At 51.6% G+C, this 59629-nt stretch overlaps 5 protein-coding genes across 9 annotated transcripts; 3 read left to right on the top strand and 2 right to left on the bottom strand.

Annotated features, from left to right (window-relative positions):
- Positions 1–6417: 6417 nt before the first annotated feature.
- fstl3 (follistatin-like 3 (secreted glycoprotein)) lies at positions 6418–13744 on the bottom strand. Of its 2 annotated transcripts, none has more exons than XM_084692617.1 (5): positions 13623–13744; positions 9137–9322; positions 7752–7970; positions 7212–7439; positions 6418–6993 (listed from the first exon to the last, which is right to left on the bottom strand). In XM_084692617.1, exons 2-5 carry the CDS (start codon positions 9315–9317, stop codon positions 6941–6943), a joined length of 681 nt encoding a protein of 226 aa, XP_084548743.1. In that variant the 5' UTR covers positions 9318–9322; positions 13623–13744; the 3' UTR covers positions 6418–6940. The 2 variants fall into 2 exon arrangements, with proteins under 2 accessions (XP_084548743.1, XP_084548742.1); XM_084692616.1 differs by lacking the exon at positions 13623–13744 and adding an exon at positions 9909–10818.
- LOC146221482 (serine/threonine-protein kinase STK11-like) lies at positions 11260–18116 on the top strand. Of its 4 annotated transcripts, XM_084692611.1 has the most exons (12): positions 11264–11414; positions 11494–11666; positions 12109–12286; positions 12869–13431; positions 13693–13776; positions 14136–14225; positions 14345–14614; positions 14720–14847; positions 15060–15117; positions 16226–16461; positions 16931–17151; positions 17707–18116. In XM_084692611.1, exons 4-11 carry the CDS (start codon positions 12908–12910, stop codon positions 17137–17139), a joined length of 1599 nt encoding a protein of 532 aa, XP_084548737.1. In that variant the 5' UTR covers positions 11264–11414; positions 11494–11666; positions 12109–12286; positions 12869–12907; the 3' UTR covers positions 17140–17151; positions 17707–18116. The 4 variants fall into 4 exon arrangements, with proteins under 4 accessions (XP_084548738.1, XP_084548737.1, XP_084548735.1 ...); XM_084692609.1 differs by having other exon boundaries at positions 12109–13431; XM_084692612.1 differs by lacking the exon at positions 16931–17151 and having other exon boundaries at positions 11260–11414; positions 12109–13431.
- A 1748-nt stretch (positions 18117–19864) lies between these two features.
- On the bottom strand, positions 19865–30215 carry cbarpb (CACN subunit beta associated regulatory protein b). The gene is made up of 10 exons (XM_084692608.1): positions 30081–30215; positions 29025–29167; positions 28726–28781; positions 28354–28543; positions 26647–26860; positions 26274–26441; positions 25801–26026; positions 23321–23507; positions 21507–22662; positions 19865–21470 (listed from the first exon to the last, which is right to left on the bottom strand). The coding sequence occupies exons 1-10, from the start codon at positions 30174–30176 to the stop codon at positions 21282–21284; spliced, it is 2625 nt and encodes an 874-aa protein (XP_084548734.1). The 5' UTR covers positions 30177–30215; the 3' UTR covers positions 19865–21281.
- A 4885-nt stretch (positions 30216–35100) lies between these two features.
- Positions 35101–37431, top strand: atp5f1d (ATP synthase F1 subunit delta). The gene is made up of 5 exons (XM_084693182.1): positions 35101–35322; positions 36217–36370; positions 36759–36847; positions 36969–37098; positions 37300–37431. Exons 1-4 carry the CDS (start codon positions 35206–35208, stop codon positions 37089–37091), a joined length of 483 nt encoding a protein of 160 aa, XP_084549308.1. The 5' UTR covers positions 35101–35205; the 3' UTR covers positions 37092–37098; positions 37300–37431.
- A 5664-nt stretch (positions 37432–43095) lies between these two features.
- Positions 43096–56792, top strand: midn (midnolin). The gene is given in 11 exon segments (XM_084692727.1): positions 43096–43552; positions 45655–45883; positions 47989–48076; positions 48255–48317; positions 51476–51728; positions 51731–51831; positions 51834–51899; positions 52645–52762; positions 52901–53089; positions 53092–53160; positions 54706–56792. Coding segments are annotated over 11 exon segments (1512 nt in total). The 5' UTR covers positions 43096–43479; the 3' UTR covers positions 54969–56792.
- The last annotated feature ends 2837 nt before the right edge of the window (positions 56793–59629 follow it).

The raw sequence follows: 59629 nt of genomic DNA, 5'->3' as shown, positions 1-59629 counted from the left end.
TCTGGCTGGCTGGCTGGCTGGGCCTCCTCTGACTATGCCTCCTCTGGCTGGCTGGCTGGGCCTCCTCTGGCTGGCTGGCTGGGCCTCTTCTGGTTGGGCCTCCTCTGGCCAGCTCGCTGGGCCTCCTCTGGCTGGGCCTCCTCTGGCTGGGCCTCCTCTGGCTGGCTGGGCCTCCTCTGGCTGGGCCTCCTCTGGCTGGGCGTCCTCTGGCTGGCTGGCTGGACCTCCTCTGGCTGGGCCTCCTCTGGCTGGCTGGCTGGACCTCCTCTGGCTGGGCGTCCTCTGGCTGGGCCTCCTCTGGCTGGCTGGCTGGGCCTCCTCTGGCTGGCTGGCTGGGCCTCCTCTGGCTGGGCCTCCTCTGGCTGGGCCTCCTCTGGCTGGCTGGCTGGGCCTCCTCTGGCTGGGCCTCCTCTGGCTGGCTGGCTGGGCCTCCTCTGGCTGGGCGTCCTCTGGCTGGGCCTCCTCTGGCTGGCTGGCTGGGCCTCCTTTGGCTGGGCCTCCTCTGGCTGGCTGGCTGGGCCTCCTCTGGCTGGGCCTCCTCTGGCTGGCTGGTGTTCAGGTAGCATTGCTCCCCAGAGGGCCATAACTGGATGATTTACGTGAGGGACAGACAGCCCCATCAGAAGAGCCTCCAGAGATCTGCTGGCTTCACCTTGCATCCCTCTGAAGAGAGAAGGAGGAGTTTCCTCCTGATTGAGCAACAGCCAATCAATGCCCTCCAGCCTGCTGGTCCGATGCAATGTGTTGTTTGGTACCAGGAGTGTGTATGTGTGTGTGTGGTAGGTGTGTCTATATGTGTGTGTGTGTGTGAGTGTGTGAGAGAGACAGCTATGTCTGGGGGCGGAAGTGAGGCATTCTCTGCCTCCAGTGTATCACTGAGCTTCTGCAGGGTTCATTGTTGCAGGGAGATGTGGGAGGGGGGGCTGGGGGGCTGGGGGGCCTGGGGGGGTCTGGGGGGGGGGTTCACAGACAGGTCATGTGAGCTGCTACAATGAATTAGTTCTTCTGATTTCTGGCCCAGGAAGCTAGTCTGGGTCTGGGTCTGGGTCTGGGTCTGGGTCTGGGTCTGGGTCTGGGTCTGGGTCTGGGTCTGGGTCTGGGTCTGGTCCTGGGTCTGGGTCTGGGTCTGGGTCTGGGTCTGGGTCTGGGTCTGGTCCTGGTCCTGGTCCTGGTCCTGGTCCTGGTCCTGGGTCTGGTCCTGGGTCTGGGTCTGGGTCTGGGTCTGGGTCTGGGTCTGGGTCTGGTCCTGGTCCTGGGTCTGGTCCTGGGTCTGGGTCTGGGTCTGGTCCTGGTCCTGGGTCTGGGTCTGGTCCTGGGTCTGGTCCTGGGTCTGGGTCTGGGTCTGGTCCTGGTCCTGGGTCTGGGTCTGGGTCTGGGTCTGGGTCTGGGTCTGGGTCTGGTCCTGGGTCTGGTCCTGGGTCTGGGTCTGGGTCACATCAGATCAAATGCTTCTCTCTCATGTCACAAGTTCCCAAGGAAACACAGCCTCACTCAGACTCACACAGGCTCACTCAGCCTCACACAGACTCACACAGACTCACTCAGCCTCACTCAGATAAACACAGCCTCACTCAGTCTCACACAGCCTCACTCAGCCTCACTCAGATAAACACAGCCTCACTCAGCCTCACTCAGACTCACACAGCCTCACTCAGCCTCACTCAGACTCACACAGCCTCACTCAGCCTCACTCAGTCTCACACAGCCTCACTCAGCCTCACTCAGCCTCACACAGCCTCACACAGCCTCACTCAGTCTCACACAGCCTCACTCAGTCTCACACAGCCTCACACAGCCTCACTCAGTCTCACACAGCCTCACTCAGTCTCACACAGCCTCACTCAGCCTCACTCAGCCTCACTCAGCCTCACTCAGCCTCACACAGCCTCACTCAGCCTCACTCAGCCTCACTCAGCCTCACACAGCCTCACTCAGTCTCACACAGCCTCACTCAGCCTCACTCAGCCTCACTCAGCCTCACTCAGCCTCACACAGCCTCACTCAGATAAACACAGCCTCACTCAGCCTCACTCAGTCTCACTCAGCCTCACTCAGCCTCACTCAGCCTCACTCAGTCTCACTCAGCCTCACTCAGCCTCACTCAGCCTCACACAGCCTCACTCAGCCTCACACAGCCGTCCTATGCCACATGGAGGTAGTTGGGGGAACATGTGCTCTCAATTATCCACCCGAGTCCAAGCCTCTTAGTCACTGTATACCCCAGAGGATCTCCTCATAATCACGTCAAGAAGATCCACACCTACTGAACTGTAATCCTAACCACACCTACTATACTTCTGTACTTAGCGTAGATCCCAACACCTTCTGTTCTATAGTCTAAAACCCAACACAAGTCTGCTTCCAAAAGGTGTATGGTTCTGCAGTGTGGGGAACATGTTCTGTAAGGTAAAGCGTGGGGAGAAGGTGGCCAACTGGGTCAGGGAACAAGCAGAGAGACACCACAGAGCCACAGCTCTCTCCAGCTCACAAACAGTAAGTACTTCTGACTCGGTCAGGCCATCCGAAAGTAGGGCAGTGTGTGTGTGTGTGTGGGGGGGGGGGGGTATGGCATATCAGGGTATGTGGCAATTTAAGTTGACTTAAATAACTAGAAATTCGGGGGGGGGGGGGGGCGTGGCTGTCAGAGCGGAGCTCGGGGGGCGGGCGGCTTGGGGGGCCCGGGGACTCAGGGGGCCAGGGGGCTCAGGGGGCCAGGGGGCTCAGGGGGCTCAGGGGGCTCAGGGGGCCAGGGGACTCAGGGGGCCAGGGGACTCAGGGGGCCAGGGGACTCAGGGGGCTCAGGGGGCCAGGGGGCCAGGGGACTCAGGGGGCCAGGGGGCTCAGGGGGCTCAGGGGGCCAGGGGGCTCAGGGGGCCAGGGGACTCAGGGGGCCAGGGGACTCAGGGGGCCAGGGGACTCAGGGGGCCAGGGGGCTCAGGGGGCTCAGGGGGCCAGGGGACTCAGGGGGCCAGGGGGCTCAGGGGGCCAGGGGACTCAGGGGGCCAGGGGGCTCAGGGGGCTCAGGGGGCCAGGGGACTCAGGGGGCCAGGGGGCTCAGGGGGCCAGGGGACTCAGGGGGCTCAGGGGGCTCAGGGGGCCAGGGGACTCAGGGGGCCAGGGGGCTCAGGGGGCCAGGGGACTCAGGGGGCCAGGGGGCTCAGGGGGCCAGGGGGCTCAGGGGGCTCAGGGGGCTCAGGGGGCCAGGGGACTCAGGGGGCCAGGGGGCTCAGGGGGCCAGGGGGCTCAGGGGGCCAGGGGGCTCAGGGGGCTCAGGGGGCTCAGGGGGCTCAGGGGGCTCAGGGGGCCAGGGGGCTCAGGGGGCCAGGGGGCTCAGGGGGCTCAGGGGGCCAGGGGGCCAGGGGACTCAGGGGGCTCAGGGGGCCAGGGGGCTCAGGGGGCTCAGGGGGCCAGGGGGCTCAGGGGGCTCAGGGGGCTCAGGGGGCCAGGGGGCCAGGGGACTCAGGGGGCTCAGGGGGCCAGGGGGCTCAGGGGGCTCAGGGGGCTCAGGGGGCCAGGGGGCTCAGGGGGCTCAGGGGGCTCAGGGGGCTCAGGGGGCTCAGGGGGCCAGGGGGCTCAGGGGGCCAGGGGGCTCAGGGGGCTCAGGGGGCCAGGGGGCTCGGGGGCGCGGGGGGGTGGGGGGCTCGGCCCTGTGATAGTGTGTGTGATAGTGGGGTGGTGTGTGTGTGTGTGTGATAGTGGGGTGGTGTGTGTGTGTGATAGTGGGGTGGTGTGTGTGTTTGATAGTGGGGTGGTGTGTGTGTGTGTGTGATAGTGGGGTGGTGTGTGTGTGTGTGTGATAGTGGGGTGGTGTGTGTGTGTGTGTGTGACAGTGGGGTGGTGTGTGTGTGTGTGTGTGTGTGTGTGACAGTGGGGTGGTGTGTGTGTGTGTGATAGTGGGGTGGTGTATGTGTGTGTGTGTGTGTGATGGTGGGGGGTGATGTGTTCAGAACCGTGGGTGGTCTCAAACCCCATCTCTCCATCTCTCTCTTATTCTCTCTCCATAAATCTCTCCATCTCTCTCTTTATTTCTGTCTGCTTTCTAGTTTCTGGAAGCTATCAGACAACTAGCAACAGGAAGTGATGCTGTACAGAGTTGTTATACACAGGAAGTGATGCAATGCAGAGACATTATACACAGGAAGTGATGCAGGAGAGGATCATCACACACAGTGATGATCTGTAGTGTGCTTGGATAGGACAGTTGTGTAATGTGTGTGTGTATGAGTGTGTGTGTGTGAGTGTGTGTGTGTGTGTGTGTGTTTGTGTGTGTGTGGGCTAAGTTTGTGTTAGTGTAATCTCTCCTTGGGTGATTTAATGGCAGAGTGTTCTGGGAACTCCTTGATGGAGGAACGCAATTTCCGTTGTGAGTAAGAGGGCCGAGAATTAAAAAACTGGAACGAGACCGAGTGTGTGTGTGTGTGTGTGTGGGGGGGGGGCAAATTATACAAAATACACAGACTGGATACAGACCACATTCAAACTGGATACAGACCACATTCAAACTGGATACAGACCACATACAGACTCGATACAGACCACATTCAGACTGGATTCAGACCACATTCAGACTGGATTCAGACCACATTCAGACTGGATTCAGACCACATTCAGACTGGATTCAGACCACATACAAACCAGGAAGAGACTCCACAAGTTGTCAATGCCACCACCAGAAGAACTGTGAGGAGGGCAGCTAGATGTGGGAGAAAAACAACAGTTTCAAATGGCATTGTTATTCCCCTGTTTGAACAGCCGTATACCTCCACCCCCGATGTACCAGCGTGACTGGAACACAGGATAAACATCAGTAAAGTCAAAACAGATGGTAGCACTGGGCATGAGACACACCGAGAGAAGGAAGGAGGGGAAAGGGAGGAGGGCTTGAATAGGAGAGGGAGAAGTTGATAATGGGAGCTATGTTGTTGTTGTTATCAGTGACCTATGCACTTTGTAAAGCTCTCTCTTGGAAGTCGCTTTGGATAAAAGCGTCTGCTATATGAATAAATGTAAATGTAAAGGGAGGGAGAGTGTGAGAGAGAAGGAGATACCAAGACTGTGGATAGACGAGACTGAAGTGACCTCCTTCCACCTTCCACACACACACACATTCTGCACACACACACATACATACAGTACACACACACTGGACTAGGCAGGAAAGAGACATAATGACAAATATCATTGTTTATTTAGAGATTAAATGACAGTACAAAAATAAGTAAATACATGTATCATTAATATTTCACAGTAGGCACACAGGTACACAAGAGTTATTTACATCAATAACTGTTCTTACTCTGTATGTTCAGTAAAATGAAAACAATTAACAAAAATTGAAATAAAAAGTAATTCTCAGTCATTTGGATTGCTGGATTTACATGATTGTTGTCTATATGTCCATGATTGCATCTGTTTCTATCTTGTTTGCTTCTGATCTGCTTATGGTCTGTACATGGTCTTCATTAACTGTTTACGGTCTGTTATATGGTGTCTTTTTTGTTTAAACTGTGTTCAGGGTTGTGTAACTGGTATGTGTTAAGGTGTGTGTGTTTGCCCTGTGTCCAGGTGTGTGTATCCTAGCCTAGAGGTTTGGTGAGTTCACACTAAGTCCAGCTCCAGATTCCCAGACAGATTAGATTCAACGGTCCAATCAGATAAGGCTGCCCATGTGTCTATCCAATCAGATAAGGCTGCCCACGTGTCTGTCCAATCAGATAAGGCTGCTCATGTGACTCTATTACTCCCGAGACTGGGAGCGTGTCAAGTCAGATGAGACTGTGTGAGCGCCCCAACACTGGGCTCCCTCACTGGCAGGAGGTAAACAGGTCTGTGCTGGAACACAGGACATGTTGTTGAGGGCTGAACTCTTCCAGAAGCAGAACTGAACTGGTAATGTCAGTTATCAGGGGGTGCCTCGCAGCCCTGACAAAGATCCAGCCTAAACATGCTGTGTGTGAGTAGGAGAGGGGTGTGTGTGTAGAAGAAGAGATGTGTGTGTGTGTGTGCGTGTGTGTAGGAGTTTGCTGGCATTAGATGGTGCTGGGTGTCTATATGTGTGTAGGAGGGGTGTGTGTGTGTGTAGGAGGGGTGTGTGTGTGTGTGCAGGAGGGGTGTGTATGTGAGATGCAGCAGGGTGTGTGTATTTTGGCTGGCGGCGAAAGATGCAGTAGAGTGGTCTGACTCTAATGAAACCACACTACACTAACTCCACTTCACTGTTTGCATCAGGGAGGAAAATAAATCCATTTGGGGGGAATAAAAACCCAAATTCCTCTTAACAAAGCCAGCCAGTGACTGTAATTAAAGTTATTTATAAACAAACAGTAGACAGTGAAACAGTACAGCGCTGTGGGTTAACAGGTAATTATGGATATGTAGGTCTGTATTCAGGAAAACATAAGTACAAACCCGCTCCAATAAATAGTAGTGGTAATTTATTTACAATATACACAGATGTGCCCCCCCCACCCCCACACCAATACTCCATCAAGGAGGGGGGGGTGAAGGAGGGGAGGGGAGTTTCCTCCAGGATCACAATGACTCTTGCTTAAAGACTTGTTGCTCTTGCTTGTTAGTGGTAACTGATTCAAATTGTTGTACTCGCTCTGAAATATTTTATTTTACTGTTACTTGCTTTTCCACAGGTACACTTGCACTTATAGCGATTCATGTTGTTTAATTGTAACTTGTTTAACTACATGCTCTTATGGTTCTTCCCTTTGGCACTTATTTTGGTTGTTCACAATGTGTGCTTCATGTTTTGGCTACCCGCAATGTTTTGGGGCTTTGTTGTTGTTGTTATTATCAGTGATCTATGCACTTTGTAAATCTCTCTCTTGGAAGTCACTTTGGATAAAAGCATCTGCTAAATGAATACATGTAGATGAGGGGAGGGGACAGGAGGGGAGAGGGGGTGGCCTGCTCTGGACACAGCTGGTCTTTAGAGGGCGTTCTCTTCACTGCCCTCCAGGCCCTGAGTCTTCTTAGGAGGGTCTGAAGAGAGAGGGAGGGGGGAGGGAGGGAGGTATCATGACAAATGGTTAGTTTAAGAGACAGAAAGACAGGCAGACAGGCAGACAGACAGACAGACAGACAGACAGACAGACAGACAGACAGGCAGACAGACAGGCAGGCAGGCAGGCAGGCAGGCAGGCAGGCAGGCAGGCAGGCAGGCAGGCAGGCAGGCAGGCAGGCAGGCAGGCAGGTCTTACAGCTGCAGTGTCCGAGGTGTCTGGCTCCTATGGAATGCCCCAGGAAGCAGGTGGCCCTCCGCAGGTGACAGGCGCTGGGGTAGGTCACGTTGTCGTTGCCACATATTGGCTGCTCTGTCGTCATGGGGATAGGGCAGGGCGCAGTGCGACACATGACGCAGTGAGCACTGTTGGTCTGGTCAGTTACACAGCTGTGTGTTCCTGGACACACCACGTTGGAGCACGACTCTGCACACACACACACATCCGGGACATTAATGGTACGTGTGTGAGAGTGTGTGAGAGTGTGTGAGAGTGTGTGAGAGTGTGTGAGAGTGTGAGAGTGTGTGAGAGTGTGTGAGAGTGTGTGAGAGTGTGTGAGAGCGTGTGAGAGTGTGTGAGAGTGTGTGAGAGTGTGTGAGAGTGTGTGAGAGTGTGAGAGTGTGTGAGAGTGTGTGAGAGTGTGTGTGAGTGTGTGAGCGCGTGTGAGAGTGTGTGAGAGTGTGTGAGAGTGTGTGTGAGTGTGTGAGCGTGTGTGAGAATGTGTGAGAGTGTACTCACTCTTGCACCCCCCCTGGTACATGACTTCCAGGTCCGGCTGCCCCTGGCAGCGAGCCAGCAGCAGGCCACACTCGTCTGGGTAAGTGTTCCCGTCGCTGCCACACACCGGGCGGCCCCGCCTCCCCAGCACGGAGCAGTCAGGGGAACACACACACTGGGGCCGGCCTGCCTTCAGCCTACACACCTTCCCCGGGCCGCAGGTCACACCCTCACACGTCTCTGCACACACACAGTGTGAGTATTACTTTGTACTGCCTCTCTCTGCCCTGATAGTGATCAGGTATGTACCTGCTCTCATGTACCTGGTCTGATAGTGATGCATTTATGTACCTGGTCTCTTGTATAATGGGAGAGAGAGAGGGAGAGAGAGAGAGAGAGAGAGAGAGAGAGAGAGAGAGAGAGAGAGAGAGAGAGAGAGAGAGAGAGACAGAGAGAGAGAGAGAGAGAGAGAGAGAGAGAGAGAGAGACAGAGAGAGAGAGAGAGAGAGAGAGACAGAGAGAGAGAGAGAGACAGAGACAGAGAGAGAGACAGAGAGAGAGAGAGAGACAGAGAGAGAGAGATAGAGAGAGAGAGGGAGAGAGAGAGAGGGAGAGAGAGAGGAGAGAAAGGAGAGGACTACCATTAAAGTACTTGTAATCTTAGCATGGCCATTCTTTGTGTGTAACTGTGTGTGACACAAATGCACTAACACACACAATGCACTGTCACACACACAGTTACACACAGTTTCACACCCACACACCGTCTCACACATAGAGTAAGACACACATACTTACACACACAGTCTCACACGCACACACACTCAGTAGATGCCAGCAGTGGAAGGAAGCCGGGAAGATGATCTGGCTCAGCTCCCAGGCAGCTCAGAGGAGAGAGAGGAGACAAGAGAGAGGAGAGAGGAGAGAGGAGAGAGGAGAGAGGAGAGAGGAGAGAGGAGAGAGGAGAGAGGAGAGAGGAGAGAGGAGAGAAGAGAGAAGAGAGAGGAGAGAGGAGAGAGGGGAGGAGAGAGGAGAGAGGTGATAGGAGAGAGGAGAGAGGAGAGAGAGGAGAGAGGGAGGAGAGAGGAAAGAGAGGAGAGAGGAGAGAGAAAGGAGAGAGGAGAGAGGAGAGAAGGGAGGAGAGAGGTGGGAGGAGAGAGGGGAGAGGAGAGAGGAGAGAGGAGAGAGGAGAGAGGAGAGAGGAGAGAGGAGAAAGAGGTGAGAGGTGAGAGGAGAAAGAGGTGAGAGGAGAGAGGACAGAGGAGAGAGAAGAGAGAGGAAAGAGGAGAGAGGAGAAAGAGGTGAGAGGTGAGAGGACAGAGGAGAGAGAAGAGAGAGGAAAGAGGAGAGAGGAGAAAAGAGAGAAGAGAGATGTAGGGAGCTGTAGGGAGGTGCAGTCTGCTTACCTCTGCAGGGCTTGCAGGACACAATCCCCAGGATACCCAGCAGGCTGACCTCGTTCATGGGCAGGCTGGTGTTGGACCAGGCGGTGTCCAGACGTCCCGGGGAGCAGCACTCCTCCCGGCTCACACCACGCATCAACACCATGTCACAGCGCTGCTCTGGGCTCTGCTGCAACCAGCACATCCCAGCTGCCCACACACACAAAACAAAGCAGTCTGATGTAGACTGATGCATGAAGGCAAAATACACACACTTATGCCACAAGGAAACACGCACACACACATGGACGCACACATACGTACACACACACATGAACACATGTACTCATACACACACACGCATGCACGCACACATTCGTATACACACACACTTACACACACACACTTCTGTAGAACCTGCACATATCAGCAAATTGCTGAAGGGATAACTGTTTGCTTGATTTGGTTGAAGTCTAGACATGCTACCATCCACCCACCCCTGTTCAACTACACACCTATACTCTCATGCCCTCTAACGCACACACATCCTAAAATACCTTATATACACCTTAACACTCACAGATGTATTACAGGACAGTGACGGTACTGTTATCTTAGTCAGTGAGGTCACGTGCACCTGCACTAAAGATCTTTCTAAACATCAACTCCAGTGTTTCCGTCATACAATTAATACTACGTCCTCGTGTTAAGTTGACATCAATAGCAAATAAGGAAGGCTTATCTGATCATTATGGCACAGAAATGCAACATTGCCCAATGGTATTTTTTTACTCACCCTTTGCAGGATTTCTTTCTAAAAGTTGACACAGAGTTACAAGTAGAACACTGTAGAACGCGACCAGAAAGCCCATTGTGATTCGTCAAAAATAGGTTGTTCGCTAACTCAAAACTCAACTTGTCTTTTATCAAATGAACGCAAATCAAAAGCTGGTAAAGTTGTCTGAGTTCTCTGCTCTCGTAGCTGTCTGGGGTAACGCATGTGCTGTACTCAGGGTGATGTGGTTCAGTCTGGATAAATATTTAGCCCAAAGTTATTATACTTCTGGGATGGGCGAATGAGTCCAGCCAGTTAGATCGCAGCACGGAACGCGTATTGCGTCTGACTCACTTTCCATAGACGGGAGGCTTGTCTGCCCACACTGAATATCAGAGCGCGCAACAGTCTTCCACACGCGCTGCGCCGCGCTCTCTAAACAAATTCAGATACTGTAGTAAACTGTGCCAACATTCTGAGTCGGAGGGAGGTAACTTGAGTGGCCTGGGTTTATGCTGTCAATATCTAAGGAACGTTTTCTGCTGGCGGAGACTTAACTGACCCTATTCCTTTTTTCATTCCTGCGTATTGCTTTTGAACGTTGAAGGCTGTTTCAGGTTATCATACTGGCACAGCCGTTTCAATAACGTTCCCTCTCCTCCCTCTTCCTCAGTGTTTGGCTGCGGTGGGCCTCCCGGCCAGCCACATGTATGAAGTTCATCTCACATCTGTCTCGTCTCATCTCCCTTTGATCGCGGGAAATGGAGGTAGCATGTGTATCGCGGAGCCTGTGTGAATGATGTTGCCTGCTGGATAGAGGGCTCCCGAGGGCTCGGAGGAATGTCTGGCCCCGGAGAGCGCTGAGAAGACTGGGTGGGCCTGGCCGGTCTCCCCCCCTCCCCCGGGCGCCCCCCGGGCCCGGGTCACCGAGTCTGCTGCGGCTACAGCAGCTTCACTCTGGGCCATTGGGCCGTGACTGACCCCTCCCTCCCCCGCCCCCCTCATACACACATACACCCCCCCCCCCCCCCCCCCCCGCACACACATACTGATTGACTAACATTGCGTTTTTCTAAAGGCCCCCATTCAGCAGCTGAACACTTTGTACGGTAAAAACAATGTTTATAAACGTGCCACCCAATAATAGCTACTGGACACATCTAACTACCCCATGACAGCTCTTCGAGCTGGGCCACTGATAACAGTTAGGCTATAATTCTAGTAGTACTACAGCATTTACAAATGGTATATTTCAGATGCACTTCTTTCTTGTTTAGTGATATTGTTCCTGTGTTCGCCTTAACGTTTAATACATAAATTAGACCTGCTCTAGTCCATGCACTGCTGCCTAGTGGCCTTCCAGTGCTACCCCCTACTGGTTGAGAGTTAACTAACACCATGAATGTAAGCGTAGTAAGTGAGATATTCTGTCCGACCGTTCACTAATCACGAGACACACTAACACAGGTTAAACACGAGAAGGAAGGTGGAGTGTCGTTGGCAGGACAACGGACCTTCAACTGCACGGTGAGTTTTTGTTTCTAAATTACAGTTTTAGACTAGTTCTGATGAGATTCAAACAACCTCGAATTTCACATTCGTACAGAACCCCGGATAAAACTCCACCCACTCGGCTTGTCCAGCATTTCAAAACTGCGGTCTCCTAGCGGTCAAATCACATTTCCACGTGGTCGTGAGCATATGTAAACAAAATGGAGGTGGTCTTCTTGACAGCCCGTTGCACTGGCAGTAACAATCACGAATCACCATGTAGCTGAGGTAACGTATAGTTATCTAGATAAACAAATACTTACACAAACAAACATTTAATATGCCTAATACTAAAAGATTGTGCCAAAAATGCTTTAAATATAAGGTGTTGGGAATACAGTAGTACCTATACTAGGAGCTAATTTACCGGTACTTATGGCTAGCAAGGTAGCTAGACAAGACAAATGTAAATGAGGATTTTTCAGCAAACTGCTAGACTCAGTAGCAAACAACATAAAAATAGCAAATTGTTGTCGTAGATATGATTAGCATTAGTTCATATAACCGGCAAAAACACAAGCTGTCTAGCGCCTCATATAATTTAGCGTCTGCTAGCTAGCCCATAGTGAGTGTCAGACTCTTAAAATATAATTGCTGGATTAGATGGGTGCCTTGTCACAGTTGAAACATGTCCTAACAAGAACTATCCGCATGTTTTCACCCCTCCCAGCCGGTCTTCACTGCGGCTGACCGGCAGCCTGATAGACCTCCATGCTGTCCGCATCATTCTGGCTCAGCACCTACCAAGCAGACCGGGAACCGGGAAAAGAACCACCGACAGACCCCAACCTCTGGAACAAGCACTTTAGATTAACACCTATGCAAACCTATTCTACTTGTATACAAAGGTGCTACGACTACTGAGTGTTTTACAGGGTTGTATTGTAGCTGAAGAACTTCCTTTTACAAGCTCGAATATCCACAAGCTGTTATGTTTTCGTAACGGATTTATCGCAAATATATTTGATTGCGAGACAGAGATGTGTGAGTGCCAGCCGCTGGCGTTTGGGTCACGGTGAAGCAGGATGGCCGGGTTAGGTTAGGGTTAGCTTCCCTGCTGCCCAAGGTGGTGCTACAGCAGACGGCCAGAGATCACCCACTGAGTCCGTAGATGCTATAAAACATAATTCAAGATCATCTGAGAGGATCTGACATCACCCAGATTACCTGATGGAACAGAGATCATTTTAGATGACCTGAGATCACATTATAGTACCTCAGACCAACCAGAAATCCTTCACCCTAATCACCTTAGACACCTGGGAGGTCCTTCAAGATCACCTGAGATCCCTTGGGATTACCTGCTGATCACTGCTATCTGAGCCATCACCCACGGCAACCTCACGGGTTGCTGCCATAGTGCTTAGCGACGTGACATCATCCTTACCTCATCCCTGTGACATCATTCTTACCTCGTCCCTGTGTTCCAGGCTATCCCAGCAGGAGGTCTGAGGAGGGTGGGGGGTAAGATGAGTGAGGAGGAGAGACAGGGCCCCGGGACCCCCCAGGAACCCCCCCATGGAGACATAGACTACCAGGATCAGGATGATTCATGGGGCCCCCACTTCCAAGGTTTGGAAGATGGCTGCAGTCCCTGTTACCAAGGGGATTCCCCCCATAACGGGGGTCGACGTACAGAGTCCGGGGATCTCCAGGGTCAGGATGATGGGGATGGTTGGGGCCCCCAGTATCAGGGCCAGGAGGACTCGTTGGGGCCCCAGCCTGGGCCGGATGCTTGGCATAGCTCCAAGGGCCACCTGGTGGGTCTGGAGACCTTCATCCACCGCCTTGACTCCAGCGAGGTCCTGTACGCACCCCGGCCTGTCCGTGCTAAGCTGCTGGGTCGCTACTTGCTGGGGGAGCTGCTGGGGGAGGGGTCCTACGGCAAGGTGAAGGAGATGCTGGACTCAGAGACACTCTGCCGACGAGCTGTCAAGATCCTGAAGAAGAAGAAGTTGAGGAGGATCCCCAACGGAGAGGCCAACGTCCAGAGGTAGGCCTCATTCTCACTGCACAGGTAGGCCTCATTCTCACCTGCACAGGTAGGCTTCATTCTCACCTGCTCAGGTAGGCCTCATTCTCACCTGCTCAGGTAGGCCTCATTCTCACCTGCACAGGTAGGCCTCATTCTCACCTGCACAGGTAGGCCTCATTCTCACCTGCACAGGTAGGCCTCATTCTCACCTGCACAGGTAGGCCTCAGTCTTCAGTCTTCATTCAGTCCTCACGTTACAGTTGTTGTCCTCGTCTGCAGGGAGATCCAATTGCTGAGGAGACTGCGGCACAAGAACGTCATCCAGCTTGTGGACGTTCTGTACAACGAGGAGAAGCAGAAGATATATCCTTTAGACGGCTCCCTGGTGGAGGAACAACATCGTAGCCTGGTGAAGGGAGAGTTGAAGTGAGGTGTGGTGGTGAGGGTGAAGGTGAGGTATGGTTAGGGTTAAGTTGATGTAGTGAGAGGGGGGGAGGGAGATGTTTGTATCATTGGCTGATCATGTTCTCCAAATATTGTTGTTGTAATGTTCTGGTCTGGCCACACAGGGGCACTCTTGGGCTGCTGAGAGAGAGACGTTCCTCTCCTTGGACTTGTGTGCGTGTGATGGGTCATAAATAGTCCCCCCAGTAGGTAACTAATGGGTAGTGTTGATGCTGTGCCTCCCCAGGTGTGTCTGTTTGTTTCCTTGACTGTGCTACGTATATGGTGATGGAGTACTGTGTGTGTGGGCTGCAGGAGGTGCTGGACTGCGCTCCGGGGAAGAAGCTTCCGGCGTTCCAGGCTCATGGGTACAACTGAGTATCGTAATGAAAACTAGCATGATACACACCCTAGTAGCTCAGTAGTATTGAATATTAGCATGATACTGTGCTACTGTCACACTGTACCTAACCCAACCCTTTACAAGCTACTTCGTGCAACTGTTGGACGGCCTGGAGTATCTGCACGGACAGGGGGTTGTCCACAAGGACATCAAACCTGGCAACCTGCTGCTGACCACCAGCGGAGAGCTGAAGATCTCAGACCTGGGTGTGGCCGAGGCCCTAGCACCGTTCTCCCTCCAGGATGAGTGTCGCTGCTCCCAGGGCTCTCCTGCCTTCCAGCCCCCTGAGATCGCCAGCGGCTGTGACGCCTTCTCCGGATTCAAGGTGGATGTCTGGTCTGCTGGCGTCACACTGTGAGTATACTGTTATTGTACTGTTACTGTACTCATACTACTGACACTGTACTAATCCTACTCTTTCTCCCATTGTCCCTCCCCCTCTCTCTCCCCTCCCTGCAGGTATAACATCACCAGCAGTCTGTACCCCTTCGAGGGGGACAACATCTACCAGCTGTATGAGAACATCTGTCGAGGCTCATACAGCCTCCCAGAGCCCTGTGACCCCCTGCTGGCTGAACTGCTCACAGGTACCCTGCCCCTCCTCCTCCCTCCATGGACACTCCTCCTCCTCCCTCTCTGCTCCCTCCTTCTGTTTCTGCTAGTGAGTGAGTGAGTGAGTGAGTGAGTGAGTGAGTGAGTGAGTGAGTGTGTGTGTGTGTGTGTGTGTGTGTGTGTGCGGAGGCATTCTGGAGTGTTAATGCTGGTGTGTGTGTGTGTGTGTGTGTGTGTGGGCGTGCAGGCATGCTGGAGTGTGATCCTGTAAAGAGGTTTTCCATACAACACATCAGACAACACAGGTGAGTGTCTCTCTCTCTCCATCTCCCTCTCGCTCTCTCTCTCTCCCTCTCTGTCTGTCTCTGTCTCTCCCTCTCCCCCTGTCTGTCTCTCTCCCTCTCTGTCTCCTTCTCTCTCTATGTCTCTCCCTCTCCCTCTCTCTCCCTCTCTGTCTCTCTCTCCCCCTCTCTGTCTCTCTCTCTCGCTCTCTCTCTCCCTCTCTGTCTCCCTCTCTCTCTCCCTCTGTCTGTCTCCCTCTCTCTCTCTTTTTGTCTTGATAAAAAAGGTTTGGTGTAGTGAAAGCTTGGTTGGCTGGCAGTTCTAACTGCCCAATAAAGGTATCTTTAAAAGTCAAAGTCTCTCCCTCTCTCCCTCTCTCTCTCTCTCTCCCTCTCTGTCTCCCTCTCTGTCTCTCTCCCTCCCTCTCTCCCTTCCTCTCTCCCTTCTCCATTCTCTCCCTCTCATCTTCTCTTGACTACACTAGAGCTAATGCGCCAACAAATGCTGGCAGCAGTTACTATGGCAACAAATGACTGAAGCATTTGTGTGCTATGAGGAGCTCCCAGAGAGGGAGGGGTGGTAAAGAGAGAGAGACCATAAAGGAGAGAGAGGGAAGGAGACAGAAAGAGAGAGTGTAACAAACCGTGATCTGGTCTCTGTGGGTGGAACTGCTTTCAAATGAGACTGACGGGGCTCTCTGCACACAGGAGGAGAGCAGAGTGAGATGGAATATGACCACACACAGACCCACACACAGACACTCGCACAGACACACAGACACAGACACACAGACACACTCACACACAGACACACTCACACACAGACACACAGATAAGTGGCCAGACAGACAGACAGACAGACGTAAAGAGATACAGTATAAATATTTTAGCAGGTAAAAGGGCAGATTGGCCTTTACAATTAATTACCTGAACATCCGAATCACCATGAAGAGTTACCATGGATACACCCAGAGAGAGAGAGAACCCTCTGTGTCTCCCTCCCTCACCCGCCTGGGAGGCCTGGAGAAACCTCCCTGCCTGGCCTGGATGAGGATGATGGGTGTGTTGTGTGGTGTTCAGTGTAGTCTGACCCCGTCTTCCTCCCCTCTCTCCCCCTCCCCCCGCCCCACAGCTGGGTTAGGCAGAGCCATCCTGCTAGCACCCCCCCGGTGCCTCTTCCCCCCGGCGCCGAGCGCAGCGACCCCTGGAGGAGCATGACGGTAATGCCATACCTGGAGCAGCTGCACGCCTGCCAAGAGGAGGAGGAGGAGCAGGAGGAAGAGGAGCAGGAGGAGCAGCAGGAGGAGGAGGAGCAGGAGGAAGAGGAGGAGTTATTCTACACTGAGGACCTTGTCTCTGCACACCCAGGTAGAGAATCAAGGATAATATAACATTTTCATACTACATGCTTGTGGAATAGCGTGTTCTAGAGGAGAAAGATTTGAAGAAAGATTTGTGAAGCAGTAGGGTCGCACACACACACACACACACACACATGCAGACAGCTAAATGACTGGTCTGGTGTGTGTGTGAAAGTGTGTGTCTTCTCTAGCCTTCACTCTGAACCATTAGAGAGTAGATGGGGTTTAGGTTACCATGGCAACTGCATGAGTCATCCTACTGCAGTCAGTTTAGTCACTCTACCACAGTATCTCTGCCTCTCCCCGTCTCTCTCCCTCCCTCCTCCTCAGTATTGTAGTGGGGTGTTTTTAGTGCTGGCTGTCGTCACCAGGAGAGATTGTTATGGGGGGTGGGGGGGGGCTTTCTCTATTAAGTGGAGAAATCAACACCACCACCTATAGGTCATGCTCCTGACCCTTGACCTCTGTCTCCCCAGGACCGGGGTCAGGTCTGGGGCATGTGTGTGTGAAGGGGTTGGGGCCAGAGTTGAAAGTGGTGAAGCCAGAGCTGAAAGGGGCAGAGCCAGCGTTACAGCAGCCAACCAGGTTGCGTTCTGAGCGTCTATCTAGCTCCTCCTCCAGCCACTCCCTCCTCGGAGGCTCCGCCTACTGCCGTCTGCGCAGACTGTCCTGCAAGCAGCAGTGAACACGCACACTGGTGAGTGGCACACACTCACACACACGCACACACACACACACTGGTGAGTGGCACACACTCACACACGCACACACACACACTGGTGAGTGGCACACGCACACACACACACACACACACACTGGTGAGTGGCACACACACACACTGGTGATGTGGGGGAGGGGGGATTCCCCCTTTTTAAGACCTTGATTCCAGCCTGCGGAGTTTCCCTCGCTGCCTAGCAACCAGCCCGTGTCACGAGCAAATTGTGTCATTTTCATCTGATTGGTTGTTGTCATTGCAGATGATGACGAAGAAAGCAAGGAGGGGGGGGGGGGGGGGGGAGGCGGTGGAGGGGGGGGGGGGGGCTTACATATTTCAGAAATTCAGGAGAAGCAAAAGGGAAGATGTTGGGTATGATTCTCAAGGTATTTTGTCTCTATCTCTGTTTGTTTCTCTCTGTCTCTGTCTCTCTCTGTGTTTGTCTCTCTCTCTCTGTGTCTCTCTCTCTGTCTGTCTGTCTCTGTGTCTCTCTCTGTATCTCTTTCTCTGTGTCTATCTCTCTCTCTTGTCACACAGCTGTGCATGAATCATCAGGACCTGGTTCTCCTCCAGCTCTTCACTGAGGAATATGATGAGGATGCTACCATGAAGAAGACACCTCCTCCTGAAAGACTAGCTTCATGTAGACTACGACACTGTTTATCCCTCTGTTTGAAATACACTGTGAAGTGAATGGAACTAAATGATACTATCTCAGTAACTACAGTATGAAACATAGTTGCAGTATTATATAGATGTATTAATATATACATATCTATTTTAGGATAACAGCATGATTAAGAGAGGGGTTCATGTGTGTCCGGCTCTTGGCTGGGGTGAGGGTTGGGGCATACACACACCAAACACACACAATCACTCCCTAACACACACACACCACACACGCACACAATATCACCTTATGTGAATAAAGGCCTCTCTCTCCTGCATGTTCCTGTCAGTTGGGTCCTTGAGAACCTTGCAGCTGCAGCCAGCTTTGGACAGAACAAAGTTTCCCTTCCAGCGAAAACGACTTCCTTCGGGTCTGAACAGGAAGGAAGTAGGAAAGTTCTAGAGTATTAAAAACGGATTAAGTTTGAAATGAGACGCTCCGCAAGACAGGCAACGATTCTTTCATTTATTCACAGATCAGGACACAGGCTAAAAAATAACATGTACATCTGATTGGTCCTGTAGCCATAGACACAGCCTGTTCAGAAACATCCGCATACTTGAGATAGGCAGACGTTAGCATAATAACTAGCAAGGAATAGTGAAATATACTATATTTTATTCATGGAAATAAATCTAATAAAATATCAGATATCATCGTAGCATCACGACTTCTAAACAAAGATCGCATAAAATACAAAACCGCTAGTATCTCCCACGCTCTACTGGTTATGTTCGTCTGACACGATGGTTTATTCATTTGGTTTCGTTACCCTTGAGAAAACATGAATATATCTCCTAGAACGGGTAATGTCATGCAAATCTAGATGCACAGCAAATCTATTAGTGCATACAAGCCAACGCTCTAGACTACTAGACGCGCAAGTGAAGTCGTCGGCGTTGTGCTTGTTACACCACTAAGAACATCTCTGTACAAAGTACCGCAACGTTTCCATCTCTATAACTTCCTATTACTACTAGAGTTGGCTTATTCTCTCATGTACAGCTGGCCTCCTATTCAGCTAGCCTACTGTTCAGCTAGGCTAACTATTCAGGTACGGGAGCCTACTCCTGCTTGCATTCACGCCTACTTTCCAGGTAGCCTACTCTTACTTTTCCAGCTGGCTTAGCTGGAGAGAATAGCCTTATCTCTAGCTAGCCTCCTACAGTTAGCCTTCTACACAGTTAGCCTCCTATGCAGCTAGCCTCCTACGTAGCTAGCCTCCTACGGGGTTAGCCTCCTACACGGTTAGCCTCTTCAGCTAACCTCCTACACAGATAACTTCCTACACAGTTAGCCTCCTACAGAGTTAGCCTTCTCTCCAGCTAGCTTCCTATGCGGTTAGCCTTCTCTCCAGCTAGCCTCCTACGGGGTAAACTCCTACGGGGCTAGCCTCCTACGCGGTTAGCCTCTTCAGCTAACCTCCTACACAGATAACCTCCTACGCAGTTAGCCTCCTACGCAGTTAGTCTCCTACATGGTTAGCCTCCTACGGGGTAGCCTCCTACACAGATAACCTCTTACAGGGCTAGCCTCCTATGGGGTAGCCTCCTATGTGGTAGCCTCCTACAGTTACCCTCCTATGGGGTAGCCTCCTACACAGCTAGCCTCCTACACGGTTAGCCTCCTATGGGGTAGCCTCCTACACAGCTAGCCTCCTACACAGCTAGCCTCGTACACTTTTAGCCTCCTACGCGGTTAGCCTCCTACACAGCTAGCCTCGTACACAGTTAGCCTCCTACGCGGTTAGCCTCCTACGCGGTTAGCCTCCTACACGGTTAGCCTCCTACACGGTTAGCCTCCTACGCGGTTAGCCTCCTACGCGGTTAGCCTCCTATGGGGTAGCCTCCTACACAGCTAGCCTCCTACGTGGCTAGCCTCCTATGGGGTTAGCCTCCTACACGGTTGTCTTCCTGTATATGCAGCTAGCATGGTATTGGGTGGTCAGGCACCACCCACCCTCCCCCGTATGGCGGTGACGGCTCCCGCCTTCATACGTTCTTGGCCATCGCCATGGTTACCTCGCGTGGCGCTAAGACAGGCAGTCCAAGGGAGCCGCTCTTAACAGCCCTTAACCCTAGCCCTAACCCTCCTGATCTCTGTTCTCATCATGAGAAGCCCTCAGTCTGTCTACTACAACAGTCTTTCCACTGCCAGTCTACCCAGTACCCTGGTGATCTGCTCAGGAATCACCCCCTTTCTCTCTTCTTTCTGTCTCTTTGCTTTTCTCGCTTTCCCTCTGGCCCCCTTTCTATTTCTCTTTCCACCTCTGTCATTTTCCATCTTCATGGCTGCAGCCAGAAGTGGGGGAGCTGGGAGGATGAAAGAGAGAGAGGGCTACCCTCTTACTGGAGGATGAATATTCATCAGAGTTTCTGCAGTGGCTCCTCTCTGCCTAGGGCCATGGACAAGCCCCTCTAAGGAGACAGTTCACTGCAGAACAGGGTCATTGAGAGCCTGTCTGCCTGCCTGCCTGCTTGTCTGCCTGTCTATCTGCAAGGCTACCTGACCTACCAATCTACCTGTTAGGTGATGTACATTTTTTTAGTCATCTGGCAGACGCTCTTATCCAGAGCGACTTACAGTAAGTACAGGGACAGGCCACGCCCCCCGAGGCAAGTAGGGGTGAAGTGCTTTGCCCAAGGACACAACGTTGTAACTGCTGTTCCCTCTGCTGTTCCCTATGTCCCACACCAGAGGGAGAGAGAGGGGAGGGGGAGCACGCTTTTACTGTTAGGTTAGACTTTGGGCAAGGCTAGCACCAGGCTTGCAGGCTAGCCTCAGTCTTAACCCAGGCTAGAATAAGACCAGTCAGACTGACACTGTGACAGGCTCACTACCCCCAGAACCTGTTACTCTGCCCTCCTGACTGGACCAGTCACATGTCTGAAGCATTAAATAATACAACACAAGACATTACAATGAACCAACAATCACTAAATAATCCCTCCAGCATGTCCTAGCAGCCGACACCTTCCCCTTCAGCTAGCTCGGCTACCAGGATACTTTTAACGAGACAGCATATGCTCTGATTGTGTGTGTGTGTGTGTGTACTCTGTAAGTTTGTGTATGTATAGGTGTGTGTATGTATATTTGTGTGTGTGTATCTCACAAGCAAGGTGGCATGTATCGTTGCAGGAAGTGATTTGTGTCCACTGACTAACTGTTTCCTGTTTACTGAGGATTCCAATGGCTGGAGTGTGTTCTTGACATCACATTCCAGAATCTGGAAAAAGATTTCTTAACTGAATACTGAAGTCACTCACAGTACAATTTAAGAAACCAGGAATAACTGATAGACAGAAATCAGTTACCCAGGTAAGGTAATGTGAATTTTGATACATAATTTCCTTAATACAGTCAGATGAAATCATGAACATAGAGACTGGTCAGAGGGGGGGGGGGAGTGATGAAGAAGAGTGCAGGTGAGTGAGGAAGAGGGCTATACCGGGCTGTGGTCGGGGGAAGAGTGTGTGTTCGTATGTGTGACCGCCATGCCCTCGGCCATGACCCTGGTCCTCCGGAGGTCGGAGTACAGACGCTCCTCCAGCCTCGACGCCAGCTTGTCACTGAGCTGTACCGGCAGGGTCTGGGGGATGCGGTCCTGGGGGGTCTGCTCTGAGGGCGGGGCCTGCTCTGAGGGCGGGGCCTGCTCTGAGGGCAGAGCCTGCTCTGAGGGTGGGGTGGTCGGCTGGATGTCCTGGGGAGAGGAGCAGGACACGCACTCCTCTTGGTCTCTGGGACTGTCCCTGTTCCCGTCCTCCTCCAGGCCCCCTTCTCCAGCCCCCGCCTCCTTGGGGGTCTGCGGTCTGCTGGTAGCCCCCTCGCTCGTGCCCCCCTCGCTGCCTCCCTCCTCATCCGGCGTGCTGACAATACGGGGCAGGGTGCTGTGGTAGCTGGTCTCCAGGGGGTAGTTCACACTGTCCCCGCGTCGCAGCGGTGTGCGATGGCGGTCGAAGGAGGTGTGGTAGCGGACACCGGGGTCGCTGTACTGCTTGCGGTGCTGCCACTGCTTCCGCAGGTGTACCCTTGATCGGTGCCTCCGCTGCGGAGAGTCCTGTTGGTCGAACTGGGGGTCGTGCCGCAGGAACTCGTGGAACAGGGCGTCCGTCTTCTCGTCAATGCTGTAGTCGCGGCGATGGAGTGCTGGTGGGGGGGCAGGGAGGGGCTCCCGGGAGGTGAACATCTGGCCGTAGGGAGACCAGCCCAGGGGTCCCACGCCCGTATCCATGGCAACGCCGCCGCTAGCCTCTGCTAGCCCCTCCTCTGGGTCCTCCTGGAAGAGACTGGACTGGGCGCTCTCGCCTACGGTGACGGCCCGCCCGGCGCTGGTGAAGTGATGCCGCCTCTCGAGGGCGGTGCGCCCCTTCCCCCCCGTGCAGAGGTCCTCAGGTGCACGGGGCGGAGCCTCAGTGGAAGCGTAGCCGCTGTCCATCTGCAGCAGCTTTCTGGTTCCCGACTCCCCGTCGCTGCCCCCGCGCTCCGAGTCCACACTCTCCTGCTTATCCTCCCTCCTCCATTCCTCCCCCTCCTCCCCCAGGTCCTGGGAGGGGTAACTGGGCAACTCTCTGCGCCCCCCCAGGGAACACACACTGTCAGCGTTGCTTTGGACCGAGTCCTTGTCGTTGCTGGGGTCTGAGACGATCTCCTCCAAAGAGGCTCGCAGAGTCCAGATGTCCCGGTACTCTGCCTGGAGGTCCGGGGGGGAGATCTTCTGGTGGCAGCCCAGGCTCACAGCTTCGTCCTTGGGATCTGGGGTCATGCCAATCACCCCTGGACCTTCTCTGCTGCAGCTAGGCTCCACCACCACCTCCACCTCTAGCCTGTAATGCACACATACACACACATACACACACACACATACAAATATTCGATATGCAAACACATACAACACTGGTCAGTGAAGGAGGATAAAGTATGCTCAACACAGGCTGCTCGAGGCCACAGGTTCACACATTTTCACTTGCTTCACAGGTCATCTCCACCGTCCTGGCATCTTCATTTAACATTAGTGATGGAATGGGCTAGCGTGTGGGCAATGACTGCAGAGCATAGAAGTGGAGTTGGGCTAGCTACCTAACATGAAGAGCAGAGTATGTAGGGTCATCTAGCTAGCTAACATGGAGAGAAGAGCATGTAGGATCATCTAGCTAGCTAGCTCGGAGAGCAGAGCAGTACATTGGGCTAGCTAATTAGCATGGAGAGCAGAGAAGTACATTGGGCTAGCTAGCTAGCATGGAGAGCAGAGTATGTAGGGTTAATCTAGCTAGCTAGCATGGAGAGCAAAGCAGTACATTGTGTTAGGTAGCTAGCATGGAGAGCAGATCAGTACATTGGGATAGCTTGCTAGCATGGAGAGCAGAGCAGTACATTGGGATAGCTAGCTAGGATGAAGAGCAGAGCAGTACATTGGCCTAGCTAGTTAGCAATGGTGCCGAGCAGTGGTGTTGGGCAGATGAATGGCGAGGGAATTAAAGCTACCTGCCGAGAGGTGGGGGAGGGGTGGAGGGGGGTTGGAGGAGGCGTGGGGAACCCCCAGGGTATAAGGTGGTGTCCTGGGTTGGGGCGATGTACTGGATGAGGTCGATGTGGTGGCTGTCCTGGTCGTCCTGGTCCGTACTCTCACTGGCCACACGCTGCCGTTGGAACTGGCGTCTCTTAGGGGATCCTGACACACACACACACAGGGTACACACACACACACAGGGTACACACACACACAGGGTACACACTGTGTAAGAAATCACACTCACAGCTGAAAGTCTGAACACTGGTGAGTAGACAAAGACATGTGACTAATGTATGTCTCTTACTGCAGCGGTCCCCAACCCCCGGGCCGCGGACCGGTACCGGTCCGTGGGTCATTTGGTACCGGTCCGCAGAGAAAGAATAAATCATTACATTATTTCAGTTTTATAAAAAATATAAATAAATGTATTTTTCATGCACCTTAAATATTTGTTTTTGTGTTGCGTCTTATTTTGAAGGCATGTTTAAATATTACCATAGCGACCAGAGAGTGTTTGGGGCAGAGCGGGGCAGAGCCGCAGAGACATGGACATAATAAGGGCAGAGAGGATTCATGTTATGTTGTTGGCACGATGTTACGAGGCCGCTGCTAATAAAGTTGCATAAGAGTACACAGTGGATTCACGTTTATTATTGTATTTAGAAAATGCCACCGTTTGTATGCCGGTCGTATCATTTTATTTTATGTATTTATGCGCCACGCCTTAAAGGCCGGTCCGTGAAAATATTGCAACATTAAACCGGTCCGTGGCGCAAAAAAGGTTGGGGACCGCTGTCTTACTGGTTAAATTACTAATTGATTTGCTAATGTGAAATCTATGTTCCGGACATGTGGCAGCTGCAGGGTGGAGGAGTCTGTAGGTCTGGAGGGGTGAGACAGGAGTTCTGGAGGGGTGAGACAGAAGCTCTGGAGGGGTGAGACAGGAGCTCTGGAGGGGTGAGACAGGAGGTCTGGAGGGGTGAGACAGGAGGTCTGGAGGGGTGAGACAGGAGCTCTGGAGGGGTGAGACAGGAGGTCTGGAGGGGTGAGACAGGAGCTCTGAGGGGTGAGACAGGAGGTCTGGAGGGGTGAGACAGGAGGTTTGGAGGGGTGAGACAGGAGCTCTGAGGGGTGAGACAGGAGCTCTGGAGGGGTGAGACAGGAGGTCTGAGGGGTGAGACAGGAGGTCTGAGGGGTGAGACAGGAGCTCTGAGGGGTGAGACAGGAGGACTGGAGGGGTGAGACAGGAGGTCTGGAGGGGTGAGACAGGAGGTCTGAGGGGTGAGACAGGAGCTCTGAGGGGTGAGACAGGAGCTCTGGAGGGGTGAGACAGGAGGTCTGAGGGGTGAGACAGGAGCTCTGGAGGGGTGAGACAGGAGGTCTGAGGGGTGAGACAGGAGGTCTGAGGGGTGAGACAGGAGCTCTGAGGGGTGAGACAGGCGCTCTGAGGGGTGAGACAGGAGCTCTGAGGGGTGAGACAGGCGCTCTGAGGGGTGAGACAGGAGGTCTGGAGGGGTGAGACAGGAGGTCTGAGGGGTGAGACAGGAGGTCTGGAGGGGTGAGACAGGAGGTCTGAGGGGTGAGACAGGAGGTCTGGAGGGGTGAGACAGGAGGTCTGGAGGGGTGAGACAGGAGGTCTGAGGGGTGAGACAGGAGCTCTGAGGGGTGAGACAGGAGGTCTGGAGGGGTGTAGGAGCTAAGGATTAGGATGCTTCCTGTGGGTGCCCAACAGACTTGGAAGTAGTTGGTCCTCTGTATTCTGCTGGTGTGTGTGTGATGTGTGTGCGGTGTGTGTGTGGCGTGTGTGTGGCGTGTTTGTGGTTTGTGTGGAGAACAGCAGGAAGGCTGAGAATGCCTCAGAAATATTGAACCTTGCGTCACTGAGCCATCTGTCAGGGTGTGATCTCAGTGTGTGAGAGATGTGTGTGAGCAGTGTGTGTGTGAGCAGTGTGTGTGTGTGTGTGTGTGTTGGCAGCCTAGAGAGGTGTGGAGAAGCTCTCTGTCACCAGCATCAGTGTATGGAGCTCCTAAACCAGGAAACACTGTCTGGCAGGACTCTCTCCCCCCCAGTCTCCCCCCCCCAGTCTCTCACCCCCAGTCTTCCCCCCCCCAGTCTCACCCCCTAGTCCCCCCCCCCAGTCTCCCCCCCCCCAGTCTTCCCCCCCCAATCTCACCCCCTAGTCCCCCCCCCAGTCTCCCCCCCCCCCAGTCTTCCCCCCCCAATCTCACCCCCTAGTCCCCCCCCCCAGTCTCCCCCCCCCCAGTCTTCCCCCCCCCCAGTCTCACCCCCAGTCCCCCCCCCCAGTCCCCCCCCCCCAGTCCCCCCCCCCCCCCCAGTCTCCCCCCCCCCAGTCTTCCCCCCCCCCAGTCTTCCCCCCCCCAGTCTTCCCCCCCCCCCTAGTCCCCCCCCCCCCAGTCTCTCACCCCCAGTCTCTCACCCCCAGTCTCTCACCCCTGGTGTCCAGGCTGGAAGCTCTCTGCCCATGCTCCAGCCTCCAGCGGCGGATCCTGAGGTACGGGCTGGCTCCCTCCAGGCTGGCGTGGCGGCGCAGCCTGCTGAAGAACTGCAGCATGGGGCCCTGGCCCCCTGAACCCCCAGGGGCCCCTGAGGAGCCACTCTCACACACACTTCCCCCCCCTGGGCTGCCCCCGTTCCTTGAGCCCCCGCCCACCTCAATCTGGGATGGAAGGAGGGGGGAGGGAGGGAGGGGGAAGAAAGGGGGGAGGAGAGAGAGAGATTGAGAACAGAAAGAGGAGTAATCTGCTGAGTGCTGACACGGGTGATTTCTCTCTGATGCTACTAGCATTAGATGGACTCATAATCATATTACAATGGCCTTCTGACATTCCTATTCTATGGCAGAATAGAGGAGAGGAGGAGAGAAGATGAGAGGAGATGATGAGGAGAGGAGAATCGCGACTCACAGAGCTGGTGCTGAGCTCCTTGGAGCGGGGGCCAGGGGGGGTCAGGCAGGGGGGGCTCTCCCTGAAGCTGCTGCCCCCCAGGCTGGGCTGGCTGTCTCCAGGGAGGGGGGAGCTGGGGCTGCCCCCCATGCTGGGTAGGACTGTATGGGGCAGGGGGCACAACTCCGGCTACACACACACCATACACACACACCATACACACACAGTAAGTCATGTGTATGAGACTTGTCTACCGCATGTCTATAACCCTGCAGGCTAGAGGAGTTGTCTCCACCTTGAGAAATTCACTCACACACACATTTACACTCACACACAGACACACACAGCCTGTGCAGCCCCTGGAAACCAGGAGGGAACTACACCTGCTGCTCACCTGGAAGATGGAGAGAGCTGACTTGGATACAGGACGCGTTGTCATGGCGATGCTGTTCTCCGGGGAATCGCACTCATGAATCGTGAGGATGTGCAAGGTGGGAGGAGGAAGACGGAGGGAGGGGGGAGGGAGGTGGAGGGAGGGAGGAGGGAGACGGAGGTTTATGAGTCGAGCGTTTTTGAGGTGGTGAAAGTCTCCCTCAGTCAGAGTGTATCTGAAAAGAAGAACACATCCAGGAGGCTGGAAGGTCAGACTCACACACGTGCGTGAATGTACACACACAGTGCAGCTCTGCTTACTGGCAGAGCATTCATCCCTTCTAAGATGGTCTAGTGTGTGTGTAGCCAATGAATGTGAGTGTGTATAAGTGTAGATGGTCTGTGTGTGTGTAGGTGGTTAATACATGTGTGTGTGTAGGTGGTCGGTGTGTGTATCGATGGTCAGTCTGTAAGTGTGTGTGTGTGTGTGTAGGTGGTCGGTGTGTGTATCGATGGTCAGTCTGTAAGTGTGCGTGTGTGTAGGTGTGTGTGTAGGTGTGTGTGTGTGTGTGTGTGTAGGTGTGTGTGTGTGTGTGTGTGTAGGTGTGTGTGTGTGTGTGTGTGTAGGTGTGTGTGTGTGTGTGTGTGTGTAGGTGGACAGAGTGGGTAGGGTAGTAGAGTTTTTTTGGCCTGTTTTAATTTTAGTTTTAGTCGAGTCTTTGTGTCAAGGTGTCATTTTAGTTTGTATTAGTTTTAGTCACGGTCAGCCTCTTTTTAGTCTAGTAAAGTTTCAGTCGACCAAAAGTCTGAGCATTTCAGTCTTATTCAAGTCAGAATTATCCATGACTATTTTGATTTAGTTTTAGTCTGGAAACTGATGACATTTAGTCTAGTTGTAGTCAATGAAAATTGTATTTTAGTCTCTTTCTGTAATGCAATTTTATGCAGTCAATATAGTGTACGTACCTAGTAGTATAGACCAAACCTAAATTCTCTTTTAGCCAAGCCCATTTCAAACAAGGTTATGTTATATTATTGTACTACTAACCCTAACCCTTATAGAGTCAAGATTACTTCAATTCCAGACACGGAAGACGCTCTGATATGCGACTGATGATGCGACTAAACGAGAAGAAATAACGTTATAACATTTGGTCTCGTCTCGTTTTGATCAACGAAAATGTAGAGACATTTTAGTATAGTTTTTATTTGGTAAACCATATTTTGTCTCGTTTTTATTTTTCAACAATATTGCATTATACATTTAATTATAGTCATCGTCACATGACCAGCATTTACGTTTTGTCTCGTTTTCGTCACGTGATAAAGGTTCGTTGACAACGATATTTAGTCATAATTTTGGTTGACGAAAGCAACACTGGTAGGCAGTGTGTGTGTGTGTGAGCAGGGAGCTAAGACTGACCAGTGTGTGTGTGTGTGGGGTTCATGTTGTTTTAATTTGTAACTTGTATAACTGTATGCTCTTATGGGTCTTCCCTTTGGCACTTGTTTAGTTTTTCACATTGTATGCTTCATGTTTTGGCTGCTTGCAGTGTTTGGAACTACCTCATTGTTATGATCAGTGACCTATGCTCTTTTGTAAAGCTCTCTCTTGGAAGTCGCTTTGGATAAAAGCGTCTGCTAAATGCATAAATGTAAATGTGTGTGTGTGTGAGCAGGGAGCTAAGACTGACCAGTGTGTGTGTGTGAGCAGGGAGCTAAGACTGACCTCCGACCTTTCTCCTGCTCCTTCTTGCCGTGGTCAAACAGTGCCGCCTCGTTGAAGGACACGCGCCGGCCGCTGGTGCCTGTAGACAGGAAGCGCTCCGTCTGCAGGTCGGGAGAGGGGGAGGCCGACTGGCAGGCAGCCTCCTCCACCCTGATGGTGATCTCTGCTGGGGAGGACCAGTGGTCAAGGTGGATGGGTGGAGGGTGTGGGTGGGTCGGTGGAGGGTGTGGGTGGGTCGGTGGAGGGTGTGGGTGGGTGGAGGGTGTGGATGGGTGGAGGGTGTGGATGGGTGGAGGGTGTGGATGGGTGGAGGGTGTAGAGTGTGGGTGGGTGGAGGGTGTGGGTGGAGGACCAGGTTTGTCTTCTTCTCACCATGTGTGAGCTGGCAGTCCTCTGTGTAGGTGGTGTTGGTCTTCTGGTTGTCAGCCCTGGGGGAGGGGGGGGGTTCAATACACTGACATCTGTAGAGCACAGCAGTACGTGTGTGTAGGTGTGTGTGTGTTCACAGGCTGCAGATGGAGCGTATGGGAGACGTGAGATTAATCACTGCCGATGGCTGCTATGAAATCTCATTACACCTATCATCTAACCCTAACCCTATCATTTAGCAGTCTGGCCTGCTCTCTCTCTGCTCCAGCCTTCTTTCTGTGTGTGTGAGTGTGGGTGGGTACCTGGCATAGCTGCAGCCGTGGCGGCGGTGGCAGTAAACTAGCAGCAGTGAGGTGAGAGACACCAGAGCTCCTCCAAGGACCACTAGCAGCACCAGCAGCACCGACGAGCCCTCTGGGGAGGGGGTGGGGGCCAGGGGCGCCCCCTGGAGGGGAGAGGGATGGGGGAGGAGGAGTTGGGGAGGAGAAGGGAAGGTAAAGAGGGAGGAAGGACTCAGGTGAGTAACAGTGAATGGCAGATAGCTGTTTCTGTGAGGCACCCAGGGTAATATAAGTAAGTAGCCATATGTGTGAGTTAGATGTTTATCATGCTTCATTTCATCATCAGAGATCTAGTGGGCCCCTAGAGCCTTCTAGAACCTCCTAGAGCCTTCTAAAACCACTCTGAACATTCTAGAACCAGGGAGGTAAATCGGGGGCGGGGGTGAGAGGAGAGAGAAAGGGAAAGGGGAGAGAGGGAGAGAGAGAGGGAAAACTCTAAACAATGCAGAGCCGACATCAAAGGGCCGGAAGCCACTTGAAGCAGGTCTGTGTCTCTGGAGGATGAAAACCCATGGCACACCCCTCACACACCTGTTGTAACCATGTTATAACACCACATAGATACTACCTCATCTATGTTATCTATATAGGATGTACAGTGTGCGTGGGTGATGTTGGCATGGTAACCACAGCAACAGATAACCCTTCAGATCCTGGAAATGAAACTTGAAATAAGATGATGGTGGATTAGACTGGACCAGGGATACACAATAAAGAGGAGGTTCTCCATTAGCCAGCCCTTACAAATGAACAGAATAGAAACACACACACACACATACAAAAGGACACGCACACACACGGGAGGGGAGGGAGGGAGGGAGGGAGGGAGGGAGGGAGGGAGGGAGGGAGGGAGGGAGGGAGGGAGGGAGGGAGGGAGGGAGGGAGGGAGGGAGGGAGGGAGGGAGGGAGGGAGGGAGGGAGGGAGGGAGGGAGGGAGGGAGGGAGGGAGGGAGGGAGGGAGGGAGGGAGGGAGGGAGGGAGGGAGGGAGGGAGTATAGCGATGACAGACACACTTACAGTAGAGTTGTCTGGTGGGGTGTTCCAGACAGTAGAGTCATTGCTCATGGTCCAGGTCTGCGTCACCGTCCCCTTTAAACACAAACCAGGACACATCACCTCCACCCTGTCACCCCCTACACATCACCTCCACCCTGTCACCCCCTACACATCACCTCCACCCTGTCACCCCCTACACATCACCTCCACCCTGTCACCCCCTACACATCACCTCCACCCTGTCACCCCCTACACATCACCTCCACCCTGTCACCCCCTACACATCACCTCCACCCTGTCATCCCCTATACATCACCTCCACCCTGTCACCCCCTACACAACACCTCCACCCTGTCACCCCTTACACATCACTTTGCGTGGCCGCTGTTTTAGTAAGACGTGAATGATATTTGCTCAAGTCATCATACTGACTGGTTTTGTTATTTTCACTTTACATTTACACTTACAGTTTAGTGCAGTGTAATTGTTTGACGTGAAAATTAAATGCTAGTGTGATAATACATGACCAGATCATACAAACTCATGATACATTATTTTAAAGCAGGAATTTCTTTTGAAATAGTATCAGCTGGTGTACATGTCATGCACTAACCTACATGAGAATATGATACGCGTTTGCAGTGGACGTATACCACCCCCCCCCCCCCCCCCGGTTGAAATGAACGAATGACTCGAAAAAAGATTCGTTCATTTTACTGAACAAGATTCAAAGAACTGAATCAGTAAAATGAACGGAACTTCCCATCACTACCTGTCACCCCCTGCACATCACCCAGCTCTGCTCCAGCCCTCAGTGAGGTGCTTCTCTTGAAGTTTTCAAGAGCGCGAAAAAGAAGGTGGGGGAGGCAGGTGGGGGTGAGGAGAGAGACAGGGTAAGGAGAGGTGAAAGAGAAAGAAGGGGGTCAGATGGCTGAGCGGTTAAGGAGTCGGGCTACTAATGAGAAGGTTGTTGGTTCAATTCCCTGCCGTGCCAAATGACGTGTCCTTGGGCAAGGCACTTCACCCTAACTGCCTCAGGGAGAATGTCCCTGTACTTGCTTTAAAAAAATAAAAAAATAAAATTAACCTTTATTTAACCAGGCAGAATCATTTAAGAACACAATTCAATTCTTATTTACAAAGATGGCCTGGCAAAAAGCAAAAGCTTTTTGAGGGAGAGGGGAAGGGACTATGGAATAAAAATCTGGTTAAAAGCACAACGGCACACAACTACAGCAGTACAACATACAGAAGAAAAACAAGCAGGGCATTAGTACATAGGGAATCAGAGAGGATAAAAAATGTAAAAGCACAAGAACACAAAGCAAGACAGACTGTTTACACCAGACAACCACAATCAAGACAGACTGACTGGCAGGAATGAACAGAGGATACAGGCAGGTGAGAAACAGACTAGGCAACATTGGTGCAGCAGTAGGACTAAACTAGACAGTTGGCCACCGATCATAAAGACAGACCATGGGGATGAATAGACTTACTGTAAGTCGATCTGGGTAAGAGTGTCTGCTAAATTACTAAATGTAAATGTAAAGAAGGAGAGAAAGGATGGGAAGAAGAGAGAGAGAGAAGGGGAGAGAGGGGGAGGAGAGAGGGAGGGAGAGAGGGGGAGGAGAGAGAGGGGAGGAGAGAGTCTGGTGCTTCTCAGCTGGCTGGTCTCTCCTGCGTTCCCTCACACAGATCACAGCTATTAATGCTGCAGCAGCCTTCAACACACACCCACCCACACACACAGCACACCCACGTGGCACACACACATGAAGTACACACTTGAAAGATGCACACAGCACACGCACACAACCTTTTGGTACACATGCAGCACACGCACACACGCACACACATACACACATATGCACACTGGCACACATACCTCCTCAGAAATCCCTCAGCAGGATAGAAACAGCATGCTAGTTCCTCTCAGCTCTCCTCTTCCTGTCTCTCTGTATGAACACACACAAACACACACACACACCTGTCTCTCTGATTGAACACACACACACACCTGTCTCTCTGTATGAACACACACAAACACACCTGTCTCTCTGATTGAACACACACACACACCTGTCTCTCTGTATGAACAGATTCACCCAGCAGCTCCATCTGCCAGCCTACCTGCATGTCTGTCTTCCTTCCTGTTTGTGTATCCTAACTCTCATTTTATATATCTGTTGACCTGCCTGTCTACCTGCCTGTCTGTTTGTCTGTCTGTTTGGCTATCTAGGAGGGTCTTGGCTAAACTGGGGTAAGGTTGAGGCTGGGGCTGGGGTTGGGGCCAGGGTTGAGGCTGGGCTGAGATTGGGGCCAGGGTTGAGGCTGGGGCTGGGGTTGGGGCTGTGGCTGAAGTTGAGGCTGGGGTTGAGCCTGGGGCTGGGGTCCGGGGCTGTGGCCAGGGTTGAGGCTGGGCTGGGGTTGAGGCTGGGGCTGGGCTTTGGTTGAGGCCGGAGCTGTGGCCAGGGTTGAAGCTGGGGCTGTGGCCAGGGTTGGGGCTGGGGCTGTGGCCAGGGTTGAGGCCGGAGCTGTGGCCAGGGTTGGGGCTGTGGCCAGGGTTGGGGCTGGGGCTGTGGCCAGGGTTGGGGCTGGGGCTGTGGCCAGGGTTGAGGCTGTGGCCAGGGTCGGGGCTGGGGCTGGGGCCGGAGCTCCTCTATTTCTCCCTGGTGGGCTCGGCTGCTACCCTGGGTGTCTGCCTCCCAAGCCCCAGACTAGCTGCTCCATTATGAGGTGCTCATCACGGGTGCTCCAGCCTGTGTAGCTCCAACTCACCCCTCTCTCTTGCAAAACCAGCAGCACCACGAACCACCGTCATGGACGACACCACGGAAGAGACTATTGTGAACTGCCGTTAACAGTTCCACACACGACTGGGATTAACATCTTCTCTCGTTTTACAGAGGGAGCTGTAAGAAGAGCGGCTAACAAGCGGCTGAAAACTGTTGATCGTTGCAACAAACCGGCAGGAGGGCAGTAACATGCAGAAGAGATCTGTAGGCTCGGTCCGGTACGCGGGACTGATCACGGTGGTACCTGCCTGTTAGATTCCGCACGTTCTATCCAATTTCACATCTTATTTCTCATCTCACGGTGGAATTCTCCATGTGCCTTCCGACGCGTTGTGCAAAAAAATAAAGGAAACTATAAAATCACAAATCAGTAGTCGTGGTCGCCTGATAATCTCTGTAGTTTTATAATAACCCACGTTTGCGGTCCACGGCGTCTGAAGTAGCCTAACGGACACATTCCCGTCGATTGTTGTGGAGAAGGAGTGCCGCTCAGTAATTAGGGGTTTGCAGTTGTGCTCTCATCGAAGGCTATGTTTTACCGGGAAGCATCCTCGCGCTGACAGCTGTTTATAGACATGCGTCTTCCTCGATTCTCTGGAATGACGTCTCCGGTTTGATACCCGGGACTAGGATGATTACTGCGGGCTCGTGATGCATGTGGACAAAAAAATATATCTAACAATACCGAGGGGTCAGTATACATTAAACATCTATAGGTAAGAACGAGGGGTCAGCATACATTAAACATCTATAGGTAAGACCACTCACCTTATTATTTCTTGCGTTCCATCAAAGGAAACAACCCGTTGAGAATCCGACGCCCAACCTTCGGTGAACTCTTTAATTCTGATTTAAATGCTAAAACTATTTATGAATGAAACCCTATTGCTTAAGACACACCCACCATCCAGTGAGAAACGCCACCACGTGACGTAGGAGTGAGGGAAGCTGAGTTACTGAAGAGCTCGTGGCGCGCTGAGGACGAGCGCAAATGAATTGTCCATAGTGTCGGTGAAAATCCTTGTTTACCATTTCATTCAAGGGAGGAAACTCCTATCCCGCGCCAGTTTAACACACACAGAGAGATTATATACTGTGAAGTTTTCGAGCCTAATCACGTATTTGATTATTTCCATAGACCGACGTCATCACGGCTGACCGGGGATGAGTGGATCGATGGTTTCCATCAGAACGGGGCTCAATGAACTTGCTGCTTGAGTGTTACTGATTTTGCAAACACACTGTCCTTATCATTTATCCGTAATTAGATGTGTTTAGTGCTCACATTGCCCCCTTGTGGCAACACAGTAGCGTGGCAAGCTCTCACAGTAATAGATGCACTGCAGACCCGGACACACCGGAAAACGTTAGATGTGTTAATGCGGCCCAGAGCCATAGAGAGAAAGAGTTGCGTAAAATCCATTGCCTTGTGTGACACTATTTTTTCCAATATATACAAAGTCAGTTATGACTTTCTTGACAGTAGGGCAACATTTGTAATGTATGCAGAACCATCAGGCTTCTGAATGGACACTGATATGGACATTGATTTACTGCAAAATAGTCACTTATACACTGTCACTTTCAGCTACTGGTTGCCCTATCAGTAACATTGCACTACTGTACCTCACTGTACCTCGCCACCAAGCTCCTGTATGGTCATTGACATAGTCACTGATCTGCAATTTTGCACTGCTGTACTGTACTCCACTTAGGTTAGAATAGGTTATAGGGTTGAAATAGGTTGTATGTGCATTAGGGTTAGTATAGTGTATTATTTATTGTTATCTGTAATTTAGGAAGTTTTAGTTGTAGGGTTAGTATAGTCGATTATTTATTGCTATTTGTATATCTAGGAAGTTTCACTTATTTAAGCTCAGCATAGATGTAAATTATGTTCTGTGTACTTATATGTTATGTTATGCCAGGTGCTTGCGTTGTCTTGTCTTAAGAATTTCAGTGCCCAGTCTGACCTTGACTTGTTCTGTGTATCTGACAAATACAGGACTTGAACTTGAGAACAACTATGGAACTTAAACCTGAGCAAGTAAACCTGATAATCAAACACATTTTAATGTGTCTATCTGTCTGGTTTATATTATTTAACCTGTAGCGGGTTATTAGTCCCTGTATCAAATAATTCAAATGAGATAATGACTACATTTCCCACAACGCAGCATTTCTGTGAAATAACTACATCTCCCAGAATCCTTGGCGCGCTCTAATAGGATTCTGGGTAGGTTACGAATGTCCTTGTCCTATCAGGCTCACACTCTCTGACTGTTCACGCCAGGGCTTGGGGGTCTTTTTGCTTCGGTTTTCTCCCCAGTAACATTTATTTCACGAAAATGCTGGCAGCAAGATTTCTCCGTCGCTCACTGCCTGTGTTGAGGCAAGCTAGATGCTACGCTGACGCTCCCTCCGGCGGTGCACAGATGTCCTTCACATTCGCCTCGCCGACGCAGGTAAATTGAGTCCGCGGCTATATTGGCTTAGCTAGGCCGTACTTAACCTAACCGCGCTTGCACAATTGGAATACATTTGTATTGTTACACTGAAACTGTTTCCAAATCACAAAACAGTTGGATGTATGATGAGTGCTTGTACATGTCAATGTCAAAACCTGTCTAGCTATTGCACATTATTTTTGAAGCCAGCTAGCATTCAGTTAGCTTACTAGCACTAGAAGCGGTTGTCAAGATTCCTAGCCGTCGTTCTAATGAACAGGCAGAATGAGGGCGTGCACAGTGCATGTACACGGTGTGGTCCGGTGGAACTGAAGCAACGTTTGCTGAATTAACGACCAGAGTTGTCTTACGCGCTAATTAGATCTCTGGTTTGTTTAGGTTTCTTGTTCGCTCACAGGGTCACGGGCCCGTGCAGGTTCTGTGTTCTGTCACCTTGGGTGTGTGGTGCAGGATCGCGGCTCCTTCTAGACCTCACATTCCCCTCTGCATATGCATTTAAAAATCACGAATTAAATTATCTAAATAAGTCGTTGCACGAAATGTTTAGCCTCGTACATACCGCGTTGGGGTACATACGTTATTTGGGCCTCATACGTGGTAACTAATATGTTTACCAAACAACAAAATCGTATCACTTGTTAGCGCGCTAGGTAACTCTAGTTAGTTGATCGAATCGTGTTGGTACACTTAACGTTGTGTGCCAGACTCGACTACAGCAATACAGCTCAGTCCTCACATCCTCCTTCTTTGATGTTGTCATGGCATCCACCAGCATCCCTAATACCTATGCAGCAGGTGTTATCGCCATGCCAACCCCTGTACTCTGGATACCTGAAGTGAAGGTGAAATAACCTCTCCTGCCCCCCCCCTCTCCTGCCCCCCCTCTCCCAGGTGTACTTTAAGGAGGTGAGTGTGAAGCAGATTGATGTTCCCACCCTGACAGGGGCATTTGGCATCCTGCCAGCCCACGTCCCCACCCTGCAGGTGCTGCGGCCTGGCGTGGTAACCGTCTACAACGACGATGGCTCCGCCGCCAAGTACTTCGGTGAGGGGGTGTATAGAGGTTAGGGTGAGGGGGTGTATAGAGGTTAGGGTGAGGGGGTGTATAGAGGTTAGGGTGAGGGGGTGTATAGAGGTTAGGGTGAGGGGGTGTATAGAGGTTAGGGTGAGGGGGTGTATAGAGGTTAGGGTGAGGGGGTGTATAGAGGCTAGGGTGAGGGGGTGTATAGAGGCTAGGGTGAGGGGGTGTATAGAGGTTAGGGTGAGGGGGTGTATAGAGGTTAGGGTGAGGGGGTGTATAGAGGTTAGGGTGAGGGGGTGTATAGAGGTTAGGGTGAGGGGGTGTATAGATATGGGGGCTCCTCTGCACACGTGGGGTCACTGGATGTGTCTGTGTTGTAACCTGTACATGTCTTGTGTGTGTGTGTGTGTAGTGAGCAGTGGTTCCGTCACAGTCAACGCTGACTCGTCAGTCCAGCTCCTGGCTGAGGAGGCGGTGCCTCTAGACCAGTTGGACCTAGCAGTGAGTACCCTGCTACATACATGATTGTAGTTTATTATTTATTTAGTGATTTTCAGACAGTGTTTGCAGGTGGAAGACTTTCATACTCATATCTATGTGCTTCTTTTTCTTCCCCCTCCAGGCAGCGAAGGCCAACCTGGAGAAGGCCCAGTCTGAGATGTCTGGTGCTGGGGATGAGGCGTCAAGGGCAGAGGTGCTCATCAGTATAGAGGCCAACGAGGCCATCGTAAAGGCCCTGGAGTAGAGCTCTGGTATGACACACACACACACACACACTTCTCTCTGCCTAAAGCTGTTAGAGGTGCTCAACCCTGGAACACAGTTTCGACACGTTCACTTCGCCAGCACTGAGAGAGCTGTAACCTTCATCCTGTTTACCAACCCTGCTTTTTTGCTCTCCTCTCTCTCCCTCTCCTCATCTCCCTCTCCTCTCCCTGCACTTTTCTCTTCAGGTAGCGTGTCATGTCGGTGTTAAGGAAAATCAAGATCCAACATTGTTTGTTTCCAAGTCAAGTCAGAAACCGCAAGATCTCGCTTGCTTTGTACAGTGGATGAATTTACCAATAAATTTATTTGGAATTTAATCCTGCCTTGCTTCCTTCATTGGAGTTGCTGTGTGGCTCAAGTGTGTCGTCATGTAGACGCGGTGCATACAGGAAGGACAGCATAACATCCAGAATGTGCGTAGTTGTGACTACTGTGGTGTCTAGGGACAGCCAGGAGTAACCAGCCACATCAGAAAAAGATCTGTCAATGACATGGATCCTGTTTGAGCAGGTCAGTGTGTCCACATCTCTGCTACCAGGCAGGAACGTCCTGGTCTGTGCCCTGGCCCCTTCCTGCTACACTGACACTAGGACACAATTGTTCAGATTGTTCTGCATTCTGAAGGCTGGTGTAGTTCCACCTCCCACCACTAGATGGCATAATATGCCCCTTTCATTTACCCTGGACCTGGCTGTAGGCTTGGAGAAACGACATGTATGCAAAAAAAAAAAGCTTTTCTTTTTCTTATATCAAAATCCCATTATTTTAGTCACTGTTTAAACAATATTACGGGTGCTTGTGTAAGCACAGACCAACAAAATTCAACCAATAATAGAAGGACATCCACCCATCAATCAAACTTCAACTTTTAGCCGCACAGAGGTAATATCAGAGCCCGTCTACGGAGAGCCTGTCCACTCCTATTAATCCCCAATGTACCGAATTTTGTTGCAGTTCCACCATAGTTCCACTGGGAGTGATCGCGGTCCAGTGCTAAATGAATGGGAGTCTATGGAGCTAAACAGCTACATTTGTCTCTTTCGTCTGATTGAGAGATCTCAGATTTGATTGTAGTTTTGGCAAGTTCAACATGGATTATAGGTCGAATTTATGTCCTTTCGATTTCTTACAGGGTAAGTCGTTGTTGCCCATAACACGCTAGCATTATCTTAACGAATGCTGATTCGGTTAGTGAAGGACTGACTACGACCAGAGATCCCGCTTGATTTCTTCCGAAGCGGAATCAGAATGTCAGAGTATTAGCAACATCAGCAACAACATTAGCAAGCCAAAACTCTTTCTAACATGTATTGATAGGGAGAGCCTAACCTGTCAGCTGTGTCAAAGAGTATAGAAGCACTCTGGCTGTGTTGTCGATGCCTCGAGAGAAAAAAGGAAGTGACCAGAGCTTGCCGCAAAGCAGTATGTCTGGTCGTACGATGTGTATGACGTCATTGACATTTTAAAAGGCTTTTTAAGACAAAAAAACGACTTGAAAAAATAAAACACCCAGCAGTGTGTATTTTTTTGCCTCCCCTTTCGAAATCAACATTCAAATTAAATGTGGATTTTGAGGGGTAAAGCTCCATAGACCTCCATTCATTCAGCACTGGACCGTTAGTGCCCTCATATGGAACTATAGTGGAACTGGAACCAGTTCAGAAGCCGGAAGTTTCCCAAGAGTGGCAGTTCTCCCCATATTAGACATTCTCTGGTAATATTCAGCCGGCTACCTAGCTAGCTGCGGTACCTCAGTTTTCTTATGGTGTTCACCACTTAGAACCGTGTTTTTAAAGCGGCACTATGTAAATACCACGACTGAGTTGCGTTTCCACTTTGCTGATTAGTGGTGTGATGTGATCATTACAATTGCTGTTCTCATAATAAACCACCAGACAGCGGTGTTGAAGCGCTGCCCGTCAATGCCGACATTTAGTGTTTGAATGCGAACATTAGTGCAGTTCTCAAATTAAACCACTATATGGCAGTATAAAAACACTGCTGATTTAGAACCATTGAAAAAGACAGTTCTTTTTTAAACAAAGGGAGAGAAATGTAGAGAAGGGAGAGAGAGATGTAGAGAGAGTAAGAGAGAGAGAGATGTAGAGAGAGAGAGAGAGAGAGATGGAGAGAGAGAGAGAGAGAGAGAGAGAGAGAGAGAGAGAGAGAGAGACTTGGCTGGGTTATCAGATGCTTCACCAGGTTGGGATCAGAGGTGTTAGGGTTCTGTAGGTCAGAATGAAAATCACAAAGGGATTTATTCGCCATGAAAGTTTGCATAGACAAGGAATTTGCTTTGGCAGGAAGATGCATACAACACATAGGAATCTTAAATTTAAATATCTGGTCTAACTATACTAAGGGTACATAAAATACTAAGTGGAATATAATTAAAATAAAATATACAATAAAATATAAGTTGCCAAAAAAATGGATGTAAAAAAAAAAGAAGAAAAAAGATGTACACACACACACACACATCCACATTTACACATGGGCATACACTCAGGCACACATATACACACATAACGTTTTTTTTGTCAAGTCTTAGCATGCCGACAGACTGGTGAGGCCAGATCAGTGTTGTGAGCCAGGCTGCTTCAGCAGGACGCTACCAAGAGAAACCAGCTGACACCCTCTCTTCCTGGGAAACGGTCTACTTCCTCTGAGCTGAAGGCTCTTTAACAGAGGTTGGAGTGGAAGAGATATTCTGCACACACGCTCTGAGAAGTGGCTGCAAGGAATCCTCTGACCCCTCCCTCTCTTCTCCCTCTCTTCTCCCTCACTCACTCACTCTCGCCCAGCCCCTGCCTCAGCCCCAGCCCCTGCCCCAGCCCCTGCCTCAGCCCCTGCCTCAGCCCCAGTCAGTGTCTGTCTGGGCTGACAGAGCTCAGTGGTTTCTCCTCTCAGGATCCTGGAAAATATTATGCCGACATCCAGACAGTTTCCACTGTAGCTCCCCACTCACACACACACACACACACACACCTCCATCTAAAGGCCACACATAGATTCTGGTTCACATATATATCATGGGCCTCTCTCCTCTCTCTCTCCTCTCCTCAGCTATCTTTCTGTCCTCTCCCCTCCCCTTCTCTCCTTCCTGGAAAATGTTTGTAATTCTTTGTGTGTGTAAGTGTGTGTGACAGTGTTTATATGCATGCATGTTTGAGAGGTTGTGTGTGTGTCCAGATAATGGCTGTCATCCAGTGACTGCTGACACTGCTGCCCTTGGCCCTGCATAGAGAGATGTGTAGAGAGAGAGAGATGGAGAGGGAGAGACAGAAAGAGAGCGAGGTGGAGAGGGAGAGGTGGAGAGGGAGAAAGAAAGGTGGAGGGAGAGAGAGAGGGAGAGACAGAGAGTTTGAGGGAGAGGGTGGTGTAGAGGGGGAGAGACCCAACCCAGACCCCCACAACTCTAACCCTGTTAGCAAACACGATGTTGCTGGTGAGGCTTGAACATGATGCGAAGGGGGAGGGTGTGTCAGCCTTTATTACCACACGCGTCAGTAATATCAGCTGCATTTTAAATACATCCTGATTAGCTGCTTTATAAACACATCCTTAATCGGACAGCTCAGAAAGACTATCTGTGAGCAGATCAGGTGCCACAGCAGAGACTGAACACAGACTGGTTGGCTGGAACTGGCTGTCTGGCTGAGCTGGCTGTCTGGCTGAGCTGGCTGTCTGGCTGGAACTGGCTGTCTGGCTTGAACTGGCTGTCTGGCTGGAACTGGCTGGAACTGCTGGAAGTGGCTGGTTGGACAGGATGACAGGATGTTGGGTAACAGCATGTTGGTGACGTGAGAACCAAGACCAGTCCTGCAGCTCAGATGTTGAGAAACATTGCTGAGTTCTGTTATCGCGACATTCCAGAGTGTTGTCATCACACGCAGGTTACAGAATCCCCAGGTGTTCGAGAACATCAGATATCTTCTACAACATCAGATATCTTCTACAACATCAGATATCTTCTACAACATCAGATATCTTCTCTAACATCTACGGGGTCTTGACACCTGCACGTATATTATGGAATCACAGGAATGCGTTGTAGAAACAGACTCATTCCAGGAGACCATGCTGAAAAGCTTACTGTGGGGGATGAATCTGGACTGACTGTCTGATTTTCTGGCTGACTGGCTAATTTGCTGGTTAGCTGACTAGCTGACTGATTAGCTAACTGGCTGTATGTGGAATAAATCCTCCTTAGTTTTGGACTGGAATAAACTCTGCTGCAGGAGTGGAGTTAAGTGACGTAGTTGGGCGAGAAGCTGGAGGTCTATTTTGAGCGAGTGATGGTGAGAAGAAGTTTCACATTCTCTTTCTCTCTTTCTCTGACGTCCCAGTGGAGGGGAGGGGAGAGGCCTGGTGGCTGAGATGTCGTTACTTTGACCTGTACCTGCTAAATACAGACAGTTGTTTGACTCTGACCACTCAAACTGTAGAACTGTGGGTATGGTTAGGGTTAGGCAGTGCTGGGTTAGGGTTAGGCAGTGTTGGGTTAGGGTTAGGCAGTGTTGGGTTAGGGTTAGGCAGCGTTGGGTTAGGGTTAAGAAGCGTTGGGTTAGGTTAGAAAGATGACACACATACAAACACACAAGCATGCTCACACATTGTCATGCCCGGCTCACAGGCATGCCAAATAACGTCACACAGGGTTTAACGCCAAACAGTACGATTTTATTTAGCAGCTAGAGCTAGATTACCAGGCAAGACTACGGTGAACCAGCCTTACAGTGAACCAGAAAGGCTGTCGGGTACTTATGCCTGCTATGGCAGTAGGTCGACGGTCGCATCCCAGTAGGTACAGAGCGATGGGCAGGGCACTCCGCCATGAAATCCGTGGGCGTTGCTCTTATCGTAGCGGACCCAGGTGTTCCCAATCACGAACAGGCTGGCCACACCTGCGGGGCATCTGTAATACAAAAACAAGGAGATCTCCCAACAACCAGAAGAGATGAGGCCGTCACAACATCCACACACACATATATAGAAAACACACTTGAAAATACAAAATATGCCAGCACATACACATGTACAGTGAGTGTTGGGATGAAGGGTGGGTCATCATTTGTTCACAGAACCTCATAAAACATTTCCCACAGCTCGCTCTCACACACACAAACACAGTCACGAACGGGTACAAGTTCCTATGCCAATGTCTTGTGCTCATAGGCTCATGACTCAGCAGGAAGTGATGTCGCCAGCTGATTGATCAGAAATGGCTCATCTCTGGGGCTGCACACGGGTGACTGAGATGGGTGGATCTCTGCTCCTTCTTTCTCTCTCTCTTCCTCTCTCTCTCTCTCTCTCTCTCTCTCTCTTCCTCTCTCTCTCTCTCTCCCTCTCTCTCTCTCTCTACCTCTCTCTCTTCCTCTCCCTCCCTCTCTCTCTCTCCCTCTCTCTCTCTCTATCACACACACACACACACAGTCCCACACACACACTCACACACACTCACACACAGTCCCACACACACAGTCCCACCCTGGTAAACACAGATCCCTGACACTCAGTGTGTCACTTCAGTATCTGATACCATCTGATGTGTCAACAATCCTGGCTCCTTAATCATTCAGAAGGCTCCAGCTCACAGTACACACACAGTAATACTACAGGACTACAGCTCCTAATAGTCTATATAATACTCTCACATTCCTTCTCTCACAGTAATACTGTCTCAGTAATAGTTTGATTGACTGGTCTGGGGAGGAGTCTGGAGAGATAGGTTGTTTATTTGTCTTCAGGTGTTCAGCTCGTATCCAAGGCCCTGTGTTTATGGTCTGTTTGTTGCCAGGTGACATTTCTTCTCTTTAAAGGAAGACGCCACCCTTGGAATCTCTGCAGCCTTCGGTTCATTTGCGCTTTGTTAAGGTAGTAACAGCGCAGGGTGTGGTTCTGCTTGCATGTCCTTTCAGGGAAAAAACGCCCGTTTGGTTGTCTACCAATACGGAGAAACCTCTTCAATTACTGCAAGCGCATTCCTTCCGTTCGTGGAGAGCGCTTATTAGTGCCAGGGATTGGGAGAGAGCAACACACACCACGGGAGGAATTCCATGGCTACCTTAAATCACATGCTGACATAGCAAGAACCCGCTCGAGCTCTACCCTTCCATATCCGAGAGGGACGGACTAGGTGTCGCTCCCCGCCCCCTGCTGTGAACACGACAGACCCCGGAGCACGGACGTCAGACAGGCATTACAGGAACGGTGAGCGAGCCAAGTTGAGAAGTCTCTTGGTCCGTCGGTACGCAGCGTGTCGGAGTGAGGACGCACAGATTTGCTGAATTCCCCGTGAGACGGTGTTGCATACTGCCGCTATCTGGATTTACCGGAGAGCTCTTTATAGCGCGGGGACCTACATGCCCAAACTGGGGAAACTTGGAAAATCAAAAACTTTAACGCGAAGCTTTAAAGTTTTCGCCACTATCATTGGTAAGTAGCACCCAAGATTTCAGTTTGGAAAACAATTGATGTTCTAATGGTCAGATTTAACTGAAAACACATTATAGACCTACATTTCATAAATTCCAACTTTTTCCAACTATTCAAAAGTTCACACAGGGGACTTTTGAATTGCTGAGAGAATCACGGATTTTCGAATAACCAAACGTTATTTAACAAGCAGTTCCATGTATTTTTCTCAATGTTGTAGTATACAGTTTAGATGTTGATCTCCAGTTAGTGACTTCGGTTCCAGTCAGCGCGTTCGCAGCATTATGACACAGCTTCCCAATGACAGAGCTTCCCAACGGTTACATCAGTTGAGTTTCATCACAAGATACCCCCAACATTAGGCTGGCGCTGCTCAACGTGAAATGCTGATTATTCTGGTATCCGTACTTGTGCCCGGGCCTGATCTAAATGACCGGGGAGTCGCTGTTTCAGCAGGTGGTTAGAGCCTCGGCTCACCTGCACAGCTCACCTACAGTGCGTCAGCTGTCTCACCTGTACAGCTCACCTACAGTGCGTCAGCTGTTCCCTAGAGGGCATCTTACCCATCCCAAAGCTGGAGCCGCAGTGATCATCACACAACGGAGATGCTTCCACGACCACAGACACACATCTAGGCTAATACAGGCCGGGCCGGGCCGGGCCGGGCTGAGACGGGCCGGGCTGAGACGGGCCGGGCTGGGACGGGCCGGGAAACTCGCTAGAGAGTAATTTATAGCGAAGCTTTGGTTGTTATTATGCAAAACTCATGAAAGGAGTGTACAAGACCAGCCATCTCTCTCTGTCTCTGTCTCTCTCACACACACACAACACACACACGCTCAACACACAGATCTAATGACTAGGCGTACTTCCTGAAGAGAGCTCTGCTAGCCTTATTTACATAATGCTAGCGAGGAGTCTGACGTCATAGCACCACTATCAGGGCCGGCACTTGATAACGCCAACGTTTGACTCTCTCTCTCTCTCTCCCCCCCCCCCCCACACACACACACACACACACACACGTGATAGCTAGAATTGTGCAATCCAACAGAATGCCTGCAGATAACATGCATGTCACTTAGGAACATAATCTTTCCTGTGCTAGACATGGAGCAGTACTTAAACACCACCACTTCTGTAGCCCGATGCCAGCAGGTTTAGAGACCGTGTTAAGTTGGCACGCCTTGTTAGATATCTTGCCCAGGGTCTAGATATCCCAGTACAGGACCCTAGTGGTTCTAGGTCAGGGACTAGGATCGACCTGTAGTGGTGCTGGACTCACGCTGACATGTTATGAATGGTCTGGGTCTCAAGCCCCGCCCCTTTCATCACACACACACACACACACACACAGCCGATTGGCTCTCACACACAAGAATGGGAGCGAGCGAGTGGGTGAGGATCGACCTCGTTGGTGAGAATAGGGACAGCGTCTCTGCGCCACGTGGGCGTGAATCTACTCCTGCTATTGGCTGAGGCGCCTGAGTGCTGGGCCAGCTCTAGTGATTGACAGAAACTCATTGTCGCTTTTTCACTGGAGTCGCCTTGAGCATGGGGACGTAGCGCTGCAGCACCGTATTAATCCAATGAGGTTTATAATCACCGCAGATCCTCTGTTTAGCTTCTTTAAAGCTTTGGGCCGCATGTCTTTCATTGAATAACAAGAATCCGTGGATAGGCCTATCAGTCGCGTGTTTCTGTACGGAAAGGAAGCGTTCCCCGAGCTACTTTGACGGTCTCGGCTGCGCGTGTAATCTTTGGTTCTGCTCGTCCTCTAATTTACCGGGCTGGAGCGCTGTCGAGGACGCGGAATTTAGAGAGCAAAAGCTACATAAGATATTTCCCCGTAACACAACAAAGGTTCGACTCTCCCCATCGACCGGTGGATTTGTATTCTCATGGTAGCTAACGAAGAGGTCGACTCGTTTTCAGAGGAGAAAGGCGTGGAGGGAAACAGAGGCGCTTCCTTCTGAATGCAAGCAGGTCCTTTCTTCTCCGGCAAGGAGCTGTTTCTAACGGGCTCGCCTCCTCTCCCCCCACCCCACCCCGCGCCTCCTCTCCCCTATCCCCGCTCCACTACCGTCTCCCCCTGACTACAGACTATCGAATGGACCCGCACCCCGGCGCGCGAAGCTGCGCGAGCCGCGGCGGTCCTTCCTGCGAGGCCGTGCCCAGCGAGCCCTCCATGAACGTGTACATCCACTCCACCACCGGCACGCGCTTCGAGCTGTCACTACCGCAGGAGGAGACCGTGGAGGGCCTGAAGAAACGGCTCTCCCAGAGGCTGAAAATACCAAAAGAGAGACTCGCCCTTCTGCACAAAGAGACGTGAGTGACCCTGTAGACACACATCCACAGCGTGCAGGACGATGTATGTATGCACGCGGTGTTCACCCTGGCTAGCTGCGTACAATGACAACTGTGTGGTAGAACACAAAAGGGCTGTAGACTGCACAGAAAGCTCACCGGATATTGACTGTATCGATGCACCGTGACACACTGGTCAGGGTTCATATTGACGAGCCAGCCTGCAGACTGTCGCGTTTATTTATGTGTATATATCAATGATTGAATTCCTGTGTGATATGGATCAAATGCAATCAACACAAAAACAAGATACAGAGAGAAGCGCAGTGGTTTTCAACAGTCTGTTCACGCAACGGCAGATTTGACGTTGCAGCGCTAGTCGTCAAAAACACGCCAGTTTAAGCTAAAAATACCCCCATTCGGACGGTAGTTAGGATGTGGATTGTGTTCGAAGCTACAGGATATGTTATTAGCTATTCCGGGATAGTCCGTGCTGTATGGGGAGCTAGCCCGAACGCCAGTACTGTTCAGCCAACACAAACACTGGTTTCTGATTGAGTCAGAGGGCCTCCCTTCCCAGCTGGCCTGTAGAACTCTCCGAAACACTGGAGCTATTATCGACAATTCATTACGCTCCTAGTCACGATGGCGACAGCTAAACAATGCTTTACAAAGGTGTGTCCAAATAGTCCTTTTCTGAATAACGAAACTGAGATATTAGCGGGTTTCCAATTGAATCGGATTGTCTTGCGTTAAATGACAAAGGAGTAGGGGGAGGGAGGTCTTTGTCACCGGCTGCATTGTTTTAAATCCTCTGTAGCCGCTGGCGCTCGGGTAATCGCCTTCAGGCCACTTCATCCCCTAAAAACCTGAAAAACGTTTTTAATCCCCTCTCGCGTCCGAATAGCTAACCGAACAGCCGGGAGCGCGAGCCTCTTTGTTCCGCTGCGGGGTCACGTTGTTTCACGCTAAAGCTCCGCACGCGGTCCCTTTAGCCTAGTCGAGTCAGGGTTTCGCTGCGGAAAGGCAGGTGAGGCAGGTCAGGTAGAAAAACAAGGCTGGCAGGTAGACGGACAGGCAGGGCAGGTGAGGCAGGTAGAGAGATAAGGCAGGTAAGACTGTGGCGTCTCCCAGCTGTTGAGAACACTATGTGATGTGCCTGCAGGAGGCTCAGACTGTGTCAACCGTCTGCCTCAACACACCCAGGACACCCTGTTCATAGGTGACATTTCTAACAGCTACAGGTACGCTGGAATTATTTGGTCCTCCTGACAGTTCCCTCATGGCCTGTCCAAACCTGATCCTTCATGAGATAGTCTTAGCAACACTAAGACTAATATACCAAGAATATCATTCTATGAGGAACGTTCAGGTGAGGCATGTAGACGTCTAGCCTGCTGACGCCTACGTCTGGTCAGGTTACCCGATCTCTGCAGAGTTGAACGCTGCTGGCTGGAGCATCTGACTGGTTGAAATGCTACATTAATATTAGATGTATTATTATATATACTGCACCTCATATCACTGCTCTCTCCTGGAGGAATGTGGATCCAAAAGTAACATGTTGAGGTGTCTTTGATTGTCTGTCCATCCGGTTCTGGTCTATTGGTTTTATTGCACAGGGCAGCAGGCATTGTGTATTGGACGGGGTTACAGCTGGTGCGGTGCCCTGGGTGGGGCCCTGGGTGGGGCTGCCCTGCATGCCTGGTGACTCAGAACCGCTGACACGCTCAGACACCCATCTCTCTCTGGTGCCCAGAAACCCACAGAACACAGTCAACCCTGAACTCCAAACTAAATATGACGACACAATCAATACGAGACGCACACTGATTTCATTTTAGAAAAAGGTTTTGACGTCTGGCTTCATGTCTGCAGAGTGTGTGTTTGTGGGAAATGCAAGTCAAACACACACACACACACACAGAGTATATGTACCCAAAACTGTCACGTATTTGCACAGAATTTCTCTCTCTCCCCCCTCTCAGCCTGGTCTCTCTCCCTCCTCCTTCAGCCTGGTGTCTCTCTAACCCTAACCCTCCCTCTCTCTCCCCCCCCAGCCTAGTCTCTAACCCTCCCTCTCTCCCCCCTCTCAGCCTGGTCTCTAACCCTGTGTCCTCCTCCAGGCGTCTGAGTTCAGGCCGGCTGCTGGATCTGGGTGTGACTGACCGGAGCAGACTAACCCTGGTACCCACAGTGGAGGCTGGGCTCATGGTGAGTCACCCCACATCTCCCCCACGTTACCCACATGCCACAGTCATGTTGCAGTGATGTTACACAGGTGCAGGTGTGTAGTTTTATTCGGTTGAGGAATAAACAGAGTTGAGGAACTTTGTTTAGCAGTGTCGGTGATGTTCCGCTAATGTGAACACTAACACACGTGTCCCTCCAGTCACAGGCCTCCAGACCAGAGCAGTCGGTCATGCAGGCACTGGAGAGCTTAACAGAGACTCAGGTAAGAACCTCTAACCTGCATCCTCACCTCTAACCTGCATCCTCACTGAGGGTGAGGCAGGAGAGAGACTATCCTTCTCTCCTCTGTCTGGTCTCCAGGGAGCCAGGCTGGGAAGGGGGGGGCATGCCTAGGCACATCCTCACCAACATAGACCTTCCTACGGGACACACACTAACACGCGCATACCAGACTGACACACACACACGCTGACACACACACGCTGACACACACACGCTGACACACACACGCTGACACACACACGCTGACACACACACGCTGACACACACACACTGACACACACACGCTGACACACACGAGGCAGCGTGTGTAGTCAGATCAGTTCCAGGAAGCAGGTTCAGATGCTCATGACAGATGGGCCGGTCTCTCAATATTAGCATACCATTCCTGGAAGCTGTGTGTGTGTGTTAGAGGGATGTACAGTATTGGTGTGTGACTCAGTGTGGTGTGACTCACTGTGATCAATAGTGAAAGTAGAGGCATGAGAACTGGCTTCTCCTCACCTATCTTCTCCCCTCCCAGCGGACCTGCAGAGAGTGAATGTGTGTGTGTGTGTGTCATGCAGCAGATCTGAAGTGTGTGTCGTGACGGTCATTGTCTCCTGAGTGTGTTGTGTTTTGAGCTCACAAAGCGTCGTGACTGGCTGGCAGCTGTGTGGGCGGGAGCATGGCAGGAACAGTGCGTCTGATTGGTCAGTTGTAGCCAGCCAGGTGAACAGAGAACAGCACAGTTACATATGGGAGCCTCATCTTCCCCAGCCTCACCAGCCTCACCAGCCCTGGCCTCATCCCTCCCTCCCTAGCTCTCACCTCCTCTCTCCCCCTCTCTTCTCTCCTCCTCTCTTCCCTTCTCTTCTCTCCTCCTCTCTTCTCTTCTCTCCTACATCTCTCCCTCTTTCTCAGTTCTGGAAGACAAGCGTGTCTGTAAATGAGTTCCTTGAACCACAGGGACTCCAATAAATAACCTGCCAGTCTACTGATAGGAGGAGAGGTAGGGAGGCAGAGAGAGAGAGGTAGGGAGGCAGAGATAGAGAGGCAGGGAGGCAGAGAGAGAGAGAGAGGTAGGGAGGCAGAGAGAGAGAAAGAGATAGGGAGGCAGAGAGAGAGAGTTAGGAAGGCAGAGAGAGAAAGGCAGGAAGGCAGAGAGAGAGAGAGAGAGAGAGGTAGGGAGGCAGAGAGAGAGAGTTAGGAAGGCAGAGAGAGAGAGAGAGGCAGGGACGCAGAGAGAGAGGCAGGGAGGCAGAGAGAGAGGCAGGGAGGCAGAGAGAGAGGCAGGGAGGCAGAGAGAGAGAGAGGTAGGGAGGCAGAGAGAGAGAGGCAGGGAGGCAGAGAGAGAGAGGCAGAGAGAGGCAGAGAGAGAGAGGTAGGGAGGCAGAGAGAGAGGCAGGGAGGCAGAGAGAGAGGCAGGGAGGCAGAGAGAGAGGCAGGGAGGCAGAGAGAGAGGCAGGGAGGCAGAGAGAGAGAGAGGTAGGGAGGCAGAGAGAGAGAGGCAGGGAGGCAGAGAGAGAGAGGCAGAGAGAGGCAGAGAGAGAGAGGTAGGGAGGCAGAGAGAGAGAGTGGTAGCCAGAAGGATACTGTCACTGAATATTTCATCGCCACCATCTCCACTGACACCCTCCCCCCATCCCCTCCCCCCGGTCCCCTCCCCCTCCTTTAACCCTCCTTCTGGATTTCCCTCTTGTCATACTTTCTCTGTGGCTGCATAGCAACAAAGCCCCTTGCTCAAGACAGCCCTCCACCCCCAACCCTGTCAGCCATGCATGAGGAGGACATTACCATGGCTGCTTTCTGTGTGTGTGTGCGTGTATTTGGAGACCACATTAAGCAGACGGCTTAAAAGGGAATATTTCGACACACATGTTGAAATACACAGACACACACACACAGACAGGCGATGTGGGTTTGGTTTGGGTGAGCAACTCTAAACATGGCTCTGTGACTCAACTACTGAGACATCACAACCAGGAATGAATAATACAATAAAGGTGTGTGTGTGCTTGTGGTTTGTGTGTGTGTTTGCATGCGTGTGGTGTAGTTGGGGGGGCTGTGGTGTGGGGTGAGAAGGTAATCATCTTTACCAGCAGTAGAGGAGATGCTTCTCTTCCTCCTTCTGCCCCTCTTATCACTCTCTCCATCACCTCCCCCTCTTTCTATCACCCTGTCTCTCTCTCCCTCTCTCCCCCAAGCATAGATGCAGCCATGTTTCATTGTCCTGCATGCGACACACAAACACCAGCCCAGCGCCAAGCCCCCCCCACACACACACACGCCTCTTTAGGGGCCCCTGGCTGTGTGTGTGTGTGGTTAGGGCGGGGAAATGGAATACTCAATCTCATGACAGCTGTCAGTCAGGTGCAAACAGAGAGCATATACACTGCTCTCTATGTGCATCTCCTCTCTCCTCCTCGCTCTCTTTTTTCCTAACCCTCCTTTCCCTCTGGATGCAGGGACTGAACACTGGCCACATAGAATATTTAGGGATGGAAGGATGGAGAGAGGGAGGATGAGAGAGAGAAGGGAGAGAGGGAGGATGAGAGAGAGAAGGGAGAGAGGGAGGATGAGAGAGAGAAGGGAGAGAGGGAGGATGGAGAGAGAGAAGGGAGAGAGGGAGGATGGAGAGAGAGAAGGGAGAGAGGGAGGATGGAGAGGGAGAAGGGAGAGAGGGAGGATGGGCCGGAAGAAAGGAGGGGAGAGGCAGGGAGGGACATGACTTGACAAGAGAGGACTTGTTGTCGTCTGTGCATCCCTCAGCCAAGCTCTGTGTGTGTGACTGTGTGTGTGTGTGTGTGTGTGTGTGTGACTGTGTGTGTGTGTGTGTGTGTGTGTCAGGACCAGAGAGGGTCAAAGCCTACACTCTTGGCTCTGCTCTCCTTCTCGACACTCCTAACATGGTCAGTCCTCCTCTCCCCCCTGCCTCACCAGGACAATCAGCCATTCAGAATGTTCAGAATGCTGCTTCCTGTCCTTCAGCCAGACCAGCCTGCAGAACTGGCTTTGTCTGTCAACTGGAGGGGGAGGGGGAGGAGAGTAGAGGAGGGAGAAAGAGGAGGCAGTGACGGGAGGTGGTGTGTGTGTGGGCGTGGCCTATTTTTACCTCGGAGGATCACATGACTCAGCAGTATTTCCGTTTCCTGTTTGCAGGTCAGTGACTTCCTGTGTGGCCGGTCTCCCCTGACACTGGCACTGCGTGTTGGAGATCACATGATGTTCGTGCAGCTGCAGCTGGCTTCCCAGCAGGCCGTGGGGGGGGCGGGGCTTCAGAGCAGGGGGGGGCGGGGGGGGGCGGAGGCCCCGGGTCTCCCCTTAGGGGGTGCACCCCCTAGCTCTGGACACCCCCGAGTGCCTTTGCCCCACCACCCTGCCCCCTCCCCCCACCCTCCCCCTCTGCCTTCCTCTCTCCGCCCCCCACCACACACCAACACGCCCCTCCTGTCTACAGCTCCACCTCTAGACACAGCTCCCCCCTCCCCCCTCCCCCTGCCTCCCCCAGCAGAGTGTCTTCCTGTCCCCCCGCCAAGCCCCCCCCAGCCCCCAGAGGCCCCCTCCTCCAGCCTCCAGCCCCCAGGTAAGACCCCTCTCCCCACCAAAACCTGAACCAGTAATGTACCTACAGGAATTCACAGGTGGATACTAGTGTATAGTTGTTTAAAGGGGGATGTGGTTTACATGGTGTGTAGCTGGGTGGTTTAGTGTGTGTGTGTGGTTGTGTACATGGTGTGCTGTTCTCTCTCCTCGGTTACACAAGGCCTTAGTTACGGGATAGGTCAGTTACAACATGGGCTCCTGAAAGCCAGTTTGTGTGAGTGTGTAACACTGTGTGTGTGTGTGTGTAACAGGGTGTGTGTGTGTGTGTAACAGGGGGTGTGTGTGTGTAACAGGGTGTGTGTGTGTGTGTGTGTAACAGGGTGTGTAACACTGTGTGTGTGTGTAACAGGGTGTGTGTGTGTTTGTAACAGGGTGTGTGTGTGTAACACTGTGTGTGTGTGTAACAGGGTGTGTGTGTGTGTGTGTAACAGGGTGTGTGTGTGTAACACTGTGTGTGTGTGTAACAGGGTGTGTGTGTGTGTGTTTGTAACAGGGTGTGTGTGTGTAACACTGTGTGTGTGTGTAACAGGGTGTGTGTGTGTGTGTTTGTAACAGGGTGTGTGTGTGTAACACTGTGTGTGTGTGTAACAGGGTGTGTGTGTGTGTAACAGGGTGTGTGTGTGTAACACTGTGTGTGTGTGTAACAGGGTGTGTATGTGTGTGTTTGTAACAGGGTGTGTGTGTAACACTGTGTGTGTGTGTAATATGTGTGTTTCTCCCTCCAGCCCAGCTGCAGCACTAAGACCTCTGGTAACAGCTCCTCCTCCCGGTCCCGCAAGCCCGGCGCCATCATCGAGAGCTTTGTGAACCACGGCCCGGGAGTGTTCTCTGGAACCTTCTCAGGTGAGAGCACTAGCTGTCCTGGCGGAGGAATACGTATGTGTACTCAGGCCCCATGGGTAGGGCAGGATCTGAGGCCTGGGCCTCACACAGCAACAAGAACCCCCCAGGGTTACTAACTGTGCCCCCCTCCCCCTGCAGGCACGCTGCACCCTAACTGTCAGGACAGCAGCGGGCGCCCTCGTCGTGACATCAGCACCATCCTCCAGATCCTCAACGACCTGCTCAGCGCTACGCGGCACTACCAGGGGGTTCCTCCGTCCCTCAGCCAGCTCCAACAGCACGCCACGCCCTCCCCCCACCCTGCCCCCCTGCCCCGGCCACGCCCGCCCCCCCCAGCGCACGCACGCCCCCCTTACACCCCCTGGTGCAGAGCCAGATACACATGTGCAGGCCCCATGGTGAGTCCCCCCTATACACACACGTGTACACACACACACACACACACTCACTGGAGAGCCCAGGGAAGCTCCATGCTCCTCTCACTGTCCTCCCAGCTTTCGCCCTCTTTCTTTGTCTTCCTCTCATCATCTCTTCCTCTCCTCTCTTCCTCTACTTTTCTCCTTCTCTGAACTTCCACTGGAAGAAACAGACAGCCAGACAGCCAGTCAGGGCAGCCAGGGCAGAGCTAACACACACACAGGGGGTGTTGCCTGTGCTGTGTGGTTGTCATAGTCAGGCTGGAAGGCTTTTGGTTAGGGGTCAGACAAAGACCTGGGGGGGGCTGAATTCCTCTGCTGGGTAACCCCCCATCCCTCCTTATCCCTTGTCTTTGTCTGAGCTTCACACTGGACACCAGGAGGGGCTTTTGTTGTGCTGGAAGGAGAGGAGGAGGGGGGAGGGTTAAACCTGGGCTCTCCCACTGCAGATAGAAGATAGTGGCCTTGACTGTGTGTGGACATGCATTATTCATGTGCAGCCTGGTCTCTCTCTCTCCCCCTTACACTCTCCTTCTCTAGTCTTTCAGTGTAATGTTGCTCAATGCCCTGCTTGTGTGTGTGTGTCCTAATAATAGCGATGCTGTTATAATCATAGTCGGGAGGCCAGCTGTGTCCAGTCCTTCTACTCATGTAGTGACACACACACAGAGAGAGAGAGAGACTCAGCTCTTGTAGTGACACACACACACACACACAGAGAGAGAGAGAGAGAAAGAGAGAGAGATAGCGGCACTATTGATTTGAAAAACCGCCACCTACCTCCATTCCTTCCCCAACACCCGGGGGAGGAATTCCTTAACCCCCCCCCTCCCTCTCCTCCCCCTCTTGACTGCAGGGTAGACAAGGGGGGTCAATAAACTAGGAAACTACAGCCATAAAGAATGGAGAAGCACACTCTCTCTCTCACTCCTTCCCTCCCCCTTTCATCCCTCTCTTTTTCCCTCTCAGTATTTCAATTCGCTTGCATTTTCTCCTGAAAGCCAATAGTCTCTCCCCTGAGAGAGATGGCTGCTCTGCAGCTAAGGTTTAATCAATAGGGCTTTTTAATTTGACATCGATCCACGTTAAAAGCTCCTGCTGTGCGTGTATGTGTCTGTGTGTATGTTTGTGTGTGAGAGAGAGAGACCAAGACGAGGGTTATTGACGTTTCGCTGGGTTATTTCATGATATCCTTCTGAGACGAGTCTTAATGGAAGTACATTATAGATTGTGGCTTTTCCTTCCTTTACAGCTCCTGCATGTATTTATAGCTGAGATTAGGCCAGGCCACACACACTCACAGCTACATACACACATACACACCCCCCCAAACACAGCTACACACGCACACACATCCCCAAACACAGCTACACACGCACACACATCCCCAAACACAGCTACACACGCACACACATCCCCAAACACAGCTACACACAAACATACCTGCACACACACCCAGCCACGCACACGTCCGCAGTGCCAGGTCCAGTGTTCTGACTCCTCCCCCCTCCTTCCCCCCCTCTCCAGGTGACCGCGTGCGTCAGACGGAGAACCGGGCGACACGCTGCAAGGTGGAGCGCCTGCAGCTGCTAATGCAACAGAAGAGGGTTCGGAGGAAGAGCCGGCGTGACCAGCGCGCACCCTACCATTGGCTGCCAAGCCGCAAGAATGGGCGGAGCCACAGCAACAGCAGCCTATCCAGCGAGGGCTCCCTGGATCTGGACTACGACGAGGCACTGTGGAAACCCGACGTCCAATCAGACATGAAGACTGAGTTCCTCATGGCCTGAGGGGGTGGGGCAGATCGAGGGGCAGTGGGTGTGGCTGGAGAAGGGGAGGAGCCGGAGGGGACTGCTGAATACGGAGACGCGTTTGCTGAGGATTGTGGGAAACAAGGGATGTTTTAGTTGTGTGGAACTCGTCTCTCTGTCAAAGCCTGGGCGGACTAATTACCAAGTGGACTAGTTACCAGGGAAACTAGTTACCATGTGGACTAGTTACCAGGGAAACTAGTTACCATGTGGACTGGGGGTGTGTCCTCAGCGTACAACCCCTCCCATTGGGCATTCAGCCTCCATCAGGGAGCGAGGTTTCTACTCATACTTAACCTTGTCTCTATGGAAACATAACTATTATCATTATTATTATTAAACTCAATATGTAGCATTGTTCACAAAGCATTCAGGTTTCCACAAACTGGTCTGATTGGTTGTTGATTTGCACATTATCATGGAACAGCTGGTCATGCGTGCAGGAATGGGTGGGGCTAATAACGCACTGACTCATGGGAGATGTAGTTTGAGAGAACAGGATATCTACTCAGCATCCATGGACGCTGCAGAGGATGTAAAATCTAAATATGAAAAATATATTTTTTATTCAACCTCCTATCTGCTGTTTTGAAAAAACAGACATCCACTGTGGCTCAGAGTCGGCCGCTGAGAAGTGTGTTCATCCATCCATCTACTCATCCACTTATTCATACATTCATTCATTCACTCATTATGGTTACGAAGCCACAAATGGTTCTAAACATAATCCCCCCCCCCCCCCCCGAGTCTGATAAGCCTGGAACAACTAAACCATCTGCAGGTGTGTGTGTGTGTGTGGGGAGAAGGAAGTGTTCATCTAAGTGATGAATGGCTGCTTCTCATTGGTCAGTTCATGTTATTGGAGCTTGCCCTGTTGTGTCCTGTTAAGAGTTCGATACACAGACAAGCAACCCTGACCCTGTCAGTGTGTGTCCAACCCTACCAATACTGCACTCCTTGGGGCCGCAGAGAGAGAACCTCATCCTGTTTCAAGTGGCCTTACCGCTCACCTCTCTGGGGGCATTGGCTCCTCAGGGCGACTTCCTCACTGGGGCTTCTCTCTGTTAGCAGGTGGAGTCTCTATTATGTCAAGGCTTCTGTGCCTTAAAACGCAAAGACTATATCCTTTCTCGACACAGGAAGTCGCCACACTTTTGTAGTCCTCACGTGATGGGGGTTGTAGTTCCTTGGGAGGTTGAAGCACGTAGTGGGATATGATCTAATGTTGTTCTCCACCGCTCTTTCTCCACTGTGTTAGTCTTTACTGCCAGCATCCTGACCCTCTGTTAGTTTCACCCCAACCCCTCATCAAAAAAATGTAACGTTAATTTAATTCGTAATTTTTATCTATGTATAAACTATACTCTGTGTGTGCCTCACATCTGTGTGAAATTGAAAAAAAAAAAAGAAACAAAAGTAAGAAATATTAGGAGGGGGGAGGGGGGGGGGTGGACTCATCATATACGTTGCCTGCTCTCTAGTTCTTTATCTTGTAGCCATGAGGAGAGTCCAGACCAGAGGTCTAGCTATAGGAGACTGTAGCACGTGTGAGTGTGTTAATTTATCAAACCAAAATGGTAACTGTGAATTCTGTTTTTCTTCATGTATTTTCTGAGTGGGGGGCAGGACATGGCCCCCCCTTTCCTGGTCAAACACAAACGGAAATGAGTTTCCCTACAACAACAAAAAAGTACAAAACAAGATATCAATATATATTTTTTTTTCTTAAGCAATACATTTCAGTGTGACTTGTGATAGATTTTTTTTTCTTTTTTAGGTAATAAAAAAAAAAAAAAGCTGCCAGTCCAGTTGTATGTGTCTCTCTGAAAGTTTTGAACTGTAGTCAACCTCTCCTTTTCATGGTGTCACCTCTTCATGATGTCTCCACAACAGAGATGCATTGTCTGATCTGTGTATTCTTGCAGCTGGGAGCTGATATCAGTTGTACCCCACTTCCTTCCTCCTCCTCTCTCCCTCCCCTTCTCTCTCTCTCTCCCTTCCCCTCCCTCTCTCCCCCTACCTCCCCCTCTCTCCCCTCCCCCTCAGACACTGGGCTGTCCCGTCACCTGAGATGGCCTTGTGCTCCAGGCGGGAGGGGTTAGAGGTCAGGGGTTAGAGGTCAGGGGTCAGGGTTAAAATGGACTCGGTAAACGGGAAGTTCTGTTGTCTGTTCATGTGGTGCTCGCTCATCAAACATCACAGAGGGGAAGGCAAGTGTGTGTGTGTGCGTGTGTGAGAGAGAGAGAGAGAGGCCCACCTGGTGACAGGGTTTAACTGTTGGTGGTTCAAACAACTGTCATGTGTTCACCTGTTGCACTCCTCCCTGCCCTCTCTCTCTCTCCCCCTCTCATCTTCTTTCTAGCTGTTCTTCTAATCTTTCACAGCTGAACTGTGCAGACAGAGAAACTCCCTCCACCTCAGCCTCGCTCCCTCTCCCTACACAAACACACACACACACACACACTGCATACACACACTCCACACACTCCTCTCCAGAGCAGAGCAGTACAGGGTAGAGATCATTGGAGTGAATCATTGGACTGTTATGTGTCCCTCCTTAAACACAATATTCTGCAACCCTAACCCAGAGAGCCTCAGTAAGTAAGCTCAGTGGAAAGGGTGATCAACCCACACACACACACACACACACACACACACACACACTGCCCTTAGGTAAGAGAGAGAAATGGAGGGAGAGACCTATCTTACTGCTTGCAGTGTAATGTAACCAGAGTACAGTAGAGCATGATGTCAGCTGTCTAATAAGACAAGTTAGCAGCCTTAACTCCAGTCCCTGTCACCACAGCAACATGTCCAGCAGCCTAAACATTTACATTCCATCTGAAGAACAGATAATTGTGTTGCAAATGGGTGTAGCTGAAAAAGCTGGACAAGTCATTTGGTCTGTGTGTGTGTGTGTGTGTGTGTGTGTGTCAAGGTGTGTGTGTCCTGAACAGTGTTTGTTTTACTTAGGGGAAGCCCTCAGCTCATTGTTCAGTGACACCCATATATGGCATTGTAAACACACGCCTCAATGAACACAGGACGTTCAGCTCCGACAGGAAGTGGGATTGCTGCCATGGTAACAAACTGAAACCATGCGCAAGCTGAGCCGCTCCTGTAGTCTTGACGTCATTTCTAGAACACAGCCTGTGTGTGCGTGTGCGTGTGTGTGTGTACAACGGCGTATGTGTAAGTGTGCGTCATTTCTGGATCACTGGCAGCTGCAGCTCATAGAGGAAGCCTGTGTGTGTGTGTGCTCTGTGTGTGTGTGGCTCTGCAGTGTGTCAACCCAGAGTGCTGCAAAGCCTTTTACAGCTACAGGGGAGGGAGGTTACATACACACACACACAAAGAGGCCACCAAAGCCTTATCCACCTCCTGCCTCTACAATCATCTCAACCCCCCCCCCCCTCCTCCGATGAGAGCAGTGACAGGTGTTGGAGACCTCTGCTTAGAAAACTCCCCAAAACCCCACCGCCCACCCTAAGCTATGACCCCCCCAAGCTATGTGTCAAGGTGTGCGTCCTACCTGTGTGTGTAGAAGTGTGTGTGTGTGTGTGTAGAGGGACAACAGCTGTAATCGTCGTTACTCCTTCCTCACCACCACCCCTGTGAGACTTACTCTGCCCACACATACTTCTCTTTCTGTCAGACCAAAAACACGCACACACACATACCTAACAGTCATCTGCTATAGAAACCAATATGACACACACTAGTCTCTGAACAGACTGTTCCTGGTGACAGACACCGGCCAGCACAGAAGCAGGGCTGACTGAAAACAGCCTCTCTTTTCCAGTCAGAGGGCACATCCTGGTCAGAGGGCACATCCTGGTCACTTCCTGGTCAGAGGGCACTTCCTGGTCAGAGGGCACTTCCTGGTCACTTCCTGGTCAGAGGGCACTTCCTGGTCACTTCCTGGTCAGAGGGCACTTCCTGGTAATTTCCTGGTCAGAGGGCACTTCCTGGTCACTTCCTGGTCAGAGAGCACTTCCTGGTCACTTCCTAGTCAGCTAAAAAGCTTCCTGCAGAGTTAGTGCTGATCATTACAGGACAAGGGTTTTTTATAACAACAAAATACACTCATGTACTCATGCACACCCCCCCCCCCATGCTTACACACACACCATGCTTACACACACACACACACACACCCCCCATGCTTACACACACACCATGCTTACACACACACACACACCCTCCCCCCATGCTTACACACACACACACACCCTCCCCCCATGCTTACACACACACCATGCTTACACACACACACACACCCTCCCCATGCTTACACACACACCATGCTTACACACACACACCCTCCCCCCATGCTTACACACACACCATGCTTACACACACACCATGCTTACACACACACACACACCCCCCATGCTTACACACACACCATGCTTACACACACACACACACCCTCCCCCCATGCTTACACACACACCATGCTTACACACACACACACACCCTCCCCCCATGCTTACACACACACACACACACCCTCCCCCCATGCTTACACACACACACACACCCTCCCCCCATGCTTACACACACACACACCCTCCCCCCATGCTTACACACACACACACACCCTCCCCCCATGCTTACACACACACAAACACACCCCT

Source organism: Hypomesus nipponensis, chromosome 26 (genome assembly GCF_054491055.1).
Source record: "Hypomesus nipponensis isolate SF chromosome 26, ASM5449105v1, whole genome shotgun sequence".
NCBI classification, from domain to species: Eukaryota; Metazoa; Chordata; class Actinopteri; order Osmeriformes; family Osmeridae; genus Hypomesus; species Hypomesus nipponensis.
This window is presented reverse-complemented; position numbering and strand designations above follow the sequence as displayed.

What these genes read in the sequence shown, in the direction of transcription:
- fstl3 (XM_084692616.1), bottom strand. Translation starts at nt 9,984, where the DNA reads ATGGGCTTTCTGGTCGCGTTCTACAGTGTTCTACTTGTAACTCTGTGT. An exon ending in GTACCAGGGGGGGTGCAAGA is followed by an intron (nt 7,440 to 7,751) that starts GTGAGTACACTC and finishes GTGTGTGTGCAG; the next exon opens with AGTCGTGCTCCAACGTGGTG. An exon ending in ACACCTCGGACACTGCAGCT is followed by an intron (nt 6,994 to 7,211) that starts GTAAGACCTGCC and finishes CTCTCTCTTCAG; the next exon opens with ACCCTCCTAAGAAGACTCAG.
- LOC146221482 (XM_084692611.1), top strand. Translation starts at nt 12,908, where the DNA reads ATGAGTGAGGAGGAGAGACAGGGCCCCGGGACCCCCCAGGAACCCCCC. An exon ending in GCTGGCTGAACTGCTCACAG is followed by an intron (nt 14,848 to 15,059) that starts GTACCCTGCCCC and finishes GTGGGCGTGCAG; the next exon opens with GCATGCTGGAGTGTGATCCT. An exon ending in CCTTGTCTCTGCACACCCAG is followed by an intron (nt 16,462 to 16,930) that starts GTAGAGAATCAA and finishes CTGTCTCCCCAG; the next exon opens with GACCGGGGTCAGGTCTGGGG.
- cbarpb (XM_084692608.1), bottom strand. Translation starts at nt 30,176, where the DNA reads ATGTGTCCTGGTTTGTGTTTAAAGGGGACGGTGACGCAGACCTGGACC. An exon ending in GAGCAGGAGAAAGGTCGGAG is followed by an intron (nt 26,861 to 28,353) that starts GTCAGTCTTAGC and finishes TCTTCTTTTCAG; the next exon opens with ATACACTCTGACTGAGGGAG. An exon ending in CAGCTCTCTCCATCTTCCAG is followed by an intron (nt 26,442 to 26,646) that starts GTGAGCAGCAGG and finishes GTGTGTGTGTAG; the next exon opens with CCGGAGTTGTGCCCCCTGCC.
- atp5f1d (XM_084693182.1), top strand. Translation starts at nt 35,206, where the DNA reads ATGCTGGCAGCAAGATTTCTCCGTCGCTCACTGCCTGTGTTGAGGCAA. An exon ending in CATTCGCCTCGCCGACGCAG is followed by an intron (nt 35,323 to 36,216) that starts GTAAATTGAGTC and finishes CCCCTCTCCCAG; the next exon opens with GTGTACTTTAAGGAGGTGAG. An exon ending in CTCCGCCGCCAAGTACTTCG is followed by an intron (nt 36,371 to 36,758) that starts GTGAGGGGGTGT and finishes GTGTGTGTGTAG; the next exon opens with TGAGCAGTGGTTCCGTCACA.